Source organism: Pararge aegeria, chromosome 18, assembly GCF_905163445.1.
Source record: "Pararge aegeria chromosome 18, ilParAegt1.1, whole genome shotgun sequence".
In the NCBI taxonomy this organism is placed as follows: domain Eukaryota; kingdom Metazoa; phylum Arthropoda; class Insecta; order Lepidoptera; family Nymphalidae; genus Pararge; species Pararge aegeria.
In genome coordinates, this window is record NC_053197.1 from 3,939,268 (window position 1) to 4,011,356 (window position 72,089).

Sequence of the window (72,089 nt, forward strand, 5' to 3'; positions counted from 1 at the left end):
TCGCTAACTATGGGCCTCATAAGAAGGCTTAGAGTCACTCAGCGGGCGATGGAGAGAGCTATGCTCGAAGTATCTCTACGTGATAAAATCAGAAATGTGGAGATCCGTAGAAGAACCAGAGTTACCTACATAGCTCAACGAGTCGCGAAGTTGAAGGGGCAATGGGCGGGGCACATAGTTTGGAGGAGGGTTGGACGTTGGTGTCCCAAAGTGCTGGAATGGCAGCCGCGGACTGGTAAACGCAGCGTTGGTCAACCCCCGACGAGGTGGACGGACGACCTTAGGCGCGTCGCAGGTAGCCGCTGGATTCAAGCAGCACAAAACCGTGTAATTTGGAACTTCCTACAAAAGATCTATGTCCAGCAGTGACGTCTATCGGTTGATATGATGATGATGATGATGATGATGAGTAATCTAGAAGGAAAACGGTTTAAAATCCTATTATTGTTAATATATAGACAACGTAGTAAGTAGTTATATGCGGCCAAGGAGCGCGCTTGCCTAAACGATGTCTCTTCAGTCTTGATTCAAAGGAGGGTTCCTTTTTAATTATAAGTATCGGAGAAGGTAAGGGCGTTGTAGATCTTTCAAAGAAGCCAAACCTTTCGTACTCATCGATGGTAATTTCATCGGCCCTACCAAATCGAATATTTACCTTGTGACTTATAATTAAAAATGCTAGCTAATGCTAGCTAATGCTAGCTAGCAAACGGTGAAGCATTGGTTTCAAAAAGTTTACTTCTTCAATAATAGTTTTCAAATCTTTTGAAAACTATTATTGCCTAAATTGAAAGACGTAAAAAACTATATAATTTCTATTTTTCAATAGAAAAATACAAATCTTTTTTAAAAAGTAAATCACCTTAATCAAAAATACACGTAGACGGTAGAATACAGACAAAACAATTATTTGAAATAGTTCCCTATTTCTTATTTACAATTTCCAGTATCTACGGGGGTTGTATAAATACCAAAGTTAAGTTTGTAATAAATTCAGAACTTACTCTGCTTATCAGATGTTACTCGACGATTCGCGGGGTCATATTTTATGCCGCTGTATTCTAAGATGTGTGTAAGTGTAGACGCGTCAGACGTACTCCATATTGGCTATGTTGAAACAAGGCAATTGCCCGGCATTAAAGCGCGCGCTTTTTCATGTGACATGAATATGTAAGTAACTAATAAGTATCAAAAATACTTAGCATTTTAGGACCATTGTACAAATTGTACTTCTACTATTCAATTGTTTCTTGCTCTTCTTCTTCTTCTCCTTTTTCTCCTTCTTCTCCTCCTGGGTTTGTTTCTGTACTTGATCAGCCGGTACCTTTCGTTGTACCTAGTGTCACTGGTACGGCTTCACTCTGGGTTACTCCAGTCAGCTCATGTCACTTCAGAAACAGGTCGTCCAGAGCTTCAGGGAGTGATGCTGGGGAACCAAGGTATGCTATGTAAAGCTTTCTTATACTTTAAATATATCAAATATGCCCGGAATATTTCTTACAGTAAAAAAGTAAACACGGAATGGGATTGTTCAATAAGATTTTCCAATTTCATCCTTTGTCGACACCTGTCTCACTTGCTATGGAGAAAATGAATATTTCGCGACAATTCCTATGCAGTTTGTGGTTGAACGGGATTTTTACCTTCGCATATCAAGAGTTTCCGCGTAAAATTGAACTGTATACAAAGGTTGACGAGCCAATTTAATATATATTATTAATTTATATTATTATTCTGACAGTTACCATACTTCTAAGCGCAATAATTAAAAAAAAGCATTTATATTTACTACAACAGTGAGCGGACGTATTATTTCTTCGTATCCCCAAGAACGATAATGACAATATCGTACGCTTAAAGAGCCATTAAAGCTCTGAAGAGGTTTCTAAGAAATAATTACCTCCTTACAAGCGTATGACACAGTAGCTTATATCAAAAGATGCATTATTAAATTCTCTTTTATTAATTAAAAGCCATTCTTATGTGCCTTTTAATCGTATTTTCTTCCTTAAAATACAAAATGTGGTTATGTGGCTTTCTTTGTACATCTTTATTAAATGAATATAGTATTTAATATAATAACTATTTTAAAACGATTGCGCTTTTCACTATTCCTATTACATTTCACATTACCTAACAAGAAACTTTGTACAATTCCGACATAAAAAATACCAAATCTATTATCAATCAATATCGAAGTTAAGTCGGTGACTTTATTTACTCAACTTCTTTCTTCTATACATAGTACATAGTTTATCCGATTTGTCCCCCTAAAGCCCGCGACGAATTTAGAGCCTGAAGCCTTAAGTATATATAAGTATATAAGTATTTTTGTAGGGAGAAAAAAGTAACTGAAAATTAAATGTAAATGGCGGTGATTTCACTCTTTCTTTTCTAATTTATGCAAAGCCAGGGCGGGTCACTAGACATATTGATTAACCCACGACTGGATAAATATTGCAACTGGATAAGCATTACTTGCAAGTCTATACTAATATTATAAAGAGAAAAGATGGTTTTGTTTGTTTGTATGTTTGTATCCCAATAGGCTCCAAAAGTACTGTACCGATTGTTACCACTTCTGCGCCAAAAGGAAGCTAAACTACCACGAAATAACATAGACTGTAACTTTTTTTTTTATTGAGTTCCTTAAGAAAATTGCATTGAATGCGCTATTTAGACTCTTAATGAAAAAGTTATTCTTAAAAACTACATCCGATTTAAAAAAAAAATAACTTAAAAATATCTTTAGAACTACATATCTCCAAAATATAAAGTTCCTACGGGATGCTACAAACAAAACGACGGATGAAGTCGCGGGCAAGAGCTACTACAATATAAAAATTGTAATTCCAACTATATCTTAAATCCAAAAGTCTTGAAAGTACAAAGTCTGAGCTAAAGCTAAGCTTGCTTTATATATTGCAACCTTTAGTATGAAATCGGTAAGTACACAATCCTTTAAACGATACGAAACATTCATCAAATAAATGTAAATCAATCAACACAAATGGACGAACGGCCATTCAAGATTTAAGGTTCTTAATGCGAAATCAATTTTAGGGAAATACAAAGCAATATGGATATTCCGTTTCAATAAAAAACCTCTGAGGGTTATGCGAAAATCCCAACATTTTTCTGTAACGATCAACGAATTTCTTATAATATGTTATTTGATAAAAACGCTTATATGTTTTGAGAAATTCTTATTTTTAACCTTAGCTTCGCCAGCTTGGATTTAAGCGGACACATAAGATGGCTTATTACCAACGCTGTTTGAATCTGCTCGGAGTGTTTTAAAAACCAAGCAATGGAATTGCATTTTTATTGACACTGCTTTGCTATGCTGGAAAGTGGTTTAGTTAAATAAATAAATACACTACGACAATACACACACCGCCATCTAGCCCCAAAGTAAGCGTAGCTTGTGTTATAGGTACTAAGACGACTGATGAATATTTTTATGAATAATATGCATGAATACTTAGAACATACATATAAACACCTAGACACTGAAAAACATTCATGCTCATCACACAAACATTTTCCAGTTGTGGGAATCGAACCCACGGCCTTGGGCTTCTGCGACTGGCCGAACCTTCTGGCCTATGAAGCATTCATACATTTTACATGTTACACTAATGTTAGTGATGGCGATAACTGCATTCGTTAACTTAAAACTAAAGCTATGAGGGTTCCAAACGCGCCCTGGTCGAAGAAGAGCCCACAACAAACTTAGCCAGGTTATCATCAGTCTCTTTCACACAATGCATCCATCTTCTTTGTCTTCTACAACCTTTGTGTCTTTCCAAATACAATATGTTTAACATTCCTCTGGTTACATATTTATTCTTGAGTAGCTTATCAAAATTCAAAATTCATTTATTTTAAGTAGGCCTAATATAAGCACTTTTGAAACGTCAAGTCTGACTGTGTGTGAATTTACCACTGGTTCGGAAGGCAGATTCTACCGAGAAGAAGCCGACAAGAAACTTAGCAGTTGCTCTTTTCCAATATCAACAATTTACATTTTACATTTTAAAATTCATTTTTCTATCTTGTGAGAGATGAAAGCGGAGCCGGATGCTTCAAGCAACCTTGGCATTAAGAAATTCATCAATTGTATAGTAACCTCGCTGTAATAAATGTGTTTTAAAAAATTCTTTAAACTTATGCATTGGCAGGTCCAAAATCACCTTAGGAATCATATTATAATAGCGTATACTCAATCCCACAAATGACTTCTGTACCTTTCGTAGACGATATGCAGATGACACTAATTTATGACCATTTCTTGTAAGCCGACTGTTTATGTCCACTTTTTTTTTATAAAGACTAATAGGTTGTCTTACAAGTAGTATATTATTATAAATATATTGTGAAGCTACAGTAAGTATGCCTATTTCTTTAAACTTCTCACGGAGGGATTCGCGTGATTTAAGTTTATATATTGATTTTTTAGTGACAGAGCTCGTCCAGGGAAGTAATATCAACATGCATATTTCTGCCGAAAAGCAGCATTATAGCAATTCTGCGTTCCGGTCTGAATGGCGCAGCAGCCGCTTTAATTACAGGCATGCCATGCTTAGTATTGTTTTGTATATAGGCTACGGTTCTCCGCTTGCCATCAAGTGGGCCATCTGCTTGTACCATCAATTATAACTATAAAAAATAACATCATTTGAACACCACAAAGCAAAATTCAAAAAATTCAAAATTCATTTATTTCAAGTAGGCCTAATATAAGCACGTTTGAAACGTCAACTCTGTCTGTGTGTAGTGACTCTACCACCGGTCCGGAAGGCAGATTCTACCGAGAAGAAGCCGGCAAGAAACTCAGCAGTTGCTCTTTTCTAATATCAACAATTTACATTTTACATTTTAAAATTCATTTTTCTATGTTGTGAGAGATGAAAGCGGAGCCGGACGCTTCCAAGCAACCTCAGATTTCAACACCCACTGCGTACGAACTTCGATTTGGTCGTGAATTAATAACCACTCCTCTATTTTTTTCATTTAATTCTAAAGTAAAATAGCTGTCTATCTATCAGCTCTGTTATAAAATTCAACCGCAGCGGAAAAAGTATGAAAATTTTTAAAGGCTGGTGGAGCATCGACGGCCGCTTCGTCATGATTGACAGATTCATTTGTTACTTGACATTCCGCACCAAGCCTCGCGGTATTGAGAGGGGAATTTGACTGCCTACAGCTTTGCTCTGGAAACCATATGAGATAGACTTTTGGAATCATGATTATGGTATATTTTTTCTAATCCACTATTAGTTAGACAATTACTGCAATCTCATCTGGTTTATAAATCTAAAAATAATCGGGGCTCAGCGCCGTTACTTATTACCTGATGGAGTTACTTATTATATGAAATCGAAGGAGATCTGTCGATTTCGGCATCGGCAGAAAGAGAGCCGTAGCTTAGTGGTCAAAACGCTGAGTCCGCGATTGCAGGTTCAAATCCGGTCGGTTCGGAAAATTTTAATATGCATTTTAATTTTATTAAATTGATATTTGCTCCAAGCGTATTTAAGAACACTATTAAAAATTAGCTACATTCGCGATAAGGCTGATTTAAATATATGTTACTTATTTTGGCATTGGCAGGAGGAGCGCCGAACCTTAGTGATCAACTCGCACGCACCACTGACTTTTCGGAGTTATGTGCGTTTTTAACTTAAGCAATTCAAATAACTTGCTTAACCCTGAAGGAAAACATCGTGAGGAAACCTGCAACCCTGTAGTGTGGGAAACCCGTGCCTTGTTATGGGCCGGTAATGGATTAATATGATATGTATGCCAGTTATTTATAACTGCCTCATTTGGTCTAAAGGTTAGCATGGGTCCTGGGTTCGAATCCCGGGTTTGGCAAAAGCTTATTATGTGTTGAGTTTTTTTTGTTAAATAATTCTCAATACCAGCTCATCAAGTCATAAACAGTTTATGGTGTCAAACGGCCCGTCAGATCACTAACCTATATCAGCGTAATGCGACTATGCTTTAAAATCTTATCTCCTACGCGATAAGAGGGCTTCGCCCATCAGTGTGAGGTTAACAGGCTGATGGTGTGAAGAAGTAACTGCAGTAACAATCTGCAAATGAAAGCTGAAATTTAGTTAGAAAATTTGTACCAGAATTGCATTCTAGCGCAAACAAATCAGTTTTCGTTTCGTTCCATAAACTCTGTTTACGAACGAGCGATTTTGCACATTCATTTCCATTTTTGTTGATATTTCCTACGGATGGAAACTACTAACTAGATAAATTGTAGTTCCACTATTTTAACGGAATGTAAATTTATGAGAACTGTACGTTCGAGAAAATGCCGATTTCTCTGCGGTCGCAGATGTTATCGGATCCTAGCGCTACACATTTGCGCAAATGTTGGACCAAAATATCTTTGGAGACATTCAAAGTTCTGATTATTGAAAACTATCAGATAATATAATCAGTCTTCGAACAGTGCGTCTTGCCAGTGATAACTTACGGATCTGAGACATGGTCGCTAACTATAGGCCTCATAAGAAGGCTCAGAGTCACTCACCGGGCGATAGAGAGAGCTTTGTTAGGAGATCGTGTTCTACGTGATCAAATCAGAAATGAGGAGATCCGCAGAAGAACTAAAGTTACCGACATAGCTGAGCGAGGCGCGAAGCTGAAATGGCAATGGGCGGGGCACCTCTAGCTTGGAGAACCGATAGACGTCGGGTCTTAAGGTGCTAGAATGGCAACCCCGCACCGGTAAACGCAGCGTAGGTCGGCTCCCAACGAGGTGGACAGATGACATTAGGCGATTAGCTTGGAGCCGCTAGAGGCAAGCGGCCCAGGACCGTGTATTATGGGACTCCTTACAAAAGACCTATGTCTAGCAGTCAGTTAGTTGAGGTGATGATCATATAATGCAAATAATTTTGCTGTGTGGTGACGGCAGATCAGAATACAGTTGTAACCACAACTCTTCCACGAATATCGTACGAGGCGACTAGGGGAATATAACGCAGAACGGGCTCCAGCGTACTGTGTTCTACCACCACCAACGATCACCAACCTGTGTGCCCAGCGTGGTGATTATGGGCGAATCCTCACCTTGGGAGAGGCCTTTAGTCCAGCAGTGGAATGTTAAAGGCTTTAGATGATGATATACATGAGAGGAATATTCTCATATCAATTGTCCTTTAAGTTAATAAATAAATAAAATAAAATAAATAAATAATGTTGTGTAACTAACTTTTGCGTAAGAATTCGGCCTGGTGCATTTGTTTTTTCGGGATACAAAGTAGCTTTTTTCCTTGGTGTGATTGTCTTATAAGTGGAATACCAAATATCCCAAAAAATATTATAATTTTATTCATACTACATTTATTACGTAAACTTATGTACCTATCTAAACCTTCAACTGATAATTATTTATACAGATTGACAAAATTAATTATTAATTACAATTAAATACAATAATTTATTTATTTAGTGTCAAAACAACATATAACTAATTATTAAAAAGTCAGAACAGGCACAAAGACAGCTTTTCTCTAAAGATTAATGTTAAAAAAGTTAAAGTATATTAAAGGGAATAAGTAAGAGTAAGTACGTAAATGTACTAGAATTTGAAAAACTTAGTACGCACAATTGGAGTAAACACGAGAATATTTACTTTTTGTTACCGTTTAAAGTAGTAGGTAAACCTCTTAGTAGCATATTATAAAACTAATATTTTACTGCATAAATATTCACGAGCTTACGCCGAATACTTATGAATATTTCAGGGATTGTAGGAAAGCTGTTCGGCCCAATTCATGAGTGTCTGAACTGTGGACTGGAAATTCAAGTGTAATTTTCTAAAAGCCATCTGTGTTACTATTAAATCTGATGGTTGAAGATGTTACATTTGTCTATTATGAATGAAATATATTTGAAGTAAATACCTATTTAGCCGAGTTGAGTGTTAAAATAAATGACACTATTTATACGCAGTATGAGTGGAACTAGAGCAGCTTCAAGTATTGACAATTAAAAGGTATTGTTCGCAATTTCAAAATTAAATTATTTAGTTAAACCGTAGTAGTGACTCTTATAATAATTATTTATAAGAATGTTGAGTCGACCGTTATTGTACCGATCGTCGTTTCAGTCAATGGTCTTTTCACGAAAAGCTTCGACCAACATCTTAAGAAGCTTTCGCTTGGTTGTTGGATCAAGGGTCGGATACAGAAGGCAGTAGTCCTTGAAACGGCGGGTATTGTAAGGAGGTTCCTCACTCTGGAGCCCTGACCGCCGGTTGCTTGGGCATTCAAAAGCCCCGCAAGCGGAGGGTGAAAGTTTTTTTTTTATAAATTTTTAATAGTGTTTTTTATTTTGTTTTTAAGCATTGTTAATATTTTAAAGAATAAAATAAAGAAAAAGAATAAATGATAGAGAAAAATTTATAAGTAGATACTAATTTGCAGGTATGCAAAAGAAAATTTTGGTCTTAATATTGTATTCGTTAAGTCAAATACAAAGGTATACGAGTAGGTTCATAGGAGTAGGTACGTAAGTGCACACACGGTTTTCTCACATTAATAGAAGTCAAAAGCAAATAGATATCTCTCAGCTTTTAACATGGAGCTCATAACAAAGCTTTCGACAAAATCGGAACACGGACTAATTTTCACTGACGTTGACTTATGTAACTTTCTATGACGACTTCCGCTAAGTTTACCCGCTATTTTGTCTGTTATAAGGTAGCTACATACGTTTTTAAGAATTTCCTTACTTAGATCTAAATGGGTTTCGTTGATACTTATATAATGCGTTATGCATAGACAATTTTTTAAGGTTAATACGATATGGACAAATATTTTTTTTTTCCCAAATTAATCGACGATCGATTGGCGCAGTGGGCCAGCTTTCCGATTCCAAGGCTGTGGGTTCGATTCCTACCACTTTATATTGTTTCTGAGAAAAACAAGTTATTTTTGTTGACAGGATGTTTATCTGTTATCCTTATAAATATATTATAAGTATTAATGTATATTATTATCCGTAAAAATATGCATCAGTCAACTACACTACTAGCACGCATAACGCAAGCTACGTTTACTGTGGGGCTAGATGGCGATGTGTGTATTTTCGCAGTATATTAATTAATTAATTTATTTATTTATCATTATTGTGAACCCATTAGCGGCTTACAATGAGAAATATTTAGGCACACAGAAATATTTAGTCCACACTGGGCCAGCGTGGTGGACGGAGTGTTGATTCCACACGCCTTTATGAACCCTCAGGCATGTAGGTTTCCTCACGATGTTTTCCTTCACCGACGAAGCAAGTATTATTTTAATTTCTTAAGCCCACGTAACTTAAAATACGTGCTGGGATTCGAACTCGGCCTCCCGAAAGTGAACCACTACCCACTAGGCTATCAGTTAATAAAAAATATAGGAACAAAAAAAAGCTTTTTGGTTTTATTATTTAATTAATTGAGTGGCCCTTGAGTTCGAAATCTTTAAAAAAAACGAAGCATTTTTTTTAAAGTAATTACTACGCATGTAGGTTTGGGTTTTTTAGAAACTGCCAAAATGAAGAGCTAACGAGTTGTCACTGCCGTTGCTCAACACCGGGAAGCCTGAGTGGACTGTCAAGTGGTAAATTAAACTGCCAATCATGGATGGAGGGGAAATGGATTGAATTGTTCCCGTAATGGATGGTATAAATGTTACACATTTTTTGAGACGACTAATGCCAGTTTTGACATTTTCCAAAAAAAATTTCTCTTTCTTAAGATTAACTTTTTCAAAAAATGTATATCTCTTTTTCGTTAATATATACGTATATTGTAACTTGTTTAAGTTAGTATGATATTTATCCATAAGATTGAACATAATTCCCGTATTAAGACAAGCCAGTAAACTTTTCACTAATAATTAATAATAATAGAGAAAATTTTATTAGGTGGTGTAAAATCCATAATTTTTCCATTGTAAAAATGTATTAATAGCAGTTTCAGTAGCTAATCGGATGCCCAATGATTTGGGTGATGCTACAAAAACCAAACGTTTTACCAACTCTTAGATGATTAACGACGTTAGGCGCTTCTAAAGTTACGATACCGATTCGGCGGTTTGTAATGTTTAAGGAACTCGTAAACTGACGCTTGACAAATATATAAATTATGAATTCGGTTTATTTTAATAACCTTGAGTCCTTACAAAAATGAAAAAATGATAATACAAACGCAAAATACCACACTTTTGTACCTCGATTGGTGACACTTATAATGTTAATAATAGCCTAGTAATGTTCTTTGATTAGGCGTTACTTGCTAAGGCATTGCCTTGTTCATCTTTAGTGAAATAAAATCAAACAACACTCTTAAAGATCTATATTAGGTTATTAGATATGAAATTGGCGTTTTGTCGTACTAATATAATAATACTAGATCAATTTGATTTATCTGAAAGTGAATATGTAAAATTATTCTTTAAGAGAAATAAATGATTCTGTAACCCGAATATGTTTCTATTAATGTTTGCTGATGGTGATAACTACATTCGTTAACTGAAAACTAAAGCTAGGAGGGTTCCAAGCGCGTCCTGGTCTTATTATTTAACTTGGAGCAGAAATCCTTACCACCTAACCTAAAACTGAGAGAGACTAGTATATCTATTAAGGCTGCTTGCCAGAGCTGTATGAGGCTTCGTTGCTTGGGATGTGTTTGAAACAGACCAGTAAGATTGTTCCCTTCTGTGCGGCTCAGCTTAGCTTAGCTCTCACGTAAAAGGATTTAGTTAAACTTAGTTAGAAAGGCACAGCCCACTCTGAGGATGCGTTGAAGAAGTTTTATAAAAGAGTTTAGTTTTTTTTTGTTTACACAAGTTGATAACTCTTTCTCACCCTAGTACCTACAACTAGGTACAACAGTTGTTCACTCTTATTAGCTTTTATTCAAGTTCGCATTTTAATTCAAATTCAAAATTAATTTATTTATCAGACCTCATGGCATTGTTAAAGATAACTCAGAGCTTTAGCAATGACGTAGGGATGGAATTTGGTGTAGACAAGTTTGCGGTAATCAATCTAGAGCGAGGTAGGGTTGTGAGCTATGAGAAAATAGTTGTTTTAAAAACTATTATTCTCAAATCACTTCGTGAAGGTGAGACCTATAAATACCTTGGAATTTTGTGAATGCACTTGGCATTGAGGCAGGGCATATGAAACAGGTAGTGCAGAAACGCTTTTTTAGCCGCCTGAAAAAAGAACTAATGAGTCTTTTATCAAGTGGTAATAAGGTACGTGTCTTCAATAGCAGGGTCATGCCCTTACTCATATACACTTTTGGCATTCTAAAGTTGACTCAAACTGAACTGGACACCCTGGACTGTAAAGTTCGCAAACTGTTGACTGCTTACCGTATACATCACCCACGTTCGTCTGTAATGAGGTTGTACATCCCACGAAAGTGTGGAGGACGTGGTTTTCTGAATTCCAACCTCCATAATCTTGAGGTGTGCAATCTTAGAGATAATTTTCTTAGAATGAATGTGGGTAAGGATGTCGTTGCAGTAGATATGGGTCTTACTCCGCTATTCCCTGGCAAAGACAACTGGCGCAAGCCACGAGTATTTAGTAACTCAGATTGTGTGGCGGCATAGAAGAGTAAGGAGTTGTATGGCAAATTCTTTGCGTTAATGGTCAAAGGCCCTGTCGGGACCGTATGTAGATCCAAACACATCTATAAAATTCTGGTCTCTAATTTGAGATAGGAGATTTGTTCTGACTGCTGCTAATAGGTTTGAAAGAACTTTAACCATTAATTATGTATGCAGTTCTTCCCAGCGAAAGAAAGGTATGTTATTCTTGACCACATTTCCGCCTAATAGTGGTGTTCTAAATAGAAAAAAACGCGTGATAAGTATATATATTTACCGTGCAAATCGTTTCTGAAATATAACCTTAGTTTTAATATCAGCAGCTAGGGATGGTAATCTTGGTTTACTCACTCATAGCTTCATAATATGTAGTCCGTCACACAATCGGCGGCGGAATACCAAGAAGTAAATTAACTTGTCAATCACGGCGAAGGCAGTGACGCGATGGCCGGCATTGTGCTCTCAATAGACGTAATAAATATTCATGTAAAAACACAGCAGTCAGATGCTGTCACGGAGGTATTGTTCCACCCTGCAGCGGAGAAACTCTACGATTTTTAGATCGAGAATATTGTCTGTGTAAATGAGTCTGTGATGGAATCATTACTAATATTATTTTATTCCTTGCATTACTTATATTATACACTAGCTGACCGTTGTGTCGTCCGCATTTTTATCGGATATTAAAAATACCTGCGAGAAACGTTTGTTGCCGCTATCTCAATAAATCCGTCCCTTGGATGCAAGATTTTGCCAAAAACGGTTAAACCTTGAAGCCGTACAAGTGTTTTAAATTTTTTGTTCCAGGAGAACGCTTATCTTTATCTTTTCCGGGATAAAAAGTATCCTGAGTCCATCACAGGGATACAAGCTATATAAGTGCCAAATTTAATCAAGATTATTGCGGTGGTTAAAACAAACATAGGCACCGAACAAACTAATATGTACAAGTATAGATGCATATGCGGATCATAATGAAATATTGCATCCACGTTGACAGGGGTACAAAAAGAGACATTGAAAAAGAAATATTACTGCGGTCGAGGGATCGAGTGATTCAGAAAGAAGAATCCAAATTGATGAACCCAAGACAGAGCTCGTAATTATTACAAATGTTAAAATATGTCTGTTTGTTTTTACCTACGTACTGATGAAATATAAATGGCTGAACCCGCACTGTTTTTCAGCGGAGTACGCCCGTATAGTTTTCAACTTGTTTCGTGTTATTATTTATGAGCCTGCTCGCGCGAGGCAGCAGTAAGCAAACTAACTGTTTCGCTTGTGGACTATAATCAAATTGGCAAAATTCTGATACGTTTTCATTACATTATCAGCGTTTTGTTGACCCATTGCCGGCCATAGACCTCCTCATATATAAGAGAGTTATTTTTTTTTCTTTGTGGAGATACATCTGGTTGCTTCGAGAGGTGCAAAGAAAGGCTCATCATTTAAGAGTGTCTTATAACCAACCTGCAAAGCTAGCGTAAGCTGGCAACAGTCCTATAAGTGAGGAGGTCTATGACCAGCAGTTGAATCTCCACAAAGAAAAAACTTTTAGGAAGAAGAAATACTTTATTGCACACAAACATCGAAATATACACAAAATAAAAGAACAAAAAATTCTTAACCAAGAACTAATTTTATGTCTGTGAGTTTTACTCAAAAAAAGAGGATTAAGTACTTAAAACCAGAATCCATACTTGTATATTAAATAGGTACTACAAAACTGAAAGGATTTTTTAATCATCAATCTTTAGAAGGCCGATTGGCGCAGTGGGCAGCGACCCTGCTTTCTGAGTCCATGGCCGTGGGTTCGATTCCCACAACTGAGAAATGTTTGTGTGATGAATGTTGAATGAACATAAATGTTTTTCAATGTCTGGGTGTTTATCAGTATATTATAACTATTTACGTGTATTATATTCATAAAGATATCCATCAGCTATCTTAGTACCTATAACACAAGCTATGCTTTCTTTGGGGCTAGATGGCGATGTGTGTATTGTCGTATTATAATTAAAAAAAAAAAAAAACAAAAAAAAAATATGCTATTAGTAACTATACCGCAATTGATAATTTTTTCACTAGAGATGCTTTAGTGTTGCAGATTTTTTTTTTGTTTTTTTTTTGAGCGTTAATATTATTTATTGTTATTTAATATTTATTACCAGCCAGTAAGTCTCATCAGATATATACGTACGTGCATATTTGAGTAAAGAATTACTTGACTTTACCACTAAACGAACCTTTAACTAAGCCATACAGTTTGTAATTTAAATATTTTCATTTTATTAAAAGTTAATAAAGCTGCGTAGTTTAAGGGCTGTTACTCAGAGGATTTAACTTTCTGAATTTGTATAGGCCTAATTACTGTTCCCTAAAATCGAGTGATTAAGCCTTAGTTACTGGGATGGGAACCAGTAACTAGATTACGATAGACTGTGGTACAAATAATTGATTACTTTGGTGTAATAGTTTTTAGTTAATTTAGACGACCGACGGGCTTAGTCCGAAAATTTAGGAAATTGTAAACTCTGAATTTTTCTCCGGCTTGGACGTGGTTACATATTTTTTCTTTCTTTTTCACCGACTTACAAAAAAGGAGGAGGATCTCAATTTTTTTTTAGTTTAGAATTCCGTCATTTAAAAAACGAATAGCAGTCCCGGCGAACTTCGTACTGCCAAAAATTTTTATTATGAATTCTATATTTTAATACTTTTTATCTTATCCGGGACTAAGAATAATCCAAAAAATCAAATATTATAAAAATTGGCCCAGCCGTTCTTGAAGATATAGATTTGAAATTTCATTTTTTGTTTGAGACCGTATACTTCCCATTAGAAGGTTATGAGCAATTGACATTGGCTATTATAACTAAGATAGAACGCAAACCTACCCACTAAAAAGGGTGGTTTAATTTTTCCATAGCAATAACTAAAACCGACCAAGCAGAAGAAGCGGTGATAGCCCAGTGGGTAGAAGCTCGACTTCACTTTCGGGGGGCCGAGTTCGAATCCCAGCACGCACCTCTTACTTTTCAAGATATGTGATACGTTTTAAGTAATTATAATATCACTTGCTTCAACAGTGAAGGCAAATATCGTGACGAAACCTGCATACCTGAGAGTTGTCCATAATGCTTTCGAAGGCGTGTGGAGTCCAACAATCCGCACTGCGCCAGCGTGGTACCGGCCTTAACCTCTTCACATTGTGGTAGGAGACCCGTGCCCTGCGGTGGTCTTGTATGATGAATCAGATGCTTGCTTAGTGCTATCCTGTGTCTGTCAATCTGAGGCGTAGTTATGAAGCCTCATTTTATTTGTTATAAAACCGGCAACCTTGCCATTTGGACTTAAACACTGCAATACTGCTTAGCGGCAGAAATAAGCATGGCGGTATTACTTTCCTGAGCGAGCTTTACTACTATACTACTCTATTCTACTACAATAGAACCATTAATACTACAGACATACAGTGGCGTGCATAGAGGGTATGCACAGGGTATGCAGATGATATAAAATGAATAAAATCTCCAGTAGTAGTAGGTAGGCTTTTTATAACTCTTACAATGCCTATCCTTAAGTTTTTTGTAACTCGTACTGGAGATTTTCTTCATTTTATATAATCTGCATACCCTGTATACTCGCCACTGCAGACATACCAAATGTAACGAGTCACTGGAAGCCGCTGGACGCAAGAGGCAGTAGATGTGGCATGTAATGATAACAGTGCCTTAGTAGCGTGCTAACAGCCCTCAGCTGTAAAACCACTATAATAATCAATGAAGAAGAAGAAGAAGAAAAAGTCTTTATTGCACATACAAATATAAAACCAGGTTAACAAAAAAAAAACTGAAGCCAACGCTACAGTCTACTGCTGAACTACAGGACTCTTCCAAGGGGAGGGATTGCAAATAATCACAACGTTAGGCAGATGGTTGGTGATCAATGAAGTTGGTAGTAGTAGCACAGAGGACGCTACTATCCGCTCACCGTTATAATCTCTCATTTGGCTTGTACTATACCCGCAAGAAAAGGAGAGGTGGTGACAACAGTATTTTGATCTGCCGCCAACATTCTAACAGTTCATTACTGGACTAAACTCTCCACACTGGGCAGACGGTTTGGTGATCGTAGCTATAGAACATTGGCCCTTATTATATCTGTGAATGAATTAATAATTACGTCAGGTTCAGAAACAAAGGCGTATGAATTATAAGCCAAAGATCAGAGCAGGAAAACTGTAGATAATAATTCAAATCGAACAATGGGAGCCCTGACCATTGTCCGGCGCTGGCTTATCACACGTAACGCGATTAAACTCTTATCTACTTGCGAAATATACGTCGAATATTGAATATGTCGGCTTATGTAAACAACTAGCTTTTGCTCGCGAAATCGCCCGCGTTAATGGAAAGACAACATCAAATGAAATCTACAGATTTCATTTGATGTTGTCTTTCCAACTTTAAATTATGCTCTGGAATAATCTGCCTGCTGAAAGCCGAAGAAATAATTCCCTTTCTATATTTAAGAGTGGTCTGAAGGACTACTTACTACCCCTCTCTTTAAGTGATGGCAAATGAAGTTGTTGCTTTATTAATTACATGTAAATTATGTTTTAAAATCTGCTTGTGCATATATTTATATATATATTGAATGTTATATACTTATATATATTATGTATATTATATATTATGTATATATCACGTATATTTATTTAAATTTTAAATGTCGATATAAGAACACTCTTGGCACTATCCCGTTGTCTTGCTGTAAGTCGTGTCAACTTGCTGTAGGTTGCCTGTAAGGGATTGCTTGCAGTAATAAGACCGCCTTTGCACGTCTACATTGTATCTAAAATAGTAACGGGCAAACCGGTTAGGAGTATGGTACATCGTGCTATATTTCTACGAGGGATCGTGTCGGCACGCTTTGTCAGAAGTGTCTGCTCTGAACAGGTCTGATGGGAGGCTTCCGCTGTGGCTAGTTACCACCCTGCTACCAAAGACGAGCCGCCAAGCAATTTCAAGTTCCGATACGACGCGTAAAAACCGATTCGGGGTATGGCTTCAATAAAACATCAATAATAATGTGGGCAATGTCCGATGAAAATTCAAACCAGCCTTCAATTACACAATGAAATGAACTTTACGGTTGCGTAAATTTTATTTGAACAATTTGTGACGTGCTAACTTCTAATAAATCAATGAACGCCGATTGCATGTAAAAGTGTGACTCATCGTCACGTTCCGCCTTACCAGAGCTTGCAAATGCGCGTAACTTGCGACAGAGAGGCACGATCGGCCTGACCATTCGGCTTGTGATGCATATGTTTTCTAATGTCTTTATGTCGTAAATTGATCGACTGTGAATCAACTTTAGAGACAGTTAATGTTTTACAATAAAAACGCTTTACGTCTGAAACGTCTTTAGCCTTGCAACGCCCCTTACAGATGGACAATAGTGAAGAGTGCCCTTTGTGAAAATTTATTTGTTGATGTTTTTGGTTTCTGCGCCTGACTCCTATTTAACCGATGAAGGGTCACGGTTATTTCCGGTGGGCTATTGTGAGGAAATTTCGGTTTTCCACCCCTCTACTGTAATGTTATTACATTAGAGGGGCGGCAATTAATTTTCCTTCATATCAGCCTGTAAGTTAGTTACAGGGTGGCTGTAGAATTTTTTTATTCAGTTATTATATCTGGTGGAGTCTTCGTATAAGCGAGTAACTGGTATTTTGTTTTTATGTCTATACTAATAGTATAAACAGAAAAGTTTTTTTTTGAATTTTTTTTTAACCAATAGGCTCCCAAACTGCTTGGGTGATTTTAACTATTTATTTACCAACTGAAAATGAAATGGTCACCCCGTAACACAGGTTATAATATTAAAAAAAAATTACACGATTTAAGTTCTCATTATTACCTAAAATAAATCCATATGGGAACATATCTTACTACCACAGTTAAGTTGCAACTGCAACGCTGACTCCTCTCATCTTCTCTTCCCTTCTTTTCTCTTCTCTTCCCTTTCTTTCCCTTCTCTTCCCATCACTTTGCTTCACTTCACTCCACTTCACTTCACGTATTTTTTATTTATTTAAGCCACTTACACTTACTAGATAGAACTACATAATTTAAACATAACTATAAGACAAATTAATGAAAGATGACATTAAAAAGACATAATATTAATATAGCGTACTGTGTATAATATATAGTGTGTGTGATACTCTGCGAATAATGAAGTAAAGGTCGTTAAATATTCTTAGAGTATCTCGACAATTCACGGAACTATGCTGTCCACCCGTCATGGAATAGATGCCATAATATTTTATGATATTTTATAACAGTAGTATTTATTTTCAAGAAATGGTTAATTTTGATTCGCTTATAGATAATACTTAGATTAAGTGACAACTTTGGTTCCTTGACCAGTTAAGTTTCCTGTATTTCCTGGCTTCCCTGTTAAAACAATATCAAGAACATTTAAATAGCAGTTTGTAATACTTTTTAATTCATTTCAATCGGCCTATCAGTATAGAAGTTATCACGAGTTAAATAAAATTTAAGGACTACACCTAAACCGAAAAAACTCTCTTTAGAACTACACTAGATTTTTTTACAAGAATATACAACTTTAAAACATCTGTAAAACTCCACCTAAATTTAAGAATGCCACCCATCTCTCATAAACTTTAAAAACAAAAACGAACGCGGACAAAGTCACGGGCGTCAGCTAGTACAATATTATATTAGAAATTAATTAAATGGACACGAATTATAATATACAAACTATATTATTTTAATTATAACATAACCTTTCACATATGGTCGACCAACTGGGTCGCATCCTAAATCTTAGTTTAGCATCAATTGCTTATTCAATCGAGGCACTTCGGATTGAAAATACATTTGGGTGCAATTCGCAATTTACTGGCTGTCACTAGAACTTGTAGACAATTGATATATTCGGTTAGTTATATTTAAACATATTATTATTACTATCATTTATTATTTATCTTTTTTTTTAAATTATTAACAATGCTTAAGAATAAATTAAAAAACACTATTAAAAATTTATAAAAAAAAACTTCCACTCTCCGCTTGCGGGGCTTTTGAATGCCCAAGCAACCGGTGGTCAGGGCTCCAGAGTGAGAAACCTCCTCACAATACGCGCCGTTTCAAGGACTACTGCCTTCTGTATCCGACCCTTGATCCAACAACCAAGCGAAAGCTTCTTGAGATGTTGGTCGAAGCTTTTCGCGAGAAGACCATTGACTGAAACGACTATCGGAACAACAACGGTCGACTCAACATTATATTATTATTATTATTATTTAATGAAAAATATACATTTTTATGTTAATAATAACATCTGTTATAATAACACCGGTATTCATCGTTCAGCGCTCGGAATTATAAACAGGTAAGTATTTTTAAAGCTTCATACAAAATATGATAATGATCGCGTTTCAACCAGTTCCACATATCGCACTTTATCGTTTGAGTAAACTTTACACAGGATGTTCCAGCTATTTATTAGTTTGAAAGAAAAATGTCTTAAGTTTCTCCGTTATGTTTTTTTTTATATACCCTTACCCTCCTCCTCCCACTGCTGGGAACAGGCCTCCTCTCTCATGTCCTCTGAAAGATTACGTGGTGCCTTTGTTCCGTGCATTTTATGTGCATAGTCAGTGGCGTGCACTTCATGCACACAAGCTCTGTCTACCCTAAAATTTTTGTATCACTCATAAATGCGAAGGATTTTTCCATTTTATGGCTTCTTCCTTCTTTATGCATACCCTGGTCAAAAACCCTGTGCACGCCATTGTGCATAGTGTACACTAATAATCATCATCATCATCACCGACAGCCTATTTCAGTCCACTACTGGGCTAAAGGCCTCTCCCAAAGGGAGGATTTGCGCCTGACCACGCTGGGCAGGCGGGTTGGTGATCGCAGTAGATGGTAGTAGTAGCACAGAGGGCGCTGCTGCCCGCACTCCGTTATATTCCCTTAGTCGTATCGTACGACACCCGCGGGAAGAAGAGGGGTGGTGACAACTGTATTCTGATCTGACGTCACCACACGGCAACATTACAATAATACATATACATAACTGCAGCGGCCGCCAGCAAAAGAGGATATAATTGACGAATGTATAAAGGTACGTAAATACGTAAGCCCATCAATATCTATTTGTGGCCGAGGCTTGTATGGTACTTATCTAAAACATTACCTTTAACTTAATTTTTTTTATTTTTTATTTATGTATTTTAATAGCGGGCAAACGAGCAAGTAGGTCACTTGATGATATGTGATCACCGCCGCCCATAAACATCTGCAGGACCAGAGGAGCCACCGATGCGTTGCCGGCTTTTAAGGAAATTGTTTATCCGCCCCTTGGATAACCCTAGATTGTATTTTTTAATTACTTTTCAAAATCAATGACGAGTATCGAACAGCAATATTTCCCGCGTTACATTGTTCATTTGTTTTTTTTCTCAATAAACAGCTTTACATTTGAAAGTCAGTTCATAATTTCAGTAAAACCTTTGATTTTGTAAACCTATTTGGTTATGATTCGGAGTGAAAGGTCGTTCCATTTTTAAGACAGATAATATGAGTTTACCATGTTATTTATTTGGCCGCTTAATCACGCTGGGTATGGATTATTATACAAGTTTTGCTGACCGCTGCTCATATATAATTGGCAAGTATAGTTATTTAGAGTTTCTAAAAAGGTTCTCAAAATTATGTTCATATTTACTATGAAAAATATATATTTCATTCATATTAGTACATAAATCCTATGTTAAAATGTTGCAAGGTTCGAAAATTAACCCTGTACAGATCATGTACCGTTATACGATTTGCGATTTGTATTGTCACGATGGTGTTCGATATATTTGACAGTGTCATTGGAGCGTGTTGGCCCAAATCTCTCTCCGATATCGGTTGCTTATTGAATCGGGACATTTCAGATCGAAAATGCATTTGGAGCAATCTATGGTGCAATTTACATTTCACTAGGCTACGTAAATGGTTTAACAACTACAGTTGTTACTTAACGAATTCAAATAAAGGCAAATGTATTTTCTATACTGTATACTTTTATTTTTTTTTCCACTACTAGGTAATCCCTGCGTGTAATTTCACTGGTGGTAGAAGTGCTTACAGTAATCTGTATGACTCTACGCAGATGATAATGTCTAAGATAAATGCTTACAGATGTAAGCTGCCTTTGGTGTACGTTTAGTTAAAGAAAAAAGGTAAGGTCCGTTAAGACTGGTCATTATTATGCATAATCTGTGGTCGATATAAGTTGGAGTAGGAATTCAAAATGATAGGAACCCAGGTCAAAAAGGAAAGTCATATAAAATAAATGGCGGTAAAAAGAGGGAGAAGAGTACACACAGACGTGTCAAGGGAAAATTAAAGAAGTTATCGTAATTAGTATAGTTAAAGTGTGCTATAAGTTCAGATATTTTGATGTTTGATTTATTAATTTTGTATTGGATAGAAGCAGGCGTTACTTTGCGGAAATCCATGATACTTATATTATGAATAAAGTCAACAATTATTCATTGTAAAGTCAACATCTCCTGATGATGCTCCGGTTTCGGAGTGAAACGTGCGTAGAGGGTATATTGCCGAAGATCTGTTTGGTGTGGGGTATAAGGATTGAAGAAATTATAAATTACACCACACAGATTCTCCTGCTTTTCGCGGAGTATAGCAAATTAAGCTTAATTTTGATAATTTATTAATTTTGAATTTTGCACGGCCAATCCGCGAATAGTTCAAGAAATAATGCCACATACATGATGTCTTAACTGTACAGTTCCACGAAAACTCGAAATAGCCTCCGGTTGATTAAAATATTCCCCAAGTCACCCAGTCGCGGATCTCGGATACGCCTTTGGTATTAGCAAGACATTTGCATAGTCTACATTTTGTTGTACGAACGTGTTTCATTAATGTAGTGAAGCGGGATAGGAGTGAGACTGAAAATGCATTATTAAAACGCTTCCTACGCTTCCACTATGCAACGTGTGTTAAGTCAAATCAAATATAAACCGTCACATATTGGAAAATTTAAAACCTACGACTTGAAAAATTTAAAGTGAAAGAAATTTTAAAAATTTCCTCCTACTGAAAAGCGTTAAGAATTGTTTTTAATAAATAAAACACTAAAAAGCAAGAAATAAATATTTTCTAAAATCTTGACCTGATAACAAACATGAAAAAAACCTTTCTGAGGACCTCCTTTTTAGAGTCGTTTAGTATAATATTTTTGATAACTATATTTAACTAAACTGTGTTATATATTTAGAGATTATTTCAAACTAAAATTAAATAATTCATTGGTACTACTATTTTTGGCCAACTCTGTACACCATATAGTTGCGTAAATCCAATGCATTAAAACTACATTTGGAACCGTCGAATGTTGCAATCAAATAACAACTTGTTGTAAGTGTTCCTATTCGGCACCTAATTTGAATTAAGTCCAACGATCTTTATCATCATCATATCAACCCATTGCCGGCCAACTACAGGGCACGGGTCTCCTCCCACAATTAGAAGGGATAAGGGCGTAGTCCACCACGTTGGCCCAGTGCGAATTAGAGGACTGCACACACCTTTTTATTTTATTTATTTATACACTTTATTTGTACACCACAAATAGGAAAAAAAACGATGGACACTACAAAAATAAACTTAAAAAGAAGAATACAAAGGGCGGCCTTATCGCTTAGTAGCGATCTCTTCCAGGCAACCTTAGGATTAGGAAAACCAAGGGAAACCGATTGGTGGGGTGTATTATTATTATTATATACATACTTACGAACAATTACACACTAATACTTATCAAGATTACACACATAAAATATAAAAAATAATAAACTAATATATACTAAAACATACTTAAATAAGAGTAAGAGTCACTTCACTGTCGTCTTGATTGCTCAAGATAATGCGCTTTAAAAGCATTTTTGAATATGTCTAGTGACCTTGACTGTCGTATGCTTATTGGGAAAATTATGAGAACATTATCGAAACTCTCAGGCATGTAGGTTTCCTCACGATGTTTTCCTTCACCGTTGAAGCAAGTAATATTTTAATTACTTAAAACGCACATAACTTTGAAAGTTAGAGGTGCGTGCTGGGATACGAAATCGGCTCCCCGAAAGTGAAGTCGAGCTTCTACCCACTGGGCTATCTTTATACCTGGGGGGTAACGGTTAAAATTAAAGTATTTCTTGGTTCTGGTTCCATGCATTGAAACTGTTTGACTCTGCGGTGGTGTGCGCATCACATTATGACTAGGAAGTCCAGTGTTTAGCGATGCTAGGTATGCTTGGAATTCATGTTTCCTAAGTTTAACCAGCTTACATCTCCATTCAAAATTTGCGATTGGTAGGTAATAAGGACTTCAGCTTCACATTCGGGGGGCCGCTTTCGAATGCCAGAACGCACCTCTAACTTTTCTAAGTTATGTGCGTTCCAAGCATTTAAAATATCACTTGCTTCATCGGCGTAGCAAAACATCAGAAAACCAGCATGCCTGAGCGTTCGCCATAATGTTAGGACTCGTGACCTGTAGTGCGCGGATTGATACGATGATGATGATCATATGTAATTTAATTCAAAAAAGGCACCGAGCGGGGGCATTCACAACGAAATCCGGTATCTCGGTTCCTTCATCCAACTTTCTGACAGCTCTCACTTTTTGGCCACGCTTGTTTAGAACGCCTTATTAACGACTAAAAAGAAGAGGGGCAAAAAGACAGATGTAAAAAAGCTAACCAATTTTTTTGTCCGACACTGTACAGTTTCCTAAATCCTATGCATTTAGAGCTATATTTCGGTGAGTCGGATGACGTAACCAAATGACCACTTGTCGTTGTAAGTGTCCCCGTTCGGCACCTATTCTGAATTTAGTACAACGACCCTCGTACCGAATGCAAGGCCTGGGATTTGCGAACATCCATCTGCATAGATGTTTTGCCAGCGAGGCGATCCGATTTAAATCGGGTTGGGTACTGTTTAAATTGATGCATTCCTAGTATCCGCTCTCATGTGATATGTAAATTACTGTCTCGTTGGTTTATTGGATAGGTTATGTTTAACTATTTCATACGAGGACCTGGGTTTAGGCCCGGTTCGATGAAAAATGTTAGTTAAATATTGGGTTTCTCCTGCAAGAAATATTATTATCGGCCTAGAAATATCAATAATATAATCACTAGTATTGTTATTGAAGTAACGAGTTGTAAGCGTTTATCTAACTACTAGTTAATTAATCAAATTTTTAGTTTATTAGCACGGGTCGGAATGAAAAGCGTTTAGGCATGCCATTTTCCTCAAGATTTTTTCCCTTCGTCCTTAAATTAAGTAATATTCAATAGCTTAGAGCGCACATAACTCTGAAAAGATAAATGTGCGTGCCGGTTATCAAACTTGGTCACCCCGTAAGGGAAGCTACAGCCCTAACCAATATATATCCGGCTTGCTGTAACCGCTCATTGAGTCCTTAGTTGCTGGCTGTAGAATATGCTACGCATCATTTGACTTTTGCTGAGCTTGTTTATTTTTGATCGCTTTAATACGAGATCTCTGTTGAGACCAAGTATTTTCTGCTTCCCGTATGGCTATGGCTATATCACTTCGTTTGCCCAATGTAGTCGGTAGACGATCTATTGGAGATCAAACGACATGAGCAATATTTTGTTAGTATGCGAATATGACATTTTTGTTTAATAGTATTTCTATTTTCTGAAATGCATCTCTAACGAAACGTGTCTACCGAATATCCAGTATCACCTCAGTAAGAAGTTTTTTGGGCTTGCAGATGGCGCTGCAGAAGTTTCACAATTTAGCGTTAAAGATGAAATAAAAACATAAGTATCCGTAAAGACAAAATGGGACTTATTGTGCCATTTAAATATGTCACATCCCGGTTTCCTACAAGATGTGTCACAATAATATTGAAAATACTTTAATATCTCTCTGAAAGTGCACATCTGCGGAATAGATTAAATTTTCAAAACGTTCGAAGTGAAAATCTAGAAAGACAGCAAGGAAACAGGAAAAAATACTATTTGACACCTCTAGAAGTCTGGAGCAGTGAGGTCACAGGTTCAATTTTGGAAATATTATCCTAAATGTATTAAGTAATATTAAAATCAAAACACTTAGAAACTAGTTTTGATGTCGTTCACAAGCTCATGTTTACATTGTGACCTCCATACCCGTTTGCCCCCATTATCCTACTACGGAGCAAAGGCCCCCAATCTCACAGCAGATATAGATTTAAAACATTGACTCACTGACTACAATGCATGATATCACATGGTTATTATCACATATTAGTGATAATAGCCCAGCCTAGTGAGTGAGACTTCGGTCGCCCTTTCGATGGAACCGAGTTCGATCCCAGGGACGCGCAGGTTTGACGGCCGATTGGCGCTGTGGGCAGCGACCCTGCTTTCTGAGCCAAGGCCGCGGGTTCGATTCCCACAACTGGACAATGTTTGTGTGATGAACATGAATGTTTTTCAGTGCTGTGTGTTTATCTGTATATTATAAGTAGTGCTAGGTATGCTTGGAATTCATGTTTCCTAAGTTGAACCAGCTTACATCTCCATTCAAAATTTGCGATTATTAGGTAATAAGGACTTCAGCTTCACATTCGGGGGGCCGCTTTCGAATGCCTGAACGCACCTCTTACTTTTCTAAGTTATGTGCGTTTCAAGCATTTAAAATATCACTTGCTTCATCGGCGTAGCAAAACATCAGAAAACCAGCATGCCTGAGCGTTCGCCATAATGTTAGGAGACTCGTGACCTGTAGTGTAGAGCCAAGGCCGCGGGTTCGATTCCCACAACTGGACAATGTTTGTGTGATGAACATGAATGTTTTTCAGTGCTGCGTGTTTATCTGTATATTATAAGTATTTATGTGTATTATGTTCTAAAAATCATCCTATTATTATTCATCAGCTATCTTAGTACCCATAACACAAGCTACGCTTACTTTGGGGCTAGATGGCGATGTGTGTATTGTCGTAGTATATTTATTTATTTCTATTTATCTAACTTTCTTGTGTTTTTTTGGGAGTTATGTGTGATTATGAAATTAAATATCACTTTTTATAACAGTGAAAAACATAAAACATAAATATTTTGAGGAAAACTGAGGGTTCATTTATTTATTTGTTACTTTCACAGCATTATGTCATATGGAATTTTACTATGGGGTAATGCTGCTGATATTGGCACTATTTTCGTGCTGCAGAAGAAGGCTGTTCGTGCGATCCATAAAATGGGTCCGAGAGAGTCATTGAAAGATAAATTTAAAGATGTTAAAATAATGACACTCTATAGCCAATACATATTTGAAAATTTAATGTTTGTTCACAAAAATATATCAAAATTTAAAAGAAAATGTGACTGCAATAATTTGAACGTTAGAAGCAAAAATAAACTTGCAGTGCAGTACACTAGACTACACAAAATAAGCAATTCATTTAAAGGAAATTGTATATAATTTTACAATAAATTACCGGTTGATATCTTGGGGATGTCACTAAAGAAGTTCAAAGTTTGTATTAAGCGAAAGCTTATAGAAAAGTCCTATTATAGTATAAAGGATTACGTAAACGATAAAAAAGCTTGGGTGTAAACAATTGCTCTAACCAGGTTGCTTCTTAAATATTTTCTAATGACAATGTGAGATGGTGATAACAAAAAGAACACCCGGCTAAGTTTGTAGTGGGCTTCTTCTTAGACCAGGGCGCGATTGGAGCCCTCGTAGCTTTAGTTTTAAGTTTACGATTGTAGTTATCGCCATCACTACTCACTGCAATGTACACATGTTGTATATAATAACGCATCAAAAGTACCATCTATGTGCCTATTTAAATAAAGAAATATTTGACTTTGACTTTGACTTTATTTATTTATTAAGCGCACTAACAACATTCATCTTCTTCTTCTTCTTCTGTTCCTGGGCCTTTTCCGCACTTGGTTGGTCTGGGACCGTCCGTTGTACGTATGGCCACTGATGCGGCTCCCCGCTGGATCACTCCAGCCAGCCGAGCTCGCTCCAAAAGCTTAGCAGGCCGCCCAGGTCGCCGAGTGCTTCATGGAGTGTTGCTGAGGAGCCAAGGTGTGCTGCGCGTTGTTCTGCTACTCCGTTGCATTGGAGCATTACGTGTATCGGTGTTTCCTCCGCCTCCATGCATGCTCTGCAGAGAGGGCTGTCAGTTATACCTAAAATGGAAAGGTGTTTGTTTAGTGGGCAGTGCCCTGTTATCATACCTACAACTGTCCTTAGTTTAGGTCGATTCAGTTGTAGTAATTTTGTTGTTAGTCGTGGGTTGAGAACTGGTACGGCCTCCTTCGTGTGTTTGCACTCTTTTGTTTTTGACCATAGTACCGAGTGTGATGTTTGCGTCTGGTTGTGGAGCCATGTTTTGTATTCAGTGAAGGGTATGGGTATGATGGGTTCCGGTCCAGCTACCCTTAGTGATGCTGCCTGACGCGCTAATTCGTCGGCTGCGTCGTTTCCTCTGTTTCCGTTGTGACCTCGTATCCATTTTAGGGTTACTCTGTTGGATTTTGATAGGGCTTGTAGGTTCTTGTGACAGTCAAGTATGAGTTTTGATGTTGTTGTGTGTTTGGTTAAGGCTTTTAGTACAGCTTGACTGTCACTGTTTATGTTGATGCTGAAGCCTTTTACCTTTCTGTTTAGCATGGCTATGACTGCTGTTGTTATGCCCACGCACTCCGCTTGGAAGACGGAGTTGTTCTTACCAAGCGGCTGGGCAATGTTTATGTTAAGCTCCGGGCAGTATATCCCCGCTCCAGTGCCTGAGTTTGTTTTTGATCCGTCGGTGTAGACCTCTATTACGACGGTGTCAGCTTTGTCTGTTTTTCCTCCTTCAGCGGCTACTTTATAGTGCCTGTCTAGCACATAGTGTTTCCGCGTCTTGTCACATATCCAGTCTAGTTGTGGGCATTTATTAATTTCTTTTGATAGTATCCTTGTATGTCCTATGTTTGTATCCTTCCACAGCCCGTAAGCCCTCAGTCTAAGGGCTGCAAGTGTGGCTTCCTCTTTAATGTGTAGGTGTAGTGGTGGTATGCATAATATAGCTTCCAGCGCAGTGGTTGGCGTTGTGCTCATGCAGCCTGTGATAGCTAGGCACGCTTGACGTTGGAATTTTTGTAGTTCTAGTTGGGTTGTCGCAAGGAGTGTTCTCGGCCACCATATCAGTGAGGCGTAGTTTAGTGAGCTCCTGACGACTGCTAAGTACAACCATTTCATGATGTATGGTTTAAGCCCCCAGGTTTTTCCTGCCATGCGTTTGCATTGGCTGAGGATGATCGTTGATTTTTGGATTTTTGTATCTATATGTGTCTTCCAGTTTAGTTTGGAGTCCATCGTTACTCCGAGGTACTTTACCTCGGTTGATAGTTTTAGGCTTGTTTTAAACAGTGTTGGTGTTTTTGGAAATTGTGGCTTCCTTTTGTTGGTAAATAATACGAGTTCTGTCTTTTTCGGGTTAACCGTAAGTTCATTTTCCCTGCACCACTGTTCTAGCAGTTTCAGTGCGTTTTGCATTATTGAATTTAGGGTGTTTTCTTGCTTTCCACTTATGAGGATAGTGATGTCATCGGCATATCCTATGGTGAGGAAACCGTTTTTGTTCATTTTTGTTATTAGGTCGTCAACTACCAGGTTCCATAGGATGGGGGAAAGGACCCCTCCTTGTGGGCACCCTTTAGCTACAATACCCTTGGTTGTTCCATTAAAGTCCAGTTGGATGACCCTAAATTCTAGTAGGGCTCTAATCCAAGCTCTTAGTGTGTCCGGTACTTTATGTCTCGCAAGAGCTAAGTCTATGCTCTTGAATGTTGTTTTGTCGAAAGCTCCTTCTATGTCTATAAAAGCCCCGAGAGTCGAGAGTTTGTTTTCCAGGTCGTGTTCTATTTTGCTTACAACAGAGTGCAGAGCTGTTTCTGTTGATTTACCCGTGCGTGTTGATTTTGGTTTATAGGTATGTGCTTCAGTGTTCCGTCCCGGAGGTATCTATCTCCGAGTCTTTCTAGGGTTTTTAGTAGAAAAGATGTTAGGCTAATAGGTCTGAATGATTTGGGTTGTGTGTAGTCGCTTTTACCTGGTTTGGGTAAGAATACTACTTTTACCTCCCTCCATGTTAGCGGTATGTATCTATGTGCTAAGCATGCTCTAAAGATTTCTGCTAGCCATGGTATGAGTTGTTCTTTGCCCCATTGTAGGAGGGCGGGGAAAATGTGATCTGTACCTGCAGATTTGAAAGGGTGAAAGGATTCGATAGCCCAACAGACCCTTTCATATGTCACAATGTTGTTTGCTATTTCCCAGTCTGCTTTTGTTGGTGTCGTGTTGTTTTCTTCCCACACTGGTTTGTCGACAATCTTACAGCCTGGGAAGTGGGTTTCGATAAGTGTCTCACTCACTTCTTTGTCGTTTTTAGTGTAGTTCCCGTCTTGTTTCTTTAAAGATCCGATGGTGCGGATATTGTCCCTTGACAGGATTTTCCTTATGCGGTTTGCATTATCGTAGTTTTCTATGCTCGTGCAGAAATGTTGCCAGGATTTGACAGTTTTCTGTTGCACAAGTTTTTTGTATTGAGATTGAGCCTCTTTGAACTTGTCCCAATCTGCGTCTTTCCTGGTGTTCTTTGCTCTGTTGAATAGGTGCCTTAACCTTTGTCTTTTTCTCTCCAGGTCGGGGCCCCACCAACTGTGTTTTGGTGCATGTTTTGTTTTTGTATTCTTAGTGGGCATGCTTTTTCGTAGCATGTTGTTATGTGTTTTGTTATTTGTTCTACATTTTGGTCTATTTGCATCGTTCCCTTTATTTTGGGTATTGTTGTTGTACATTGTGTCTCCCTTTATAAGAGTTTTGTATTTCTCTCTGTTTGTTTTTCTGGGATTTCTCCCAGGAGTTTCTTGCGGTTTAATCAGATCCAGTTCAAAGCTTATTCGCCTATGGTCGGAGAGTGTGAGCTCTTCGCACACGTGCCAGTTTTTTATTTGGTCTGATATGTTGTTTGACGCTAGAGTAAGATCAATAATCGTCTGGTATCTACTTGAAACAAAAGTCGGTTCTGAACCTTTGTTAAGAATGTTTAGGTTAGTGGTTAGCAAGTATGAAACTAGTTGCTCACCTCTTTTGTTGTTTGTTTTACTTCCCCATAGGATGTGGTGTGCGTTGCTGTCGACCGAGATAATCAGATCGGTGTCGTCTTCTTCACATTGTTTTATAAGGTCCATCACCTCTTTTGTAGGTATTTCGCCTTCTATGGGTAGGTACAGCGAAGCCAGGACAAGTGGTCTGGCCGCTGCAACTGTCCCTTGTTTTCTTCCGTTCTGTATTCTTACTGCCGTTAGATCTCTGTAACAGTAATGTGTTAGTAGTGTCGCTGTTAAACATCGAGGTATGTATATACATGTTCTAGGTTGTTCCTGCAGGCTGTTGTAGTACAACTTACCATTACAGCTGCCGAAACCGCATAATATGTTTTGGGCCCTTACCCACGGCTCTTGGATTAGGGCGATGGTATCGGTCTCAACCTCCAGCTGTCCTCGTAGTGTGGCCGTTGCTAGTTGTTTGTGCTGGAGGTTGGTTTGTATTATTTTTATGTTGTCGTACGTGGTGTATTATAATGGATTGGAGTTGTTAAAGGTCGGCCTCAGGGGCCCATCCTTTTAGCAACTCTTGTATCCTCGCCTCGTTTGCATTCTCGTCATCGTCAGTCTCAGTCTCGGCCACCCCCTCCCATGGTGTCATGTTTGATGGGTGGTTAGTCCCGGTCTCCATTTCTATCGCGTCGATATCCTCGGAGGCGTTTTCAACGGAGGGTCCGGGCGCAGTGGCTTTGAGGTTTGTTGTCGCTGTGTCATTTTTCGTTTCTGGCTCCGGGGTCTTCTTAGGCGGTACGTCGCTGAGTCCTTCGCCGTCGAAGAACCGGATATAGATAGATCCGGTGGAGTAAGAGACTCTCCTTCCCTTGGCCAGGATGTCTTCGACCTGCTCCGTGGGTATTCCTAGGACTAGAAACACTCCCGGAGGGTTGCTGTTTGTTCTTTTATATGTGTACAGGGTCCACGACGAGACCTTGTACCAGGGGTTTTGGAGGGACAGCATTTGTTGGAGTATTGCTATCTCCTCCGTGAAGTCAGGCACGTATAGTGCTGACCTAATCCGCACTGGTATGTCGGCCTGCCTTATGAGCGTGAGCCCCGTGCCCTCCCTTGGCGACTTCAATCGAGGTACGATTTCTTGGAGCCAAGAGAGGGCTTTGTCGTCGTAACACCACAGTTTCAGCACTCCTTCGTTGAGAAAAGCTTTCCCTACAAAGGATGGGGCATATGGTGTCGTTCCTGGCGCTGGTTTTCTGAGGCAGATAGCGAGGATCTCTTTTTGGATTTGACCCTGGACGCTATTTGCCTCTGGTTGGGTCATGTCGCTTCTGGGCACTAGGGTGACGGCCACACTTAGGTGTGGTTGGGTCACTCTCGCGTAAGAGTCCCTTGTTCGCGTTTGTCTGTCTGTCCGTGGTCTTTTGTATTCTCCCCGGGGCGAGATGGTGTCGTCAAGCCTATCCCTTTTCAGGGACTGGCTTGTCGACGTTCCGGGGTTCCCGCTCATGTCACCGGTCTCACCACTGCTCCGCCCTCTCCAGTACGCATTCGACCGGTGGGCGACAGGGTGTGGCCGGCGTTGAGCAGGAGTGTTGGTCGATGTTTGTTTTTGGGGCAAGTCACGATTGGATTCCGGTCGGGACACGCCCGCAGATGCGTCCGTGCCCTGTCCAGAGACGACAGTCGCCGCGGGTGGTTGACGGCCTTGATGTGGCTGTCTCCCTTCCCCACTTTGTCCGTACAAGCCTCTAGTCTGGTGGTGGACTTCCGCGTGCGTGTTCCTACCGGGTTCCATCGTCTGCTCGCCAGTCTGCGTGGTTTGGGTTTGGGGTGTGTCAGTCCGTCTGTCTGTTTTCTTTTTCTTAGGCCTCTTTCGCTTTTGTCTGCGGACTACCTCTGTCCAAACGCTCTCGGGAGCAGGTGGATGAGGTATCGCAGCAGCAAGAGAGGCCATATTGATTTCTTTGGAAGCGGTCGGTTGGGTGGTTCGGGTGGGCGCGGGTATCGGGGTCCGGTTGACATGGCTGGGGGTCTGTCTTATGTCGTGTGGGGTCGTTGTCCGTAATGGGAAAGCGTTCGGTCGTTGGATGTTGTGCATAGCACAGGGCGGGTCTGTGCCCCCCCCAGAATACGAGGGGCAGCCTGCAGCCCGAGTTCCGTCCGCGACAGGAGCTCGAGTTGCAGAGAGGGATTCTCCGGTCCCATCTCTGGGTCCGGTACCCTCCTGGGGTAGTGTATCTTTTGGATCCGCTTCCATGGTTTTTTACGATTTGTGTTGTTTGTGAGGTGTTTGTGTGTGACTGTGTTGAGTGAGTGTTTGCTTGTGATGGGGATAGAGTGGTACGAGGAATAAGGTTTTAGGTGTTTGGGAAATAAAGTGGATCATGGGAGCAAGGTTTGGATCCTGGCCAGTGTTGGGAGTGATCACTGGGCAGGGATTTTTGAGCGTTGAGGTTTACTCCTCCTACAGGCGAGGCCCGTAGCTTGGCTGCTCGTTTAGCACCACCCAGGGGACACGTGTAGGGTGGGCCTCAGGATGAGGTGGTGGCTCCTACGGACGCGAGCTGCCGATCGTCCCCCACAACATTCATATTACACGTTCTTAAATATAGCACACACACAATAACTTGCACGGATATCAGTAAAAAAAATTGTTAGAAAGAAAAAAAAACATAAAACGAAATAAATTTTTTTGTCTTTCGAGAGTTATCCATAAATTTCTCAAAAGGCGTGAAGTGAAGTCTACCAATCCACTCTCTGCCAGCGTGGTTGGAGACATGTGCCATTTATTGGGCCAGCAAAGATAGTGATTACAACCAGCACGGCTCATTCTTATTCGACAGCTTATATTTTTCCTAATTGTGTATAGAGGTTCGTACCCCTAGTATGAGATTTGAACATTAACAATCATAGAGTAGATTTTAAGGACAAGTTTATTGTATCAGAGTGAAATTTATCCTACTTTACTTCAAATTAAGATTTTGTTCTTTAACACTTCTGGGAGTAAGCGCTTCTAGCGGAACGGTAGTAAAGTGTACTTAGTGGTGAAGAATATGCGACTTTAAAACAACGGAGATTAGGTTAATTTTACCCTTATACTTCACAGTAAAGGTAATCTAATTATATCGAAATACCATTAGCATGTATGTATGTATATACTTAAACACACTCTAAGGTGTAAACAGGTAACATAGTTAATTTAATATCATAAACCAGCCATAAAAAGTAAATTGGAAAACTAGAGACTGTATTTTGTTGTAAATTAAGAAAATGCACGTGTCCATTATATTACTATCGGTGCTCGTTAATATAATTGTGTGTAGAGATTTTTATGTTGGCATGTTTAAACGTAATGATTTCCTGGTGGCACAAGACAGACTTTACAAAGAAAGAGAGTACAACAGCAAGGTTACTGCAAAATATGGAAGGATTTTTGAATGTTTGGTAAACCTACATTATTATTTGAATATTTAAAAAATACATACTCGTAGATATATTTTATTTCGACTAAGTAGTCCAAAATAAGCACAACAGACAACAGGTAGACAAACTTTTGTCTGTTGAGCTTATTTTGTTTGTAGTGACCATAACTCTAGTTTGGGAAGCAGATTCTACTTAGTCTTAAGAAGCCGCAAGTAACTTAGTAATTATACTTTTCCAACATCAACAATCATTATTTTGGCTTGCGAAAGATGAAAGCAACCTTGGATCAGTCAGACGTTGGCGGTTTAGGGCCCGATGAAAATCATCCTAAGGGCCCCAACCACGTTGGTACTAACAGACCCGGTGGACTTAAAATTTGTTCACACATACAAATTCGCATTTCACGAAGACAGGCACGAAGCTTTAACTGCGAAATCCTTAATTTTTTAACTGTAAGTGTATTAGAATTAGTGATTTATTTAGAATAGATTTTTTTGATTATTATCGCCTGCCTTAAAAGATTCACGAATTTAATGATTTTCTATTTTAAAAAGTTGTTTCGTTAATAGTAATATGCATACAATGTTTTTTATACACTTAATCTAGAACTCAATTTTTTTAAATTCCATTATAATTAGTAATAACATTGTAAAGTTAAAAGATAAAATATTGATTGTGTTTAAATACGTTATCTATAATTTATTTAAAATTTTCAGATAACGTACTGCCGAGTAGTCGACCGTCTTGGTATAGGCCGAGGTCCTTCTGTGGAAATATTACGTGGTGGTCTTCGCAAAAAATACATAGTGCTACGTCTAGTCTCTATCTATAATTACCCTATATCCGTCAATATATATATTGGCTGTGAAAACAAAATGGCGAGAGAAATAACATTATCAACTGCAACGGATAATAAAGTAACTGTTAATAGTGAAAACGTTACAGCCACTACAGAAATTACAGGCATATCTAAAAATGTATCTGAAGACGCAAAAGATAAGACTGTTAGGAATAACGCTACTATCAGTAGTTCAATAGTTGATAATAATAGTACGAGTGGTAATAATACAAACTAAAACAAATAAAAAATAAATTAAAATTATGTCTCTAAATCAAATCTAAGCTAGCCAAAATTTTAGCTTGCCAGTTAGGGATATTAGTTTTAATAAGTTACCAGTACACCATAAGTGTTTAAGAGTGGAACCAAAAGGTCTAACTAATATACCAGCTGGTGAAAATGTGGCTTTGAAAATTAAGTTGAATACTCCCGATACTCCTATTTACGATAAGGACCTTTTATGCCAAATAAGAGCCGATAATCGTTTGACACATTTAAGAACTTTCATAATTAATGATATTATTTTATGCAGTCCGATAGCTATAAATTTGGAGTCATATAAGTTACCAGAGAGGGTGTAATGCAGGTGATATATGGAGGTGCTAGCCCGTTTAGTAATGAAATTGATATCGCAGTGTATTATAACTCGATGGGTTCAGATTGCGAGTCTTGCAGAAATATCCCGAAAGAATATGGTTGCGGGTGGTGCACAAGTAAAGATATCTGTGTCGTTGGGTATAAATGTTCCGCTGATTTCCGCTTATTTAATGGACGCTAAATCTTTTGATTACTCACTTGTACTCGGATAGTCCATTGTTTGTAATCGCCAAAAATTGTGAACTAGAAGAATTTTGGTTCGTTGTTCTATAAATAATCTTTGTGTGTAGTTTCTTTATTTCAAAGTGACAGTAGCGTAATAAACACTTATTTATTTATTTAATTTTTTTTAGAATTGGAATGATTTATTTATTCTTTAAAATAATTGTTTTATAAATATAACCTAAAATAAACTATTTAAAACTAAATAAAATCTAAAACGTCCTCGAAACCACCTAGGCACCAGCGAGGCACAGTTCCTAAGATGCTGGCAGCATTGCCCCTTCGGATATTATTTATTGCTCCTTATTTATTGTCTTTATATAATGAGTACGTACCCATTATTTGGACTTTAGAAGTTTTTATTTCTATTCAATTAAATAAGTTTTTTCTTCTTCTAGACTAAAGGTCTCTTTCGCCCATAATCACCACGTTGAGCAGACGGGTGGTTGATCATGTAATAGTTTATCACAACCGAATCAATGCGAACAATATTGGGCAAAAGCAACTTTTCTCATAGGAAAGTGGAATGTGCAAAATACGCTACTCGAAATTGCTTGCATAATTAGTATTCTAGATAAACCGTTCCCTGATTGAAAAACACGGGCAAGTAATCAAGTTAACCCGTCTCGTGCATACGCCATATCTCAATCCCATCGAAGCATGAATCATCTGACAAACTGCAGCTCATTATGAATGGATGCCATTTTCATTGTGAAATATGGGGAACGAGCACAAAAAAAGCTTGCATCTTCCGTATAAAATAGAGATAAAGAGACAAAAGATGGAACATTTATATAGCCAAAATTATTGACGTTTAAGAAGTTTAACCGGTATAGTTTCAGGCAGCATATTTTGTATGAAGGCCAGTGGTGCAAGCCGGTAGTGTCAAGGGTCCAAAACGAAGATGAGTACACATATTTTACAGTAGGACAGAAGTACGTTGCAAAAGTATAACTTTCCTCTCTTTCGCTCTCCGCTGAATTATTACCGTTATGGTTCAAGCGGTTCTCCGCATGAGTTTTAATCAAACATATGGGTTGTTAGACCCGATTAATGGATCATTGGTTAGGGTAACATCAACAAAAATAATTTACTAATTTAGACTTTGAGTTATAATATACTACACTAGACGTTCCCGAAAAGCAAGTTTTTACGCTACGCATTGCAGCCCACTGGGCTGCAAATGATAAGTGTTCAGTGAGTCTTTAACACTAGCTGTCACTAGACTAGCCAGATAATTGATATAAACTGAACACTTTTTCTTTATTTTTACCGTTTCTCCCTCGACTTTCGGTAATTTTATCAGACAGCATTGTATTTTTTTATTTATTACAATTCTATAAAAGTATATCAATGCCTCCTCGCTGTTTGAGTTTAGAACTTCCATGCTTCTCCAAAACGGATTGGTCAAAATTCAACATAAGAAGGAAGACCGCTCTGCAAATTTAAGTATTAATAACAGGGATCGATGACGGTGCCGATTTATTAAGCAACCTTACCAGATTGTTCAAATTTTCATTTCGCATTTAGATAATTTGAACAATCGAACTTGTTTACTTCTAGACTAAAGACGGAGTTGTTCTCTATATTTTATATAAAGAAAACAGACAAATTTCAATGACTTCAGTAATACTTTGAATTCCTTGGTGAACTTTACGACACTTCCTATTATCGCTCTTTGGAGATGGAATTTTCGCAAACGATGCAGTATTTTAGAAGATCTCGAGTTAATAACACCTCAATGACAAAAACCCTAACTTTCAATGTACAACGTGTTTTCGTAAACTTTCCAATTTGCACAAGCCGATCGTAAATCTGCGGAGTTTTGTCCCGAATTTCAAAATACTACCGCGCGGCCGAACTGAAGCCGGTCCGAAGTACCCCGGATTATTTTTAGGAGTTGAATTATTTACGCTGTCGTTAGACACTCTGATGTGTTAAAACTTTATAATAGTGATTTACCAATAACTACAAATATTATTCATTAATGAGAATACATAAAATATGCGCGGTTATATCCTAGTTGTTGGTAGGTCAACCTCCATTTAGAGAGGGCAGAGTTTAAATTTCAGAATTATGTGCGTTTTTAATTTAAACAAATAAATATCTCTTGCTTTAACGGTAAAGGAAACCTGCATGTCTAAGAGTTCTCTATTGTGTTCTCAAAAGCATCCGAAGTCTACTAATCCGCACTAGGCCAGAGTTGTTGACTACGGCCTAAACCCTTCTCATTCTGAAAAATAATAGCGTTGCTTCCCTCTAAACTATTTTATTTGTGATTCGATCCGATCGTATATTTTATAGAGTTCGGTCGGAATTCAAAGACATTGGCAATTATATGGAAAGCCTGTTATATCCCCGCATTGGTTTTAAAAAGGTTGAACTAATTTACAATTTAGGAGGTAAGTAATTAATATAACCATATTTCTACAAGGTTATAAACAATGGTAATTGATTGGATTTCCAGAACTCGTTGTTATAATAATAATTATATGATATATAATTAAATAGTTTCTTTATATTGTGGTAATAAATCATATTACACTTCTGATATCTGATCCGATATACCTTTTACAGATATTATCTGAACAAGGCGAAGGTATCAAAAATCGTACTTTGCTTCAAAAGCTTGTAAAAATGAAAGTAGGTGCTCGTATATTATTACAAGCAGTCTGTTTTATAATCACCGGTGTATAAAGTGACGAGTATTTTTTTACAGAAATGCGAACATTAATTCGGCGTCGGACGCAATATGTCTTCCCAAACTTTCCAATTTACACAATCCGATCGTAAATCTGCGGGGCTTTGTCTGAAATTTTAAAATATTACCAAAGCGGCGCGGCTCTGAGACAACCAGGTTTATGTTTTAAGGGTTGAATGATTTATTGCAAACAAGTGGTCGTTCTTGCTGTTACTTCATCGGCTAATCGGGAGATAGTTTGTACGTCAATAACGAAAATCTTGACGTCATTATCATTATCAATGATGCAAGATCAACTTAATTATATGCTTGGAACAAACTTATTTAACTCTACGTCATCACTTTTATGTCAAACTTACGCGGGTATGCTTGCTTGCTGAAACGTGCTAGATTGCATGCGATCTCGCAACGCTTTTATATCATTAAATACAAAATAATTTGTTTTTTTGGAAAAGATCTTTAATCTTAAAATTTTGTATGAAAATCTTATATTTTTATGTATTAACTCGAGAATAGAACGAATCTAATTTAAACGTATTGTTAACATCACCGTAGAGTAAAACATAGTCGGACGATAGAAGATATTAGCTAAACCTTTTAAAGCGGTGAATATGTAACGAGCATCAATGCCGCTTGACCCCAGAATAGAACCGGGACAATTGTATTTCGCCAACGAAAATCGCTGCTAAACGTTTAGAGGCAACATTTGAATAAAAAGATACATCTTCAAACAATTAATTTTTTTTTAATAATATTTTATGCATTTACATTTTTCTGATTTTACCTATAGAATAACGCCATAACCTTCAGCCTATTAACGTTCTTCTTCCTTATAGGAAAGAGAAATAAAGAAAGAACGAAAGGTATTAGTGCTTAGTCTCAATAATGATATGGCTTTGTTTTCTCCATAAACATGCGTAATTTACATTAAATAGCGATAAGAATGGATAATGCGATATATCAATGTCCTATCAGTGGAATTACATCGTTGGAGTTGATATTAATCGCCTCATTACCATTGCCATTGCCCCATCTTCTTGCCTGCAGAGTCTGGTAAGAGTTCACTCTTACGAAGTACGGTAAACAGCAGATTTCATATCATTGGTCAGACACCTATAGCTTGCTCAAATGCCTTCCACCTTGATCTGCACAAGGACTTTTTATCCATAATAAGATGCGAAAGTTGGTGTATTTGTTTGTTCACGAAGAGAGAAGACTCACAGATAGATGGATATATAAAGTATTTATTTTACAAATGACAGAGAAAACCAATATATTAAATAAATATCGACAGGTGACCTTACTGCCCCTAAGATGCCCGGCGAACCTTGGTAAGGATAGGAAATTTTTAGTGATATATTAGATGGAGACCTCTTTTTTAATATTACAAAACGATTCCGATTGTAAACACAATTCAGCCGTGGCGGTAATGTGAGGAAAATCGAGCAGATGCTGCTGATTCGGCTACCTTTATCGGGTTACATTGCTCGAAGAACAAGGAACAAATTGGTGAGATGTACAAAAACCGACCATTTATGGATAAGGCATAAGTATGAGTATTAATAAGTAATGATAATATATAATTAATGATCCTCCTCGTTTGTAGTTGTTGGCTAAGAATTACTCTACCAGTTATTATACAGTTTAAGAATAAAATTGTAATGTTGAATAAGTTGAAACGGGCAAGTAAACTCTGAGAATGAATCCTTAGAGTTTACTTGCCTGTAAGAAATAAATTATGATATAATTTTTTTATTAAATTCGAAACTCTAAATGAGTTTAGGAATTCACGTAGCGTTTAAATTTATATTTATATTTATATTGATCTATGGTGAGGGTAGTAATTTATAATTGCAAAAAATTACAAACCTGTCTGACTACATTTTATTATATTTTATGCTAATACTGTTTTTTATCTTTTTCAAAACTTAGATAAGGGCGTTGACCGCTGGTTCATGACCGTCGCCCGGAGATCCTTCTCAAGGGGAATCCCTTGAGAAGGATCTCCGGGCGATGGACACGGGGAATCTGTCAGCTGTCGGAACAAAATCCTCGAGTTGGAAGGCGCACCCGGTATTAGTGGTCACAGACACGCAAACGTCGCTAACTGGGTTGCGTTAGTCTGCAAAAAGCGTTCGGTCAAACCTCTTAACCCTTTATATCACTGTGTGACATAACTACGCCTTCTCGTCGCGAGAACAATCCTAGCAGTTTCCTGAAAAAAAATGAAGTTCAAAAAAAAATTCAAAATATATTGTGGGTAAAAATATAAATCTCACGATAAATTTATATCTTTAAGACCCATCAATGGGGTATGATAATGAATTCAATTAAAAAAGATCATTAATTTCATTCAAGTATCACGAAACAAGAGCAAGTTAACGAAAAATTGGTGTGAAAACCATGCAACGAATGATAACAAAACAAAAACAAATACGATATAACTTTGACGACCTCCGGTTTCTATTTATGAAATTTTGCTGAAAATGCAGCTAATTTTAACCAGGAAAAAGAAATACATAAAAACATTTTATAATAATATAAATTCTGGAAACAAGAATAGTTAGTTTCATGAAGCGGCCAACAAAAAAGCGACGCAGGATAACAATGATTTAATGAACGCGACAAAGTTGAAACATTTTAAAAATGTTCCCCACGAGTTCGTGTTTCGCAAAATTTTCATACAAGCGTAACTATATATTTTATAACTGGAGGACTAAAAAAATCCAAAATTCATTTATTTCAAGTAGGCCTAATTTATAAGCACTTTTGAAACGTCAAGTCAGTCTGCTTGTAGTGACTCTACCACCGGTTCGAAAAGCAGATTCCACAAAGAAGAGCCGGCAAGAAACTGAGCAGATTGCTCTTTCCAACATCATTTTATCGTTCAACAATCTTTAGAATTTTTCTGTTTTGTGAGAGATGTGTGCGGAGTGGCCTGCTTCCAAGCAGCCTTGTCGTTAAGATTCATCGATCGTGTATTAACCACGATTGGTTTGTTTGTGTGTGGTTAACATATTGTTTAAACTAAGGTAAAAAGGTAGATCTAATATTACCTTCGGTTTCATGTTATAAAAACATATACCCACCCCCACAAAGGATTTCTGTACTTTTCCCAGAGGATATGCAGACTGCAACTGAAATATTTTAAAATTATAATTAAATATTGTTAAGGTTTCTAGGGCTTAGTAAAATCTATAAATGGTATAGTTCTAATTCTATAATTATTCTTTTAAATATGACATACGACTACTAGCTTCTGCCTACGTTCAAGACATCCCCGTTTCTTGCGGTTTCTTACAAATCTTTTGGGAACCGTTTGTTTTTCAGGTATAAAAAGTAGCTAGCAAAAATCAATTTGATTAGTTGCTAATTAAGGCTTAAAGCAAGCAACACACTTTCACATTTATAATATAAGTAAAGATTCTGTAGTATATAAGTATTGTAGAAGAACCAGAGTTACCGACATAGCTTAACGAATCTGAAGTGACAATGGGCGGGGCGCGTAGTACGGCTAAACGATCTACCTACGTTGGGGTCCCAAGGTGCTAGGCGACCCCGCACTGAAAAACGCAGTGTTGGTAGACCACGATAGACTAGTTGTATGATATCAAGCGAGTCGCAAAGGCTTGCTGTACACATTCGGCACAGAAGCGTTGTCTGTTAATGTTCTTCTTAAGCACAACAGGTAACATTAAACTTTAGTTGGTAAGGATTATTGCTTAAGTTTGTCAGGCTGTTTGTGAAATATTTTTGCTCAACCTCGATCTTGTTCGCTAAATTTGGCAGAAAGATAGGATACTTTGTAATTCCCAAGGATAAATTTTCCGGGGGGTAAATAGTAGTGTTATTTTTAAATTGCTTAACAGCAAAAATCTTTCGAAAATTTTGCATAGATATAGCAAAATTTTCTAAATATTACCAAACCAAGCGCTGATAACGTAGCTAGAGTTAAAAAACCTTAGCTTTCTTGTCCATTATGTGTTATTCGTATTTAACTTGATAGAAACTGCTCACGTATGGACTATATAATAATCTCATGAAATATCATCATCATCACATCAACCCATTAGTGGCCCACTATGGTTTCCACCCAAAATGAGAAGGTGTTAAGGCCGTAATCCGCCACTCTAGCCTTTTCCAGGTTTCCTTTACCATTGAAGCAAGTGATATTTTAATTACTTAAAACGCACATAACTTAGAAAAGTTAGATGTGCGTGCTGGGATTCGAACTCGGCCCCCCGAAAGTAAAGTTGATTGGTCTGGCCTAAGGTCATTGTAAAATAACGAATCCATATTTCGCTCCTCGTTGTACTAACAGTCAGATCCTTGCGTCTGGACATTGATTTTCACAAATGGTTCCGTGAGTAGGTATATTGCGATATAAACCCTCACTGAGTGGATCACCGACAAATGGTTTGAATACTGCACTCCAATCCAGTGATGACGTTACTCTGTTTATAGGCAATGGTTTATTTGTCATCTGGTGCTTCAATCAATCAGTTATTATTGTAAAAAAAGGACCCTGGATTGTCAGATTTCGGAAACCAAAGTGGACAAAGTCGCGTGCTTCAGCTAGTAGAATATAACACCTTTACTAGCACAGATTTCTTAAGTAAGTTGCTTCTTATAAGAAGATAAGGCCTAATGGAACTAGTCCTTTTCTTTTTGAACCCCCGACGCAAAAACAACGGAGTGTTATAAATTTGACATTGTTGGAATGTGAATTAGTCGGGAATGTTCGTAGCTATGTTTGATTAAATTCGCTCCAAGATGGCCGTCGCCACAAAATGGCGAATTATATATTTTTCACAAATCTCTCTATATAGGTATTAAATGAAAGGGCTTGACTCGTAGAATAATGTACACTATATTGAAAGTCGGGGGTGTTTAAATTTGAAAAAACAATAGTTTAAACAGTAACAAAATGGCCCACATGACAAACGATAAGTAGAAAATCATCAACTATAAACAGAGTAACACTTGTATGCAAGGTACCACGTCCTGCAACGTGCCGCCCTGTTTTTTATTGAATCCACTACAAGTTAGTGGTGGTGAGATGGTAGCGTGCTAACCTGTTAGGGAGTATGATAGTCATTTATATTTTTATAATTTTTACACTTTTTACTATTTTTTTTACATGCATTTTAAATTTATAAAATACTAGCTGTTGCCCGCGACTTCGTCTGCGTTTGATTTTGTTTTTAAAGTATTCAGTATCGCTAAGCCTTGTGCCTTGTTAATGATTATAGTAGTATATATATATATATAACATGTGACTATCAATTAATTATAGACAAATAATTTGCAATAAAATAAAGTTGCGACTATAATTAAAGATCTAAGCTATCCTATCTCTTAAGTTAGACCAGACTGCTCACGGTGTGCCAATTTAATTTAAAATCGGTTAAATAGTTTAGGAGTCCATCGCGGACAAACATCGTGACAGGAGATTTATATATATTAAGATGGTAGTCATATTCCTACAAGGCTTCTATGCGACATCGCACCAAAATACTAAATCGCTTAGCGGCATGTCTTTGTCAGTTTTGTAGGATGGTATCTAGCCAATACCAAAGCCTCCCACCAGACAAATTTAACCTGTGTCTAAAACCGGAGGCGTGGGTGTTAAGCCTCATGAGCCTTTAATTACTACGGAAACCACGCCCTTGAGACCGGAATACACAGAACACTGCTTAGCGGCAGAAATAAAAATGGTGGTAGAACTGCCCCGGACGAGCTCTGACACAGAAAGCTTTACTATTTATACTTATTTTTTGTTCGAATATGAATATTTGTTACCCTCAAACAAAATAAATAACGCCCACTAAGTTATTTATACCTAATCAAAAATCTTAGGCAAGTAAAAAACAGGTGTAATCTCTTAAGATGTCGCGTCGGAGAGCAGGTTATATGGAGGAGTGTTAGTATGATCCGGTGCTATCCAGTTCCGTTATCTTTTGGATAACTTGCTGTACAGTCAGTATGAATAACATTAATAATAAATTTTCCCTTTCAATTAACTGTAGGTACATTATTCTACTAGTCAAGTCCTTTTATTTGATAACTATATGTGGTGGCTACCATCTTGGATTTGGAATGTATCATAGTATATATTATTCTACTAGTCAAGCCCTTTCATTTGATACCCATAATAAGAGAGTTGTAATAAATACATATTTCGCCATTTTATGCCGGTGGTAATTTTGGACCAATTTTCATCAAAAGTAGCGAAGAACACTCACGTTCAAATTCACTTCAAACAAATGAAAACAACATCAAAACCGGGTCATCCGTTCTAGAAATACGATAACACAGAGCACTCACACTCACACGCACACACAGACACGTCAATGTTGTACATATAACTGCCCGGCGCAGTGGTGAGCGTTGTGGTCTTATGAGTGGACAGTCCTAGGTTTGATTCTCAGCTAAAGAAATTTGCGATTCATGATTTTTAATTTTACTAGTGGATAGTTACCCTACCGTAGAGAAGGTACACTGCCGCATAAAAACTGATTGGGACTTTAGGTTTACTGCCATAGCTGCTATACCTCAAAAGATTAGACGCTAAGATCTTAGACTGCATCATCACTCACAAAGTTAGCATCAGAGTTAAGCGTCAAAGGCTCGTTACAGAAGAAGCGGTGATAGCCTAGTAGGGTAGGGCTTCGACTTCACTTTCGGGCGCCGAGTTTGAATCCCGGCACATCTAACTTTCCTAAGTTATGCGCGTTTTAAGTAAAAAAAATATCAATTGCTTTAACGGTGAAGGAACACATCGTGAGTAAGCCTGCATTCCTGAGAGTTCTCCATAATGTTCTAAAAAATGTGTGGAGTTCTCCAATCCGCACTGGGCCAGCGTGGTTGGACTACGGCCATAACTTCTTCTCATTGTGGGAGGAAACCTGTGCCCTGTAGTAGGCAAGTAACGGGTTGATATGATGATGCATTGCAGATATCCTTAAGAACCTTACAATAAACGCATGACGGCCGACTGGCGCAGTGGGCAGAGACCCTGCTTTCTGAGTCCTAGGCCGTGGGTTCGTTTCCCACAACTGGAAAATGTTTGTGCGATGAACATGATTGTTTTTCAGTGTCTGGGTGTTTATCTTATAATTGTATATTATAATTATATATATAATATTAACACCCAGATTATATATATTTTTTTATGAATAGAATTGATGTGTATTATATTCATAAAAAAAATATTCAACAGCTATCTTAGTACCCATAACACAAGTTACGCTTACTTTGGGGCTAGATAGCGATGTGTGTATTGTCGTAGTATATTTATTGATTTATTTATTATTTAATAAACAATAAGTAATTCTAATATACTAGTGGTCGCCCAGTTGCTAAAATTCGAGCATAATTAATTTAACTACTTATATATTTTAATTCTACTGTCAAAGACTTCTATAATCACAAATTTTACCAAGGCACAAACATTTTTCAAACAATCCTGACAAAAAGCCACTAACCCAAAGATTATTATTCAAAAAGACTATGTATATATGCGTGTGTGTGTAATGGTTGTTTTATTGATTTAATGTATTAAAAAAATATTAGTACTCTGCACTCGTTCTCTATACAAAACTATAGGCAAATTTTACACTCCTCCGTCCACGCAATTTTTTTAACAGGGGTATAAAGGTTTTGCTTCACATAGTCAGTGGCGTGCATAGAGGGTATGCACAGGATATGCAGATGATATAAAATGAAGAAAATCTCCAGTACGAATTATAAATCCTTAAGGGCAGGCTTTTTAAAACTCTTACAATGCCTATCCTTAAGTTTTTTTATAAATTTTCTTCATTTTATTCCATCTGCATACCCTGTGCATACTTTCTGTGCACGCCACTGCACATAGTGTTATATAGATACCATGTTCAATTTATATTTAAATAAAGACTTTTGAGAAGTCAAAACTACCTTTTCTGTTCTGTTCTGTTTCTGTTTGTTTCTGTGAAACCAAAGGTTTTAACATTATGTGCCCGATTGTACTCCACAAAGTAATCCCTTTACGAACAAATAAGCTGAGGTATTAGGAAACGAAAGGGAAATGTTTGAAAAGAAACGGAGCCTGAGACATTAAAGGATTTATTAGAATATTCCAAAACAGCGGAAAAATGATGGCGTAAGCCTTTTTCGCGGACTTATTAGGGTACTGTTTCTTGTTTGGGGTTGTGAGTAACCTTTTAATAAGAAGATGTTTTTTAACTTACTTATTAAAAACGGTGATAGCCCACTGGTTAAAGCTTCAGCCTCCCTTTCGGGGCGACCGAGTTCGATCTCTAGCTCGCGTTTGTAACTTTTCGGAGCCTTTTTAAAGAATTAAAATGATCACTTGCTTTAATGGTAAAGGAAACCATCGTGGGGAAACCTGCATACCTGAATGTTCACCAAAATGCTCTCAAAGGCGTGTGAATTTCACCAACGGCTTAAACCTTTCTAATGGGGTGGTGCATTGATTTTTCACGATCATTACCATACCATACCTGCTACAGAACACGGGTCACCTCCCACAACGAGAAGGGGTTAAGGCCGTAATCCACCACGCTGGCCCAGTGTTAATTGGTGGACTCCACACACCTTTGAGAACAATATGGATAACTCTAAGCATACAGGTTTTCTCACGATGTTTTCCTTCACCGTTGAAGTAAGTGATACAATCAGACTTTACGTTTCAAAAGTGCTTATATTAGGCCTACTTGACATATAAATGAATTTTGATTTTTTGAATTTTCATACTTTAATTGCTTAAAACGCACATAACTTAGAAAAGTTAGAGGTGCATGCTGGGATTCGAACTCTTCTCCCGAGAGTGAAGCTGAAGTCCTAACCACTGGACTATCACCGCCTACTGGACTATCATTCCTTATTTTCATTCCTAGCTAATCGTATTGTAAATTATTATAAAGAAAAAACAAATCAATTAATGCATAAGTACCTACTAAATATTACAATATATGACCTCTGGTTAATGCTCAGATGTTAAATAGGTTTAGATGCATATAGTCTACGTTCTATATTAGCGATATTAAAACAAGGTAAATCTAATACATTATTACATATACTGTGAAGAAAAGAAACGTTTAATTTCACAACTATTGTACAGTTTTCAATAGAATAGATGAATGACTGTTATTAGCACAGAATTTGTTGTTACATTGTGCAAGAGGAAGGCAAGGATTGATATACTGCGGTTAAACGTTTTCATTTGAACGTTCAAAACAATTTATTTGTTATAGACAGCTATCCTACAATCTACAGCAAGCATAGCCTTAATAAATAACTGGGTATGGACTGGGTCGTTACTCATTACAAACAGAAGAAGAAGAAGAAGAAGAAACACTTTATTGCATTGAAACAGTAAGGCGTATACAGTACACAATGTAGACATGCAAAGGCGGCCTTATTGCTGCAAGCAATCTCTTACAGGCAACCTTTGTCTTACAGACTTGAGGTGATGATATAACTGAATACAATAACCCATCCCGTACCTGTCGATAGGTATAATCAAGTTGCAAATCCACAAATTTTCTTCATATCCCGTGTGCTAAGTCCCATCTCTGAAAACAAGCACCTATTATACGTCATACAACGAGTTATTTAAAAAGATACCTGGCATCGGTAACTTCCATGACTCACCCACAGCTTTTAGGAAAAAACTCCCGGACACTTATCGGTGAGTTGAATTTTTTGACAAATTAAGTTTACATGACGCTTAACACTCTCACCGCCACGTGGACTGCTGGCCGCCCACGTAAATTTGAGTGTAACGAGCCAATATTGTTTTTTAAATTTTAACTGGCAAGCCACGTGGGCGGCCGGCATACCAAAATTAGCGCGCCAAATTTGCTGTTATATTTACTTGTCATAACTTGTCAAAAAGTTATAAGGCACGCCACCCGTGTAATTAGGTCAGTTGACCGCGCGCCGCCCACCTAGCCTGCGGAGAAAGACTTTTGGCGCGCATTTTTGCAATGTCGGATTTTAGTGACTCTGATTCGGACTATCAACCGCCGCCATTATGGGATGGATCTAATTCGACTAGCAGCGACTCGTGTTTATCTCAAGACGATGTTTCACTTCTGCACGAAAGCACACCAGTGCCCCCGGAGCCACCGCGACCTGACTGGCATCAACCTAACGGATCGCGACAAAAGAGGTTTCCATTGGATATACAACCAGGTATTAATATTTCTAACAATTGTAACAGGGAACTTGATATTTTTCGATTATTTTTAAACCAAGATATTATGGATCTTATGGTGCAAATGACCAATTGTTATGCTAATAAGGTAAAAATACTTAAAGTTGTCACACGCAACATGAGACTTGCCAAATGGACAGACTGTACTGAAGAAGAAATTTTAAAATTCTTGGGCCTGCTGATTTTTATGGGACTCAATAAATTACCTAAAATTAGCGACTACTGGAGCAATAAAAAACTGTATAAAAACGAAATAGCTCGCCAAGCTATGAGTAGAAACCGATTCGAGCTGTTATTGAGATGTTGGCATTTTGAAGACAGTTTTTTCCATGCATCAAATACAGACCGTCTTATAAAGATAAGACGTTTGGTGCAGTTACTCACAGCCACATTTCGAAATGCCAAAACACCTGGAGAATATATCACTGTGGACGAGACCATGGTAGCTTTCAGAGGGCGTATAAAATTTATGCAGTACATTCCTGGCAAAAGACACAAGTATGGGATCAAACTTTTTAAAGTCTGTGATGATGACGGTTATACGTACGACCTTATCGTTTACGAAGGTAAAAACTCAAGCGGGCAAACCAATACACCTACGAATTTAGTAATGAAACTATGTCAACCTTACCTAGGGGTAGGCAGGAGTGTGGTGACGGATAATTATTATACCAGCGTCGACTTAGCGCAACAATTATTGCAAAACGATACGCATCTGATTGGTACATTACGCAGAAACAGGAAAGGATTGCCGAAAAAAGTTGTTCAAGAAAAATTGAACAAAGGTGAAATGATCGCTTTAGAAAACAATGACGGTATTCTTATACTCAAATGGAAGGACAAGCGTGATGTTTTAGCTTTGTCGACAAAACACTCTGTTGGTTTTGTTACTGTTACGAGCAAAAGGAACCGTAACAAGAAAGTTATGAAACCTACCCTGATTGCTGATTATAACAAACACAAATGCTCCATAGATTTATCAGATCAAATGGCAAGCTATGCCAATCCTGCCAGAAGAACGATCCGTTGGTTCCAGAAGCTAGCCATAGAACTGTTATTTTCGACTGCTGTCACAAACGCTTTTATAATTTACAAAACTCATAAGCAGCTTAGTAGCAAGAAGTACACCATAACGGATTTCAGAGAGAATCTCTGCTTGCAGATGTTGGGAATCACTTCCAGTTCGAACTCAGTGGGTAGTTTGCCAAGGCGGCAAATACAACATAAATTCAGTAAATCAACACTTACTGATCATAGAGGAAGACTTATTCGGCGACGATGCATCCATTGTTATAAAAAAAACAGAGATGCTGGACTATCAGCTAAAGAAGCCAGAGATCAAACAAAAAAGGTAAATACAGTGTGCCTGGAATGCCCAACTAAACCTAGTGTTTGTGGACAATGTTACGCAGAAATCCACATCCAAATTAATCCTTAGTTTTTTTATTACGTATTTTGATTTTTATAACTGTGATTTTGACTGCTTTGGATTAATAAATAATAAATAATATTTTTCTAATACTAGTTTTACTCATTCAATTTTTATCCTTATATTACTTTAAATATAGTCCAATTTTCATCAATTTTTTTTTCACGGGTAGCGTTTTAACTGAACTAATCAATGAAGTCATCTTTGAATATTTATCTAGCAAGCCAAGCTCTATAAAATAATATGAATTTGTGGGATCACAGCGGACCCCACGGCCTGCTGATAAAGTCAACGACGTATCCCGCCGATAGCCCACATGGCATGCTACACAAGTTATTTAAAATCGGACGTGGCGATAGGTGGAAGAAATCGCATGGTAGGCGTGCCGCCCACAGGGCTTGCTGCGCTAGAAAAACCTTAAATAAGTATGGCGGTGAGAGTGTTAATGTTATGTCAATGTTATGTTCACTTGTAATTGACGTGGATATCATTCCATGTTTTTGTGCGTGTCCTATATTTAAAAACGTATAATAAATAAATAAATAAGATTTGTCGTTGTGAAACGTTATGTCAAGTAACTTAAATGCTCATAGACGAGTATGCCCGTTTTCACTAAACCTAGCAAATGCTTAAATCAAATGCCTAACGATTTAGGTGATGCCTAGAGAAAAAACGTTTCAACAACTATGAGAACATGAATATCGACTTTAGGCGCCATCTAAAGTTACGACACCGATTTGGCGCTGCGTAATGGTAAGGGAACCCTTAAACTAACACTTGACACTTGAAAATATTAAAATCCGTTTTTTAATAACCTTAAATTCATACGAAAAATTTTACATCATATAAATACTTGTGGCAAGAATCATAGACTAGTTGGGTTGGGTCAAAGCTCTATCTCCCCCTATACCTCTACTATATATCTCCTATATATCCCCCTCTCCTAAGCTAGATTAATAATAAAAATAAAGCCTTTATTTCCAACTATAAAACATACGTATTATTTCAGTTGTACATAGTAATTAATAAATTTATTCATTATTATTTCAGCCAGTGTGTGCACGTAAAAATTTCATGGGTTCGATTCCATAACATGAATGATTTTCAGTGTCTGGGTGTTTATCGGTATATTATAATTATTTATGTAAATTATTCATCAATCATCTTAGTACCCATAACACAAGCTCTCGCTTACTTTGGGGCTAGATGGTATTGTCGTAGTATATTTATTATTATAATTATTTATTATTCAAATCATAGGAGCCAGAAAAGAAGACATCCGGTTAGAAATTCCGGTAATCATTCTACCGTGTTTGATCTCTAGCCATGCGTAGTCTAGCCGTCTCTTGGGAAAAGGGAAGCCAAACGCGTCGTACTACCTACTAGTATAATATTGACGCCACAGAGACGAGGTACGAAATAGACACTCCTGTATTCAACATGAAAAGGAATACACTTACCTGATGGAGTATATCTATTTAACAAAAGCTGTGTGGCTATGGTGACTTAAATCATCATCAAATACTTATATTTTGTTAATATACAACGTGTCATAGAATCACGAAATAATATTGAAGGATGCATAAGTATATTTCATAAGGAATCACCCTATAAAAATATTAAATCATACCTAATATTTTTTTTTTCATACAATAAAATTAAAAACATTGCAATTGTTGACTTATGACAACTCTATTGAATATTAAAAACCGACACGCGCATAGTACCTACGCTACTCGATGCGCACGTAAAAAAGTGACAGGAGTCACATGATTTTAATTTTGCATGTGATGTTAGGGCTGTATCTGATTTCTTTCAGTAAAAACTATGTCAGTGGTTAGTTTAAAACTGTTAGGTTTTCGGTTTCACAGATGATTCTCAGAGATTCTTATTAAATTTATCGATTCAATTCAATGAATGTCTCTTAATACTTTGTTTAATCTTAGCATAGCAGAACCAAATCACTAACGGAGTTTTCATTTTTAAGTAGACCATTGGTCGAACATATATTCATTAGCCTATAAAAATAACCATATATTCATTAGCCTTGTGGTTAGGCCATTGACTTCCCTTTGGTGGTGCTGAGTTCGAATCCCGCCACGCACCTCTACTACTCCACCTAACGTACATAAGGTACGTTAAAATATCACTCACTTTAACGGTGAAAAACAACATCGTGAGGAAAACTGCTCAAAGTTGTGTGGAGTTCTCTATAATGTTCAAAAAGGCGGGGGAAATCCACCAATCCGCACTTAGCCAGCGTGTTGGACTGCGGCCTTCATATTCTAGTCCTAGGTGGACTCCTGTCGTGGGACGTTAAAGGGTTGCTAATGGTGATAAAGATGATGATGATTCAGAGATAGCTCTGTCAGTAAGGTCACAGCAAAGCAATTACTTTCCCACGATTTTTGCATCATATTCCAATATTATGAGGCCTATTCCATAAATGAAGGAATGGAATGGCCGGTGATTTGAGATATTATCAAATTTTTTGATTTTCCCAACAGTTGACAGCACCTGTCGCCTAATTGAGAACATTCAACGAATCGCCAATCCGCCATATTTTGTTATGCCGCCATTAAAATATCCGAATATCACGCAATATTAAAAATATCCCATTTCACGAATCAGATCTCCTATACCGGCTAATAAAAATACCGATAACTTTATATAGAAAATTCGATTTCCAAATATTTGTATAGCTCGCGAAAAGTATTATCGGCTATGTATCGATAACGTTTTTAAGACGAAAACAAAAATGACGTTTATCCAGGAAAATGACTATTGTTTTTTTATCATCATCATCGTGATCATTGCAAGTTAATATACTCCGAAAAGAAGCATGGGATACATGTTAAGAATCGAACTTGGTCTCCCAAAAGGGAGGCTGAATATACCAAAAACCTTCTGCTTTTCTGCAATAAAGTGTGTCCAGTATGTCCTTCTTTCATACACTTTCGCGTTTTTAACATTAGGAGAGAAGAGATACAAGGGAATAGTGCACGCCGGTAAAGGCGCGTGCGGAACTAATCACTAAATAAATGCTTATAGGGCCATGGATGGATGGGCAATTAATATTTTAATAATCATTTCTTAAGTGGTACTTACACACAATAAATTTCAAGAATTCAATTAGTACGCAGTAATTGATGTTTTAATTATTTCGTCGGTATGCCTCAAGTATTCCCCTTATCGTGTTTAGGAATTTTTAATTCACTTTGAAATACTTTTTTAATTAAATATTCCACTTCAGATAACTTTTTAAATAAATTCAATTTAAATCGAAAACAATTGAGGCTGAGTTTTGGATGAGAAAACAGGGGAATACGAAACGTTGGTACACAAAAATCGTAAATCGTAAAACTGAAAAATCGGTCTGAGCTGCAGCTGTCCCTATCCAACTCTACGGGGGAAGATGGGCTCATCGCGACGGCAATAGTTTTTCAAATTTTACCCAGCTATACCATCGTTTTAATAGAATAAAGTAAAACCGGAATCAAGAAGTCGCAATGTTATAGCATCAAATGTTAATAAGATTAACCAGCAGTCCCAGTATGCACTACAAATGGCTTAAGACAAAAGCCCATAATATGTAAGACGGCCCGTTTCATTAAGACAATGGGTTTAAATTGCTGTGGTTAGACAGTTGGACGGAAAATTTTATGGTTCAATTTACAAGCGGCTCCGCAATACATTAAAATCGCGAATTAAATCATTATTATCAACAAACCATCAAAATCGGTCCATCCGATTGGAATCTGCCACACAGACACAGGACACACACACATCCACACACACCCGCGCACACAAATACACGAGGACGCGCGCACACACGCACACACATACACAAACTAAGTGTATAGTTGTTGATTATTTGCATGATGCTAACATTTTGCACGCCATGTATGGCAATACACTGTAACCTAAAACCTTTTTAAATATGTAACAGCCTTAAAACGTGTATTTTGCAAATAAATAAATAGATTAAGGGGCTGCTAGTGTTCTACGATTTAAAAATCACTCCGTTTTAATAAATCTGTTGACGGTCAATGTACGGTCAGTACATTGGATACAAACAAATAGTTTGAAATAGTAATAAACACTTCCTTATCATGTATAAAAAAATTGCGGTGAAGCAGAGTTTGAATACCGTTATAGCATGTGATATTTTAAACAGTTCAAATATCACATGCAAACATCGTGTGAAATCTGCATGCCCGAGAGTTCTCCATAATGTTCTCAAAGGCGTGTGGAGTCCACTAATCCACAATAGCGTGGTGGACTACGGCCTACACCCTTGATTGACATGACATGATTATGACAAACATTTCGTATATTCGGAATTTATAGCGATGGTAAAACCAACGTTTCTAAAGCCATATTATCTGGCATTTTCGATTGAACTCAAATTATTTTGCAACGATGATAGATCTACACTTTTTTGTCATCTGCGGTTTTTACCAATCCCCACGGTCATTCACAATATGAAATGATTGATGAATCAAATACAAAAAATCGTTTAATAATGTACCAACAAAATATAATAAAGATTCTTTGTTTATTTTTTTAACTAAAAGTTGGCCTTTGAAGCGGTGATAGCGCATTGGGAAGGAGCTCAACCTCACTTACGGGGGCCGAATTCGAATCCTTGCACGCACCTCTAACTGTTCTAAGTTATGTACGTTTAGTAATTCAAATGTCACTTGATTCAACGGTGAAGGAAAATATCGCGAAAAAACCTGCATGCCTGAGAGTTCGACATAATGTTCTCCAAGGTGTGTGGAGTCAACCAATCCGCACTGGGTCAAAGTGGTAGACATATATGTTTAGTAAACCCTTAACCCATTATGCCTTAACCCCTTCTCATTGTGGGAGGAGACCCGTGCTCTGTAGTGGGCCGGTAATGGGTTGATATGATGAAAAACTGGAATGTACAAAATGTTCCGGATTATTCGAATACGTATAGTTTAGATTTATTTTTTTTGTGTGTTTGTTTTCATTTTCACAACACAAACATTTTCCAGTTGTTACTTTACTAAAAATGTATGTTAGCAGAATAGATCTGCGACGGACAGCAATTATTAGAATTCTTGTTTCCATGTCTCCTTAATATCCAAAAGTGTATAAAGTGGTGGAACATCCTCGGACGTTCTCTGTCACAAAAAGCTTTGCTACTGCTAGAACCTACTTATTTTTATCTGTATTCATAAATTTGCAAATTGGACTAATTTGATTGGCTCATAACAATTTAGAAGTTATGATCATACGTGGTGCCATTAAAGTTTATGTTAGCGCTCATTATGTTGAACATCGTGGCAACGGGCCAAATCTAAATTATATTAGCAAACTATTTTGTTAGACAGTAAATGATTTTACAACGGTTGATAGCTAAGTCTTGGATTTGAATCTCTACAGTATTTTTTCTATAAAAGGGTTAATGCTTTTAAGAAGTTTGCCTTACTTTTTATAAAACTATATGAAACACTTTCAGGTATGCAGGTTTCCTCACAATGTTCTCCTTCACCGTTGAAGCAAGTGCTATTTTAGTTACTTAAAAAAATATCACTTGCTTCAGTTGTTGGAGGTGCGTGCATGGGATTCGAGCTCAGACTCCCGAATGTGCAGTCGAGTTCCTATTTACTGGGCTGAGTAAAATACCCATTTGTTAACATTATTTATCCTATAACGCTTCAGTGTATACCTTAGGACTCAATACCAGAGATGGACGAGCAAACGTACGTATAGTTAATTCTAAAGCACGGAAATAACATGCATTAGTCAACTGCATGCCCGGTGTAACATCTCATGTCTACACATTTTCACCTATATCTATAAACCTGCTACAATTCTCTGGCTGACCGATCTATCAATGCTGAGCCGAGTCAGCCCGAGGGTTACGTCGATCGATCAGCGATCTGAAGTTAATATCACAATTCCTAACAACTGTGGCTTAACGAGTTACACGACCTTTTATATAAAAAGTTAGTGATTTTTATATCCTCTCCGATTTGTCTATGCTTCGTTTGTCACTCTTTGCATAGAGTTCAGAACCGAAAAGCCAGTTATCAAAATATGATTTATGCACTGAATATTCGCCGAGGAAAAATTTGTTAGAAAATAGATTATTATCAAACTAGTTTCTGCCCGGTGTCACATTTTCTCTTTTATGTTATTCTCAGACATGGTTTGGTTTTGTGCTGGCCCAAGCATTATACTGGCAGCTTGCAAAGGATTCTCATAGTTCGGTGCCGACGGTAGCTGGTTACCTCTGCTGGACTGGCGGGTTATAATTATTGGGTATAAATTCATTTTTTCTAGTTTTCCACCAACATAAAAACTAGTAGGAAACTAGAACAAATATATAGTTATAATAGATTTAGATTAATACGTTTTAGATTTTATTTAGTTTGAAAAAGTTTATTGTAGGTTATATTTATAAAACAATTATTTTAAAGAATAAATAAATATTTAATCGTTATAATAGTATATCCTAACTAATGTTATAAATTCGAAAATGTGTCTGTTTGCTTGTTTGTTTGTCCTTTCTTGACGCTCTAACTAAACAACCAATAAGTTTCCCATCGGTTTGTCTACTATACGATGTATTACTTATGTTTTGAAATTAATAAAATTATTTAATTTTAAAAATGGCTGCGCCCAAACTACGTGTACATACGTTACTTTATATACGTAAATTTATTTTTAATTAGTACCGTTGGAGCTCGCATCTTGCGAGCGACCAATCACGAGTCTTTATGTGATTGGTCGCACGCTATACGCAATCTTGAAAACGCTGGTTAGAAACAACGGTTGGGTTTTGCCTTAACATTCAACGTACAACAACTAAAGAGCTTCCGTGCGAAAAATGGCTTAGAGAAGAAGATAGGTAACAAGAACGAGAAAACTTATTAAATTGGGTCTAAGGAAATATTACCTGTGACAGGCATTAAGGTGAATAGGGTAATTTCAAAGGGGCGACTCGAGCACATAATTATCGTAAAAAACCGTCTCGGAAATTTATCGAGCGCTGTGCCAGAAAATGCTTTTTATTATTTCCCTTCAGAGAAAAGTCTACTGAACACACAACGTCGACAGAAATGGTAGAACAGAAAAGGATAAACAATTCCATAAATAAAAATGTTTTTGACAGCCTTACACAGCCTTTCTGTCAATGAGTTACTAACGAAATAAATATTTTTTTTTGCATTTTTTAGTCCCTATATTTTTTTACATTTTGTGTGCAAAAAATTTATTCTCTAAAACCAATTTCCAAAGCAAGAAATATGAAAAAAAATATTTTTAAATAGACACTTAAAAAAGATATTTTAGGTCGTTTTTATAAAATTTACGCAAACTATAACAAATTTATCGTCAATTATACCGCGTAGATGTATATTCTAGACACATGATACACATTCTGAAGATATGTATGTCTTATAATAAATGAAGAATGTGCTTTAATTCTTTTTTGTGCAATTAATTCTTCTGTATTTTATTTTCATAGTAGAGCAAATAATCTGAGATAAAATGTCTTAATTTTGCACTCGCTATTTATAGGTGCAACTTTGTTTGAAGGTATGTCCGAAGTTTGATAATAATATGGGAGGAAACGTAGGTAATTGGAGGAATTAAATCGTTAAATTAAATGGAGGTTCAGAAGTTAAGCTCATTAGAAAATAGTCACTCAGGAATCCAGTCAAGAAGTTTATATCAATGATTGTTCACAGAGAATATAAACGTGAACTTTGGTAATAATTAAGATTTAAATTAAGATAATAATAATATGATTTCTACAGATTAAGTTTTCAAATTTTAATCCACACTTCTATAGTTACTATAATACATTCGAAATTAACTGTGTTTATCTGTCGCCTTTTTAAAACTAAATCTCTTAACAGATTTTTGTACTTTTCACTTGACTAGGAGAATGATTGCATCCTACGGGTAGACATAATAATACTTTTAGGCCCTTGAAATGGCTAGTTCCCGCAAAGTTAAATACAACAACAGACACGAGAACAAAGTCACGGGGAACAGCATTATCTTCATCATCATATCAATCTATTACCGGCCCACTACAGGGCACTCGTCTCCTCCCACAATGAGAAGAGGATAATTACGTATTCCACCACGCTGGCCCAGTGCGGATTGGTGGACTCCACACACTTTTGAGAATATTATGTAGAACTCGGCCTCCCGAAAGTGAAGTCGAGTCCACTGCTATCCTCCACGGCTATCATCGCTAATACTGGGCCATCGTGGTTTTCATTTATACGCGCTGAGACCGTCACTTGTCCTGGGGATTTTTATAGGTAATAGGTTTAAATAAGTACTTTAATCATATAGTAGGTACATTACTATTTGTATCATAAATAGCTTTTTCAGCCCATGTCTTATAATGAACTTATAGGCAAAATTCTACTACGTTAAGTTACATTATTGCATTGTCTTAAGAATCTCAATTTGAAAAATATTTATAACCTGTGTTATTGTGGGACGATTTAACTTTCCCTTGGAGAAAAGTTAGAATCAGTACAGTAGTTTCGGAGCCCATTGGATAAACATAAAAGCAAGCAAACAAATCCTTCTTCTTGATATTAGTATATAGGCTTCTATTTAAACCGCTAAGTCACAGATTTACAGGATCCCCAAAAGGGACTTACAGGTTTCGCTCCGAGTTTTAAACTACAGTGCAATTTATTTTCCAATCACAACACGAACTAGAGGCGGGAAATTTTTTCAACATTTTAATCCCCGCAAATCCGAAAAGCCGCATATTCGAAGGCTAACATTTTAATGGAATACACAGTTTTATTTTGTATTTCGTGAAAAGAGGATATTAAGAATTTTCGGCCAAATTTTAATAAATAAGTCCGTAAGATCGTGTTTACATTGGACTCAATTACAAGAGCGGAACGAAGTTAACGGTGGTTCATAGGATTCTTATTTTTACACGAAAAACCGTCTTTTAATCACGTCCTAACAAAACAATCAGTCGTCTTGATTTTTGATATAAAGATAGTCGAATAGACGGAGAATAACATGCCAATACAAGCATCGCTATATCGCTATAGGTGGACGGGTGCCGCCGACGACGCGGCGTTTAGGTCAGCCGCCGGCGGGTGCCATTGTCTCTGCCGTTGACATTGTGCCACCCTCTATTTGAGCCCATAACTTTCACAGTTATAAACGATATAAGCCACTTATGTCTTTTTGTACAAATGTATAACAAATTGTATACAAAATGTAAACCAAATTGTCATTCCTAAAAATAGTGTTATCCTTGGCTGCTAGAAACATTGTTAAAAGGATAGCACTACTTTTAGACTTTTGAATTAATTTGAGTTCAGATATATGTGTTCAACAGAATTGGCACAAAAAATCCCAATAGTATTAAGATATATAGTAGTATAGTGTATCACGATATGTTGTGACTGAGCTCGTACGAGGTAGTAAGTACTACCGCCATACTTATTTTTGCAGGCAAGCAGCATTGTTGCTGAAGAGCGTGATTCATGGTATATGTATTTGCATCAGTTTGACAGTCACAGTCAGCTTGGTACTATGCAGTAAGTATTCCTTGCATGCTCTGTAAAGTATAGCTCTATTTATAGGCCACAGTTTTCCACTTACTATCAGCTGGACCATCAGCTTGGTTCATCAATTATGACATATACATACATGAATAACGAAATTTTGAATTTGAATTTTTGAATTTATAAAAGTTACCTCGCAGTGAAAATAGAAGCCATATAAATTGCGGTTCTCAGATGGAATACTAACCGTACACCAACGTCCGAGAGCGTAATGTGAACACGCCCTAAGCTTTGCATTTGACTTAGCAGCGTCATGTTGTCAAAAATAATGGGAATGTAGTATTAAAGTTATTTACAAAACATTCGTTAATTTTAATACAAAAGACCTATTCGCGGCTTTTCGTTACAAAATGTACGAAAATGATATGAAATAATTGTTAGTAATAAGAAAAAAAACCGCTAAGTGCGTGTTTCACTTCCTTACAAAGGGTTCCGTACCAATTATTATTTATATCATATTATTTTCTAAAATAGAGCAAGCACCTAAAACATACGATTCTTGTACCTTTCATTTTAAACTTTGTTATTTCTTGTTAAGGCGACTCGACGATAGAAATACAAACCGCTAAGTGCAGGTTTCACTTCCTTACAAAGGGTCGATAGAAATACAAATTCTGTATAAATTTCAATTCTCTACCAATAACGATTCGCTGACGGGAAGATGGATGGACGAATTAAAACCCAGCACTGTCTGTGGACTAGTACAATTTTTTTTACAGAAAATTATAGGACAAATTTTAGCTGGACTCAGAAACAAATTCAGGATATTGTGATCCGAAGTCGTCATATCAACCCATTACCTTGGGTCTCCTTCTGCAATGAGAAGTGTTTAGGCCGTCCACCACGCTGGCCAATTGCGGATTGGTGGACTCGCCTTTGGAGAACATTATGGAGAACTCTCAGCCATGCAAGTTTCCTCATGATTTTTTTTTCATCGTTAAAGCAAGTGAAATTTAATTGCTTGAACATTAGAGGTGGTTCAGAGGAACTATCCAAACCCTCAAAACAGCATGAAGCAATAGAAGAAATACAACTTTTTATCAACAAATTAGTATATTTTTTTTTTTGTTAAGTAGTAAAGGAGCTTTTTTTTGATAGTAGTTAGAGATGAACGAAGAAAAGAGAATAAATTCGGTGAATCGCCCTGCTTGACGAATTATTATCAACGGCACATCGTTAACTTCCGCCAAAACTATTGAGTTTATATTACTGGCAGAAAATTTCCTGCTTATCAGTTCCGTACAGATTTTAGTTTGGCGAGTTTGCTCCGAAATTAAAAAATATTCTTTCTCTTTTTCCGCTCGACCACAGAATAGCAAGACGCCGACATTAAATCGTGAAAATAATAATAAATATTCAGCCATCAGTGAAATGAAACATTTTTAGATTGACTAATTTAATATAAATAGCTTTAATTATACTTTTTTTTTGTAGACCACAAAATTAGCAGAAATATTAAATCAGGATACAAAAGGCGGTCTTATTACTTATTAAAGCGATCTCTGCCAGGAATCCTTCGGATTATATCTTAGAATAGTATGGTGCATTATTGTATTGAAAACATTTAAACACTGCGAAGTCAAACCCCTTTATAGAAGGACAGCCCATGTTGCTAAATGGGGAATTACTCGAGCGTCGTTGGGAATTATTGGGACTTATAGATTATAAGAAACAAGTAAAAATTATGTACCGGTGGGAAGATAATCTAGATGCTTTCAAAATGCAAAAAAAAAAACAAACACATGGTAATACTCGAGCTCGAGCAAATCTTAAAACCACTATCACCTACTATTGATAGCCTAGTCGCCTAGTCGCTACAGCTACGGCTCCCTTTCCGAGGGGCATAGTTCTATCCTCGGCACGCACCTCTAACTCTTCGGAGGGCTTTTGATTTGAGCATTTTAAATGTCACTTGCTTTAACGGTGAAGAAAAACATCGTGAGGGAACCTGCACGCCTAGGCGTTCCCCAGAACGTTCTCAAGGGGTGGAGTTACCCCATTCGCACGTGGCCAGTGTGGTGGACTACGGTATAAACCCTTTTCATTCTTAGAGGAGACCCGTGTCCAGCTGTGGGCCGGTAAACTACTATAACGACTATTACCTACGGATGTTTGCTACCACATAATATAACTTGAAAACCTTCAAGGCGAAAGTGAATGCAATCGCGCTCATCCCAAACTTTATTATAATTTTACGTAAGGCGTAATTGTCAATAAGCTCAAACCTATCTTATCTATATCCTAACCTATCTATCTAAAAACCTTGTATTCATATAATGTTAACGTTACCTCATCTTTAATGCAAAGTACATACGTACGTACGCGATAGTACATAACAACTGAGGATAAACATACCTGCGTCGCTAAAAACAGAACCTTTACATTTGGCTTTTTAATTTGGCTTCTGTACCGTGTGTTATTTAATCCAAAAACTCTTTCTTACCTGAACGAGAAGTTTATTACCTTCTTGTCGACTGAACTGAACTGTCTTTTAGCATGCGGTACCATAAAACAAAGTTTTATAAGCATTCGGTCACTGTTCAAGCTATTGAACTGTGGAATGCACTTCCAATAAGCATACGACAGACAAGGTCACTAGACATATTCAAACATGCTGTTAAAGCCTATTATATTGATTATATAAACTTTTGTAGGTAAATTTGAGCGTATACGTAATTGTGTGTAACTTTATTTTATATGTTAATGTAATGTAATGTATTTAAACATGTTTAATATACATAGCGTATATATCACAACCTGAGCGACAAAAGACTCACCATAGTGGTGAGTACGTCCGAATGGCACTGCTAGTTTACAGTCACTCCGAAACCGGTGGTTGAAAAGATGGTTAGAACCAAGGAAGGGAAATCTTTCCTTTAAATTTAAAGGAGTCTGAGGGTGAAAGAGGATCGAGGATGGAAATCACGACGCTGACTAAAGGTGAGACATTTGAGTTGTAAGCGAAATGTAGTGATGTTATCGAATTTCTTTAATACGTATACAAAACTTGTAGGCGTTCAAGTTTATTGACAAGAAGTTCTCTATCTTTTCAATCCACTGATTACTGCGATGATCTTTCGGCTAAAATCTGGGATGTCCAAGAAAAGAAGTCATCCATAACAAGGCCCAGATTTTAGCAGAGCTAGTTACGACGGCTACAACAAATTAAATAAGTGGAAGAGTCAACCCTTCCTGACTTTGGATAGTTGTATTTTATTTGCATAATCTAGATAAACATTAGTGTGTTATTATTTTTATGTAATAATAATGCACCCCACCGTTCGGTTTCTCTTCCTTTTCCTAATCCTAAGGTTGCCTGGAGACCGCTAAGCGATAAGGCCGCTTTTTGTTTAAGTTTTTTCTTTTATTTTGTAAATGTCTTTTTCTTTTTGTAGTGTAAATAAATAAATATACTAAAACAATACACACATCGCCATCTAGCCCCAAAGTAAGCGTAGTTTGTGTTATGGGTACTAAAATAGCTATTGAATATTTTATGAATATAATACATATAAATACTTATAATATACAGATAGACACCCGTCTATCTTTATATGTAATGTATGTATATTATAAGACACTGAAAAACAATTATATGCATCACACAAACATTTTCCAGTTGTGGGAATCGAGCTCACGGCCTAGGACTCAGAAAGCAGGGTCCCTATCCACTGCGCCAGTCGGCCGTCAAATAATTGTAAAAGTGTACAAATATATAAATAAAATAGTAAATAAATGAGTTTTCTGCAGGCAGCAACAGGCAAGGTGTGTTTAAGGCTATTTAACACCTTACATTCTACTAATAAGTATCCGCAGATCCATTGTAATATTGACGTTTATTTTATAAAGAAACCTGTTGGAAGCATCCATATATAAATGTGATCTTGTACGAATACACTAGTATAAAATAGACCGTTGTTTGTGCAAGAACTCAGACAATAAGATCCGCCATGTTTAAATACCTCTTTTTCGCATTGTTTCTTTACACAAGTGTTGAAGCGTATGTAGGTATTATAGCTGAAGAGGAAAAACCAGCCAAGTTCGGTGAGTCATCTTTATTTTTACGTATGCCCGACTTTGGAGCAGCATGGTGGGCCTAAGCTCTATATTCCAACCATTTCGTGTGCTCTTTAAAATACACCAAGCGTCACAGCAATCGTCACCCCCAAAATACAAATTTTCTAGGACTCATGGACTTGCCCGCGTGCCCGCTAGTTAAACTTATTTTGTCAACTATTTTAAATAGAAATTTGAGTTTTTTATTAAATGAACTTATATATTTAACTCATATGCCATGTATAAAAAACTCTATAATCTTTTGGATGAATTTTCAGGATATAAATTTTAGGATACGACTCAATTGTTACAACAGGAAAAACTAGCGTTAAAAACATTTGCATAGTACTCTTTGATGGAGTGTGAGTAAAACCAATCAAAGTTAGCATAATGTACCTATACCTACTGAGGTACATATTTCTTAAGTGAAGATAAATTTTCTAAAAGTCACAAAGTAAATTTTTACCAAGGAAACTTTAAGGGCAATGTAGACATTTTAATAAATTAACAAACTTTTTAACTATGCCCCATTAATGTCAATGTATATAGGTACTCTTCTTCTTTTTGGTTTATTGGTTCTGCGCGCTGAGCGATTGAACCATTGTCAATTGCATATAGGTACTCGTAGATAATATAATATATTATTGGACCCACGCTTAGAGTAAGCGCCGCCAGCGCCATCTATGTTTTGATCCTCGAACTACGTCATGCGTACGTACGAACCTTTGTAACATTGTACATATGAAAAAATGAATCGGAAGTAACTTAGTTTTAGTTTTACAAAATATAGCTTTCCATTACTCACTTTTATATTGTGTGTTAAATTATTAAGAGGTATTTTTAATTGTCAAATTTTATTTTTTAGCTGATCAAGAAGGTTGCTACCTTTCTGATTACGATCGCATGCTACAATTCGATGTTCCTTTCACACCACAAGATGGCACTGCTTGTGTAAAGTATACTTGCAAGGATACTAAATTAATACATATCGAAGGGTAAGTTCCAGAACCTTAGCTAGATTCTCCTTTCTTTAAACCCAGTTCTACTTTCAAAACCATTTCTGCAAACATATTTGTTCGTTTTATCAGAACCTATATTGTTTTTTCGTCGTCTCGATCAAGATAAATTCTTTTTCTTCTTTAGGTACCTCTCCAAGTAGTGAAAGTTGGCAAACAGATTTTGATATTTCGCCTTGTCTATCAAGAGACTAAACAGCTGGGATCCCAGTCCACTCCTTGATTTTGCGCAACCAAGACATCCTCTTGCGACCGATCGGCCTATTCCGTGTAACTTTGGCCATAATTATCTGTCATTCCTGAGCACGTTTCAGAGAACTTTTTTCTCTATGACGGTTTTCAAAGTTCGCGCTGACAACCGACTCGTTACAAGACTTCCACATGGGTAATCTTTTGAATTTTAGCATGCACCGATAGACCCCTACTCGAAAGTTTCCAGAAGTTTGCTAAAACGAATCTAACGAGCACTAGGTATATTGATGGAGCTAAGTCTGTTTATTACAGAATACCGAGTAGCTTAGCTACCTTCCTGCATTATTATGGTTCCATCAGATTAACTTTATGTAATAGGTCTATATAGACGCGATGTCTATTTTACCCACGGAAAAAGAAGTCAAAACGAAAGTGCTTAAATCAAATCAAATTAAATCAAATAATTTATTTCAAATTAGGTACCTAACTGTACACTTTCTGAATGTCATACAAATCTGTCATTATTTCAATAATAATTTTTATTATTAGGTACATGAATTGGTTCAACTATTTGTAAATTTAGTTTAAAAAAAACAATATTACGATACAAAAATAATACATGACCAAAGTTTATAATTATTAAAATAAATTAGAAAGTGTAATTTAAGATCTGAGTAGTTCTGCGTATTAGACATACAAAATTTAATGGAAATGCTTAATAGATTCATTAGGTAAATAATAGCAAAGTATCTTACATGTTAATGGTATATAAGTTTTTTTTAAAGATTATATTTATAAAGATTTTGCAAAGTTGTTCCTGCTTTATTGTGAAGTGAAACTTCCTTGGAATCCTTTAAATTTCTTATTTATTTATTTGTTTATTTATTATTTATGTACCATAAATTGTGATTGTAAACATAAGATACATGAAGTGTACAAAGCAAAGCTTATCTTATAAGAGATCTCTTCCAACTACCCCAGGATGTGAGTAAGATGATTTAATTGGTCAAATAAAGGTACAAAATACTTCATACTTCATACTAAGGATATTTAATATATCTAAATAATAACAAAATTCTACATACTAATACAATAAAATTTGAATATACTATATATCCAAAAAAAATAAAAATAATATAATAAATATTTATATAATAAGTAAACTGTGATAAATATAGTTTAATTTTTTTTTTTTCAAATTAAAGATTTAAAACCCAACAAATGGATTTTTACAAAGTTGTTCCTACTTTTATGTGAAGTTAATCTTCTTTAAATCATTGTGATTTTAAACTCGATTAAAAGAAAATGCGTAACGATAAAGAAACAATCACATAAATCGATAGGATTAAAGCTTACTTTTATCTTATAATCCTGATACTCTACATCTCAATGTTTCGTAGGCTATTTTTCAGAATTTCACTTTTGCCTTGTGTGAATTGCGTAGGTTTTTTTTTTACCTGAATTTTTTTTCTGGGTATACAGCTGCATTTCTAAAGTTTGTGTTTTGGTTTATTTCAGATGCAGTGCTAAAGGAATATCCGATAATTGCGAAAGAACTCCCTCAGATTTGACCCAAGCATTCCCAGATTGCTGTGAAAAGGTCCGCTGCACTCTTCCCGATGGACGAATCATTGAAGTCTAATCATTCCAATCGCGGTCAGTGCAACAAAAGAATATGAATAAATAAATTATTCTATATTTCCATATTGGCTTTTACTTTTCTATTATTATAAACTTTCTACATCAATAATTGGTCTTATAACAGTGTAATCCACCCTTGGAACATTGTTAAAAGTATAGCACTACTTTTAAACCTGTTGATTTCATATATTTATATTTTTGTTTCTTATTTCTGCTTTATGTAATTTACTTACAAAGCAGATGACACACCTGATGGTACGTAGAACACAATTGTCGCAGGCTCCGCCCAAAATTTATAAGATTGTAAACTGTAAAATGATGTTGAAAAGAGAAATCTTCTGAGTTTCTAGCCGGCTCTTCTCAGTAGGATCTGCCTTAGTCACTACAAACGGACTGACTTGACGTTTCAGAAGTGCTTGTAAGCTGCGCCTACTTGAAATAAATTAATTTTGAATTTGAATTTGAACACTTTGTAAGGCATGCAAGGATCACATCCTGCAATGTGTCGCACTGGGTCTCATATTCATGTTATTACACCGGCAACCACGCCGTTCAGCCCGGAACACAGAAATGATGCTTGGCCGCAGAAAAAAGCAAGCCAATTCCCCGGACTTCGCCACGAAAAGCTATACTACTCCTAAAATGTTATATACTTATAAACTAAATTATGAGATGTGTTTTCGATCGAACTGAAATTATCTCTAATGAGAAGCTTTTATTTGACTGTAGATCTAGATTAGCTTTGCAACTTACAATAACCGATACCCAAGAATCACTGCTGCGACATGGTGGGTCTATACTCTATATCCCTTCTCTTTACTTAAAACCCAAGATGTGGGGTATCACAGATACTGACGATGATTATTTTTTAAATAATAATAATAAAAATAATCAGGTGGGCAATTTACTTGGACCGTCCAAGTAAATTGCCCACCTGATGGTAAGTTCCTAAAGAAAACCTTCGCCTATAAACGGGGGAACACTTCACAGGGCATGCAAGGATCACGTCCTGCAACATGCTGCTCTATGCCCATCTATTTAACGCGTTGGTGTTAAGCCTCATGTGCCTTTAATTACAACGGCAACGAAGCCCTTCAGACCCTAACACAGCATTGCAACAATGCTGCTTGGCGGAAGATAGCATGGCAATAGTTCTCGAGCTAGTTCGAGATCTGTCACAAAAAGCTATACAAGTACCAAAAACTGATATGATGAGATACTTAAGATTTTAATATCTTAAGAAGACTAAAACATTAGCAACATTTGCAACCGTCAGATGAACCATCTGACGGTTTTTTTTATCCAAATAGATCATAGAAATGGTAAAAAAAAACAAAATACAAAGAGAAACTAATTTAATTAAATAAATAATAACAATTTGGCGGCAAGATAGCTTCTTGAGTCGGAGTAATGACGGAAAGACTGTTCTATATTATAAAAACTTTGTATCAGATTTTATATTCGATGTATAGACACCTCAAATGCCTTGCATGAATTTCACCTTTATATTGAAAAGTTAACTTTTTTTTTTTAATCTTTCACCTGGATACAATAGAACCCAGGCGGGTGAAAATTACTCTTTTGGATTTCAGTCCATCTTCTATTATTGTGCTATTGTGGTTTGAAATTTGTACTCGTGTGATATCTTGTATGAAGTTTTTATAATATGGAAGAAGTATTTTCAGCATTATTTCCACCTCGAACTCTTATTAAAGGAACTCTATCCATATCTTACTATTAAAGGAGCACTTAAGTTACGTTGACAGGTTCGAAATTACTTTCTATTCTACTAAGACTATGTTAAACTTTTATATATATATGCTGTTATTTCAAACATACTTTAAAAGTTAAAGACTGATTTATTGCAACATTTATAATGCAAACTTATGTATTTGAAAAATTTCTTAAACTAAAACCATCTAAACTTAAATTATTTTCACAGTAGATTATTATTTGTAATTGAAATATTGACTTGTATAGTTTTCACTATAAAACACATTATTTGTTGTGTATCTGGATAACTATAACAACCACAAGAACTTATGCATAATGATAACAATAAAATAATTGTTATATAATAGTAAAAGTACAACAAGAAAGAAAACGTTTGAAACAAATAAAACTTTTTAAATAGATGGTCTCCGGTCTAGACAGAAGATTACTTAATTTATTTCCTGTTTTATACATTTTTCATCGTCGCCGAATGTATTGTCTTTGTTCCAGAAATGGCAGCACTAACAAATAAATTACGTGATTTAATAGCATAAAGCATTATTAAAAACGGCCAGATATTTTAACTTTGAAATTTATTAGTAAAGTTATCAGTACCATTTAGGAGATATGGACTGAACTGTCGTGAATTAAAAGTAATGTCTACTTCTAAATTTTGCATTGAAGTTATACATTTATTACATTATTTATTTCAAAATACGTATGTGGTTTGGTTGCGTGATTGGACCTGCTTTTAATCTTATCTTGTCCTATTTCACTTTGATTAAATTTACTTAAAATTTCGCGGTTTCTTTGTCTTCTATTCTGATTTCTTGTATTTCACCCTCAGTTATCCTTTTTTTTAAAGCGAAAGATCTTTTTATTCTCTTATCCTTAAAGATAACCAAAATTCCCATCTTCATTACAACTGTCAACAATAACAGCTTAGAGCTCCTAATTATATCTAAGAATCACTTCTATATCAAGTAGTTATCATCTTCACACTTGATATCAGGACAGCAGTGTGGGTAAGGTCTACTGACATCCGTCTCCGTGATGAAACAATTCTGGGAATCTGTGCTAACATAGGCGCATCTGAAATAGATAAGTAGAGACAATTAAGTAAAAGATCAAAAACTACAGGGCGAGAAAAGCTTAGTTAAAGAGAATTTGTAATAATAGTTTTGTATACATAATTAACTGCCTCGTTGGTAAGCATGTGCGACTACGGATCACTAGGTCCTCATTTCCAGGTCGGCCTCTATTTTTAGGTATTGGATTTTTCTTATAAGAGTTCCCACACCCATCCAATCGCTGGTGTTAACACCTTACCTCAGAGAGCACATTTAACCGTTGGTTTCAGTTATTATCACTGACGATACACAATATACAACGTGTAACTAAAATACGAAATACTTTGAAGGTTGTATAAGTATATTTCATAAGTAATCACCCTGTGCAAATATTAAATCAAAAGAAGATATAAGCATGGCGATAGTTCTCGAGATTGTTCGAGATCTGTCACAAAAAGCTATACAAGTAAAAAAAAAAGGATTTTTATTTTTCTATACAAAGAATTCAAAACATTTTAAATGTTTACCTATGCCAACCCTATTTAAGACAAAAGATTGTCACGTGCATAGTACCTACGCTACGCAACGCGTACCCAATGAAGTGACAGGGGTCACTCGATTTAAATTTTGCATGTAATGTTAGGGCTTTATATAATTTCTTTCAGTAAAATCTGTGACAGTGGGTTACGATATTAGGTGTTTCGGTTTCACAACTAAGGCTCAGAGGTAAATTATATACAGACAGTACATCGGAAGCTATACATTTTTGTATGTTTGTTATTTCAACATCATAATTATCATACTCAGACTGTTAATTCTTCTCTCTCTTATTCAGCGACGCAATTTCAATGAATAGACCGACAAAGATTTGCTTATCAAAAGTATTATATTCTATAAAGAAAACTGTAGAACTTACGAAGCATATTCGACTCTGTGTCGCGTGCATTCTATCCTGTAGCAATCGCCAAGTGGAGTCACCATAGAACCGAAGGGTATAACGTTATCGAGTTCTTCTATATAGCAACCCTCTTTGTGAGCTGTAACAAAAAAAGCATTGTTATTTCTATGACCACGTGGATTTTAATCAATATCAATCTATTAAAAGGCCCGGTTCTCCTCTCAGAATCAGAAGGGCTTAGGTCGTAGTCTACCACGCTGGCCAAGTGCTGATGGTAGTATACACATGTCTTTGAGAGTATTATGGAGCATGCTGGTTACATGATGACTTTCACCATTAAAATAAGAGGTATTTAATTGCTTTACCGATAGATGTGAATCTTGCTCGGACACCCAAAAGAGAAACTATCACTATCCTATTACTACTTTTTCACTAAACAAAAATTTAAGTTACAGATCACTACAAGAAGAATAATAAATCCCAAGGTTTTTTCAAGATCTAAATATCTTGGAGGATATGAAATAAAGTTAGAAACTATATAAAATTGTAATCTAATAACTGTCCAATCATTATTTTGTTTTATATAACATCAATAATTGCCAACAGACAGAGATATTCTATCTTGGTTGACAACTGAGGTTACATAATACAAAGTAAGAGTTTGGGTGGTATTACATGTTACGGAAATACAGAATAGAATAGCTGATAATGAGACATCGACGTCCAAGATGGATGCCCAAAAAAATATTAAAAAATAATGCTTTAAACTTCAAAATTTTGTGAGATAGTTGTGTTAAACTGTCTAAATCGATTCACACAAATTACCCCATTATTGAAAAAACTGGTGTTGAACATAACATAACAAAATATTGTACTACTTCCTTTAAGAAAAGCACAATATTTTAAATTAAAATAAAAAATTTGTTTCTCTAGAAATCCATTGAGTTATTTATAAAATTAATCATCATTATTATAAATAGGTATCATATTAATTATAATTTAAATTAAAATTATTTAACATAGTGCGAGCTACCAGCCAGATTCAACAAAATAATAGGATTTCCGATAAGTAAGCTATCGATTATGGAAAATATTGGAATAAATGAATTTTAATCAGTTTGGAATTATATGAAGCTTAAATGAGATCTATTTATATTTGTCTTTAGCGGAATCTTCCTAATACTCTTATAATAGAAATATTTTAGCGATATTTTACATAAGACTACAGCTACACAATAAATATAATCGCTGTTCTATTTGGAGTTCACTAGGTAATTAACTTTTAACTTTCATGTAATCGTTTATGTTACTAAGAGACAAAAGTTAGGAGATGTTGATTTTACAACACAATTTGTTTAGCAATTGTGCTTTGTAAATGGTCGGAATCTAAGCAAAATATTCGTATCCTAAAGCGTAGTTTGATACATTTTTGGAAGATCTTTAAACGCAACAACACCTTTTAAATCACGAGAGAGAAAAAAAAATAAACAACATCGCACAAATTTCTCCTTTTGGCCTTGATTATAACAAATTAAAGAAAAAAACTGGAAAGCTATAAAAAGATCTGGCAACTCGTCCTGATTACGCACAGGTCTTTTTTTCACGTGAGACTAAAATACTAATAAACTATTCTATGTACCTACATGCCGTCATGTATCTTACCATAATAGTGCTTACCATCATGTCGAACGATATACGAATGTATATCATCACATTTAAATACATTACATTCGATAAAGTGTAACATATTATAGGCTGTCGATTAAGCGGTTTGGTCTTTAAGTATATAAATGAATCGAGTCATGTCTCTATATTATAATAAATAATTATGTTAATAAATATCGCTAGTAAAATTGGCGATACGAATCCAAACCGGACATGATCTAAATACCTTTGGGTGGCAAAAATAATACCCAGAGAATGCGATTCAATCCGTTTTTTATGATATCGATGAACTCGTCAATAATGCAACGACCTTGCTGTCTCAGCACCTAACGGGTTATTAATATTGTGTGTTTCCCAAAATTCCTCGGCCTAGTATGTATCATTTGATTATGTTCATATTTCGTTGAAACGGATGTGACAGTGTCGGCTTTGGAGAATTGAGCCTTTTTAAGAGGAAGGTGCTTATTGCGTTATGAGCCATTTGTTATATTGTTAAAGAGATAAGTATTTGATTAACAAGTAAGAATAAGGAAATTATTATGACCTGACGATGCCCAATCGGATGGGTGGTCAACACTTTGGTCGAAAGATTTGAGGCATCTGTAGCCTTAGTACATGATTTGCACGTTCGCAACCGAGGAGTCGTTTCCGAGTATTAAACTCTCCATCGTTTTGATTAAAATGGTCCTAAGATCGCTTTAGAGTCACAAATCCGGGATTTTTGTTTTATAAAAAGACCGAGATAAAGAATTGTAGTTTGGTAGGCAGTTGTTCCCACTCAAAAACACAGCGCTCACAGGTATACAAAGGCAGTCGTCAAGATCTTCTTTAAGAGGGAGACTTCAGTCGTGCTCCAACCGTCTGTGCCCGTCTCTTCTGCCGCTGATCGGATCAGAGTTCACTTCCTCTCTCAACAGGACCTTCTTCTCCCTATCCGTTTGGTGCCATCACATACTCGCAGGA

The 72,089-nt window shown here is 36.7% G+C and overlaps 4 protein-coding genes across 4 annotated transcripts in view; 3 read left to right on the top strand and 1 right to left on the bottom strand.

Annotated features, from left to right (window-relative positions):
- The first annotated feature begins 33,123 nt into the window (after positions 1–33,123).
- On the top strand, positions 33,124–34,346 carry LOC120631735. Its single transcript, XM_039901417.1, has 2 exons — positions 33,124–33,291; positions 33,987–34,346. The coding sequence occupies exons 1-2, from the start codon at positions 33,187–33,189 to the stop codon at positions 34,344–34,346; spliced, it is 465 nt and encodes a 154-aa protein (XP_039757351.1). The 5' UTR covers positions 33,124–33,186.
- A 13,274-nt stretch (positions 34,347–47,620) lies between these two features.
- Positions 47,621–49,288, top strand: LOC120631736 (piggyBac transposable element-derived protein 4-like). Its single transcript, XM_039901418.1, has one exon. It carries the CDS (start codon positions 47,621–47,623, stop codon positions 49,286–49,288), a length of 1,668 nt encoding a protein of 555 aa, XP_039757352.1.
- Positions 49,289–62,793: 13,505 nt separating this feature from the next.
- LOC120631568 lies at positions 62,794–65,845 on the top strand. Its single transcript, XM_039901202.1, has 3 exons — positions 62,794–62,919; positions 63,797–63,926; positions 65,658–65,845. The coding sequence occupies exons 1-3, from the start codon at positions 62,826–62,828 to the stop codon at positions 65,779–65,781; spliced, it is 348 nt and encodes a 115-aa protein (XP_039757136.1). The 5' UTR covers positions 62,794–62,825; the 3' UTR covers positions 65,782–65,845.
- Positions 65,846–67,118: 1,273 nt separating this feature from the next.
- Positions 67,119–72,089, bottom strand: part of LOC120631691 — a 9,338-nt gene continuing 4,367 nt past the window's right edge. Inside the window, exons 2-3 of the mRNA XM_039901365.1 lie at positions 69,480–69,600; positions 67,119–68,585 (exon numbers count right to left, since the gene is read on the bottom strand). Of these exons, the coding sequence (XP_039757299.1) occupies positions 68,468–68,585; positions 69,480–69,600 (239 nt within the window). The 3' untranslated portion in view covers positions 67,119–68,467. The remainder of the gene's footprint in view (positions 68,586–69,479; positions 69,601–72,089) is intronic.

Coding starts and splice junctions, on each gene's coding strand:
- LOC120631735 (XM_039901417.1), top strand. CDS start 33,187: ATGTTTAAACGTAATGATTTCCTGGTGGCACAAGACAGACTTTACAAA. Junction 33,292..33,986: donor GAAGGATTTTTGAATGTTTG/GTAAACCTACAT, acceptor TAAAATTTTCAG/ATAACGTACTGCCGAGTAGT.
- LOC120631736 (XM_039901418.1), top strand. CDS start 47,621: ATGTCGGATTTTAGTGACTCTGATTCGGACTATCAACCGCCGCCATTA.
- LOC120631568 (XM_039901202.1), top strand. CDS start 62,826: ATGTTTAAATACCTCTTTTTCGCATTGTTTCTTTACACAAGTGTTGAA. Junction 62,920..63,796: donor GGAAAAACCAGCCAAGTTCG/GTGAGTCATCTT, acceptor TTTATTTTTTAG/CTGATCAAGAAGGTTGCTAC. Junction 63,927..65,657: donor AAATTAATACATATCGAAGG/GTAAGTTCCAGA, acceptor GGTTTATTTCAG/ATGCAGTGCTAAAGGAATAT.